The sequence below is a fragment of the Panicum virgatum genome, chromosome 2N, assembly GCF_016808335.1.
Source record: "Panicum virgatum strain AP13 chromosome 2N, P.virgatum_v5, whole genome shotgun sequence".
Lineage (NCBI taxonomy): Eukaryota > Viridiplantae > Streptophyta > Magnoliopsida > Poales > Poaceae > Panicum > Panicum virgatum.
This window is the reverse complement of record NC_053146.1, coordinates 34,469,621-34,530,568: the sequence shown is the minus strand read 5'-3', so window position 1 is coordinate 34,530,568 and position 60,948 is coordinate 34,469,621. Positions and strand designations below refer to the sequence as shown.

Below are 60,948 nucleotides of genomic sequence, written 5' to 3'. Positions count from 1 at the left end.
TCTATATCCTGTGTTGACGTATCTGTATTTGTATGTGTTCATGTACTTTCTCCGGTATCCTTAACTAGAAATTCAAGTATGTTTGCTGAAGGAAAAAAAATCAAACACCAAAGCTGACCATTTCGTCTCCGTACAAGCACGCAAGGTGATGTATAGTTTCCAGCCCATTCCACCAGGACCGGGGACTTTCCATTTCATTTATTAATACTTAGTCTTAAAAAGAATTTGTGTGGGTAAAGCTTGGTGTTTAAAAACAGCTCTTTCTCAGACCTCGCACAGTGCGGGAAGCCTACGATACTGGATACGCCCTTTTTTAGTCTTAAAAAGAATGCAAATTTTGCTTAATGAGAAATCAAATAATTTTAAATTTGATTAAATTCATACAAAATAGTATTATTTATGTTATAAAATAAGTATCATTAGATTAATTATGTAATATATTTTATACTAAATATATTTCGAGATACAATATTAATAATTTTTAGTACAAATTTAGTTAAATTTAAAATTATTTAACTTTTTATGAAACGAGAGTTGCATTTTAAAGACGAACGAGACAAAAACCAAGCTGAAAATCCAGCATGCACCAAGCAGCAGCATCGATCGAGCAGCAGCGGCGGCGACAACGACCCTCCGCGCAGCACGAGGCAGCAAGCGTCGTAAGCCCAGGAATCCCGGGCCCACCGCGCACCCCCGTCGTCCCCCGCTTCCCCGCGCCACCCCCGATTCTTCTCCCCGGCGTTCTCTCCTCTAGATTCTAGAACCTCTTCCTCCGCCCCCAGCCCTTGACCGCACCGCGCCCGCGCGAGACCAGGGGGGTCCGGCGCCACCGCCGGGGGTTCAGGACGGCGATGGAGCTGGGCCTGAGCCTGGCCTCGGCCTCGCCGCCGGCGGGCGGGCTGGCGCCTCCGCCGCCCCTAGCGCCTCCAGGGAAGGAGCAGCAGGTGGCCGGCGTGGGGATCCTGCTGCAGATCTCCATGCTCGTGCTCTCCTTCGTGCTCGGGCACGTCCTGCGCCGCCACCGCTTCTACTACCTGCCCGAGGCCAGCGCCTCGCTCCTCATCGGTAAGTTGGCCTTGCGCACCAAACCCTAGCTCCCTGGCCGCACCGCCTGGATTTGGTTAGTGATGACTGATGACTCCTAATGGACTGGCACGGGGAATGGTTTTCGGGAAGTAAGAGGGTCGAATGGACCATTCCCAGAGCGACGATCACTTTTAAGCAGGGGTAAGGAATTTAGGGGCAGTAGAGGCTGAAATGTTTGTCCTAGTGTGTAGACAGTCGCACGTAATCGATTTGTTCTGGACGGTGATTTTAGATGCTAGTGGTCTTTGCTCCCAAGTTCATTAAGCATGCTTCATTTTGTTTCCTGCAGGATTAGAGTGTGTCTGATGATCGTTTCATCTGCACTTATGTTCCTTGATATGCAGATCAATTCATCAGTACTTGTTTGAGGAGCTTATAAGTCAGTCTCTTGTGTCCGGCACATAATTCCTAACGTTTCGGGGCAACATCTTAAGTCTCCTTTACAATCTAAAGTAGCTGCTTAATGTTAACACGAGATGCCATCGTTATGTCAATATTTATTTTGTAACTTCTCTGTGTTGCCAATTGCTTGGTCACCAAAAATCACTTAAAAATACTTTCTTGGTATTTGTTATGAGCTGACAAAATTCAGCACTCAGATTCATTATCAAATTGTGGATGATAGCAGTATGCAAATTACAAAAGAAACTTTGCTCAGCAGTAAAGTTATTCAATTGCACCACTTCGTGTGGTGATTTGCTTGCAAAAGCTTCTGTTTGTTCAATGAGAACCTCTGGAAAGTAGTCTTGTATAGAAAATGTGCTTATGTGAAGCCAACTACTCAAGTTAGCCAACCAGTAAAACAAAATGTATGGAGAATAAAGTGGGGTCTTCATTATTTTTTGTTCTTTTTGTGCCTTCTTAAATTGGTGGTTCCCTTTAGATTTGTTGCATTAATTTTTATTTTTTCATGCATAGCACAGGCATTCTAAATATGCAAGCATCATGTCTGTATTGCAGGTCTAGTTGTTGGTGGCCTTGCTAACATTTCAAATACAGAGACCAACACTAGGTTTGTATTTTTTTTGCAATTTGATGTACTATACGTCTTGAATATCTGTATGATCATGAGTAATTTAGATTTGCATATGATTTGAGCATTATCCATTGATTTTCTTGTTTACTTCAATTTACAGGACATGGTTCAACTTCCATGAAGAATTCTTCTTCCTGTTCTTATTACCTCCGATAATATTATATCCTTTTTTTGCAATTCTTTTCTCTTACCACTGTTGATTTTTTTATAAAAGAAAGGTCCACTACCTCTCCTAATTCTTATTCATAAGCATCCCTACTGGAGTATTTCCTTTTGAATATTAAATTTGTATTCCTTGACTTCAATATACTCAATCAGGATTCAGCTTATCTCCGGTAAGTACTTCACAATGGCTAGATTTTTCTTTATCTAAGCTACTTTTTAAGATCACTTCGCTGGTTTACAGAAACCATTCTTTGCAAACTTTGGGGCTATCGTAACTTTCGCCATTCTTGGGACGTTGATTGCTTCAGTTGTAACAGGGGTTCTTGTGTAAGCAATTAACAAACTCTGTTTGCTAGATTTGCTGAAATCTTATGTTTCCTGAGTCTATTCTTTATTATGCTGCAGCTATCTTGGCGGACTGACATTTCTAATGTATAAACTTCCACTGGTTGAGTGCCTTATGTTCGGTGCCCTTATATCTGCAACCGATCCTGTCACAGTGCTATCGATATTCCAGGTACCTTGTTTTGTGTTCATTTATCATTTTTGAAGTTTGAACTCATAGTTTGCTGTCATCATGTAAGCCATTTTATTGAAAATGATTTGGCCTTCTTTTGATTTTTTTTGTGGGACTAATGCAAATTTGGTGAGGATTTAACTAGTCAATAACTTAAGTTGTTCTGTTCCTTGAAGAAATTCCAATGTTTGCACTCCTCTCTGAAACATTACATGTTATCGTTTATTGGTACCTGTTAGTGATTTTTAAAGTACGCTCTTCACTCTAGCTATCATTAAAGATTATGCTGGGGTTATAAAGAGGTATTTCGTATTTATTTTGATCATCCCGACCTGGTAGCCATTATGAAGTGTAACTGGCCCAATTATGCAGCCCATTATTTTTTAGTCTAATATATGAATCTTTTTACTAGATATTTTCCTTGAAGTCTAGAACATTGCACCATGAAATTCGTAGAAAGTTCTGCTAACTGCTAAAATAAAATATTAGCTTATGCAATTGGATCTTAGATAGCAACCTAAGCTGCAGCGTAAAATAACCAAGAAATGACTTGGACTCTACACATCGTACCTGGGTGGTTAAACCTGGAAAGGAAAAGGCTCATATTCCCACTATTTGATAAAAAGCGCATCAAAATCTTAGTGACACTATTTTCTCTCACCGTTCTGACCATTTGCTGTAGTTGTAAATCTCAACATGAAAATCCATGATAATCAGTAGAAGCTGTTTCATCAGAATAGAAATCTTCTTTAGCTGTACAGTTATTGTAGATTTCATTTAGTATAGTGAAGTTCTGCTATGCCACCATTGCTACATATTCAATTAGCAGTGTCTTACCATCTTTCATTAACCAGAGTCTGTTGTTCCACTGGTACCCATGACACAAATTTAATGGAATATTTCTTGAAGGTGGCAAATGTCTGATGCTGAAGATTTTGTCCATAACTGACAATACAAAACTCTTGAATTTGTTTCTATGCAGGAACTGGGTTCTGATGTTAACTTGTATGCTTTGGTGTTTGGAGAATCTGTTTTGAATGATGCGGTCTGTTTTTTGCTTCTTTCCAGTGCACAAGAATAGTCAGTGCTTGTACTTGTGACTAACCTACCTGTCTCCCTCTTTGGAATGGACAGATGGCAATTTCTCTTTACAGGTTTGCTTCTGGCTATGATATGATTTGTTTTTTTTAAGCCATGTGTTTCTTGCTTATGTATGTGCTTCTCGTCAGGACAATGTCATCAGTCAGAAGTCATGCAGCAGTCGGCGAGAACTTTTTTATGATGATTCTCCAGTTCCTTGAAACCTTTGTTGGTTCAATGTCATCAGGTTGCACTTCTGCTCCAAATTCGGTTGCCACCTAAAGTTTATGAAATTGTGTCGTTAACAATTGTGTGCTATGAGTTTTGGCACTTCACAGCTGCAATATTTAGTTCTGGGAAATTTCTGTTTTTTACCATTTTTTTAACAATCTACGGCTTGATGTCATGCTGAAACTAAAAATAAGCAATTCATGGGACACAGATAGTCTAGGTGCAAATTTCATTTCAACTGAATCTGCTGCAGCATTTGTCTCATTGTTTGGTTCTTTCTGATTTAGTTTTTTCTCCATCATTATTCATTCATCGGATTATATACTCACTCCATATCTTGATTTGCAGGTGTAGGAGTTGGATTTATCTCTGCTCTTATATCCTTTTTCCTTTGTCTTAAATGCAAAATGTTGTTTCTACACATGAATGCGATAGCTATATACACATTTTACAATTTCTGTTGCTTCAGTGTAATGTGCTTTTTGCTTTTGCATCAGATGCGTTGTGGAGCACATTTGATTATCCAAGTATCTTGTCTTAGGCAACTTAGACAGCAATTTGTTCATCAGTTCATCACACTATATTCTTAGAGAGTGATATTTGTTCACCATGTTATATTCTTTCTTCTTATTGGCATACAATCTATTTTTTAAAGTAAGATGCCTTATTTTTCTTGGCGCCTAATACATTTGAGTAGTTAGTGAGTCAGTAGTGTTTGCTTCTAGAAAGGCTGATGTAAGATTGGATCATTTAGGCAATAACTTCTTTTTCTACTGCACATTTACTATATGATCTTAGGCTGATGTAAGATTGGATCATTTAGGCAATAACTTCTTTTTCTACTGCACATTTACTATATGATCTTGCGAGCCTTGACCACTTATTACCTTTTCAAATATGCTGGATTGGATGTTGACAAGTAAGCCACATCATACTGCCTATTTTCATGTTCCAGTTTTTTTTATTATTATTGGTACATGTTACTAATGCTTAATTTGCTGATTTGTTTACTGTTTCAGTCTGCAAAATTTGGAGTGCTGCCTTTTTGTTCTCTTTCCATATTTCTCGTAAGCAAACTTCTAAACTTCAATACCTTTCTTTCCTTCTGGAGATTTGTTTCAACGAAACTTTGCGAATTATTTGTAGGTATATGTTAGCCGAAGGACTTGGGTTGTCAGGGATTGTTTCTATATTATTCACGGGAATGGTAAGCGCTATGTAATTTATTGCATTATACCATTGATGTTTATCTTGTGGCTAAGCCTGACATAATTTCTTATCTATCGTCAGGTTATGAAGCATTACACATACTCCAATCTTTCAGACAATTCACAGCGCTTTGTTTCTGCCTTTTTCCACTTACTGTCATCTTTGGCTGAAACATTTGTGTAAGCATCAGAACTTGTAGTTGACTAATTTCCTAATTAGAAAATATAATCATACACTGTACCATATTGGCTGCTCCTGATTTTCTTTTAGGTTCATTTATATGGGCTTCGATATTGCCATGGAAGAGCATAGCTGGTCACATGTTGGCTTCATCTTCTTTTCAATTGTATCCTTAAAAGTCCTCTTTTTAACAAAAGAATAATACCAGTTGTGACCCTTAAATTATTTATTTTAACTTTGCTTCCTTGACTTACTCAAAAAAAGATATTTATAGTTGTTGCAAGGTACTGCTATGATCTCCCTTCACTTCACATGTCTGTATTTATTTCTCCCTAGTTTGTAACGATGCTTGTTTTGGGATATTTGATAATTTTATCATTTTGCAATACCAATACTGATATTTAGATGAGAGGCTCATGCTTTACTGTTGTGCATCTATGGCACTACTCTAGAAAAATAATATATTCTTAGTATTTAATCCATTCTGTACATGTTAAGCCTCCTGGGTTGTATAGCTGCTGCAGGCTTACTACTTTCATTTGTCGAGGAATTTATATCCAATATGTGGAGTAATATTTTTTTTATTTTCTTTTCGCAAGATAAACTAATGCATCTTTTTGATGTATAGGGCTGTAAATGTCTTTTCTTGTGCATACTTGGTTAACATGTCTAGGCCAGAACATCGCCGTATTCCTCTAAAGCATCAGAAAGCACTTTGGTTTAGCGGTTAGTGCCATTACAGTTATATAATTTTGTACATGTGACCGACACTTTTATGATGCTCACTGGTACTTTTGGACAAACAGGGCTTAGAGGGGCCATGGCTTTTGCACTTGCTCTCCAATCTGTGCATGAACTTCCTGAAGGACATGGAAAAACAATATTCACCACCACTACAGCCATTGTTGTGTTGACGGTACTTGCTTATTTTTGGCACTTGTTAGTTTTAACCAAAGCACACTTCAGACAAAGATATGGCACTTGCCAGTGTTCCTTAAGATAATGCCCTAGGCTTGTTGTTCCGTTACGGCTGTGCATTTGACCCGTAGCATTTACTGATGCCTATTGCAAAGCTAAGATATACATTTTTGCAAATTCATTTATTAAATGTCAGTAGCAAACTAGCAACTAATCAAACTGCCATGCACATTCCATCAAACAAACATATTTTCTTTGTAAAAGGTTGGAGTCATGGGCTTCCTGTAACATAACTACCACAATTTCTTCACAAGTATACTGAATTTCATTGACTGATTACGCCTAATCATGCAGGTACTTCTTATTGGAGGGTCGACGGGAACTATGCTTGAAGCTTTGGATGTTGTTGGAGATGAAAACCCATCAATAGAAGTAAGGCTTGCTTGAATGTGTTTTTTTTCTCTGAGAAAAAAAAAAGATGTGTGTGAGTTGTATGACTATGATCAGTATATACCATATAGTATTGGGAGTCTAATGAATTCATATTTAGTTATGGGCGCATAAACATTCAGTTTGACTCTAAAGTAGTTATTGCATTTTACTTTACAATTATGCATGGAAGAATCTTCTTGATACAAAATTGAGTGAATGGCACTCAACTTGGGTGCATCCTGCAAACTTGCGGGCAGTTTGCTTGAACACACTCTGACTATTGTATTTTTGATTTAGGAGACGGAATGACGGATAAAGAGATGGGTTTGTAGATATGATTAGCGAAAGTCTGATTGTTTATCTGTCGTCCTCGTTAACACTAGGTTCGGGCTGAGGAGACCCGGTGCTTAGTGAAAGTCTGGTTGTTTTTATCCACATGTGATTTCATGCATTTGTGTGCATTTTTGGTTGTTTTGCTCTATTATTGTCATGCTATTTCCTTGCTTTTAATATATCTGAAGTTACTTCATTTCTAAATTCCACCATTCTCAGACTTATGAAGACAACAATGGTTTCATGCCTCCAACTTATGAAGAAGGTACATCATCTGGGGGAGGATTGAGAATGAAACTCAAACAGTTTCACAAAAGGTAATTTGTTTTGTGTCTCCATTTGCTTACAAGTCATCATGCAAACAATTGCATAACCTTTTCTTTTTCTTTTGATGGTGCAGCACGACGTCATTCACTGCCCTTGACAAAAACTACCTGACTCCATTTTTCACCAGCCAGACTGACGATGACGACGACGATGACTTCAGTTAGTGACTTATTTTGCTTATCAAATGTAAAGTAAACGAGATCGAACCCAGGCTATATAAATCAATAATTTGTGTGCAACTTGTTACTTGTACGGCATTATCATCTTCGGAATCTGGTGTCTGCTACATCTTCTCAGTTTAGTTAGCATTTCATGATGTGCATTTATTCTATCAATAAACATTGATTCACCCATCTATTTCTTAGATTGTTTATTCATATCTGATTGATTTTGTTTCAGGTGGGCAACCCCAAAACCGGCGAGTAAGATTCTATGATCAATAACAGATTTTGGGCTTCCACCTATCAAGCTAAATACACGGAGCACAACTGATGGCATGATGGTGTTCAAGTATAGGAGCATCCTTACCTGAGTAGCATATGGCAGAAGATATCTGTATACCGTAGGTCAGAAATCATAAGGCTCAAATCAACTCTTATGGGGATGAGGATAGCCGGGCCGCATGTATATATGTCTCTAGGCCTCCTTGAGAACTTGGTGGAGCTCCAGATGAAATGCAGGGTTTTTCTGGAAATTTGTCTGGTTGTAGCCTTTACGTTATGTTAATTTTAATAACCCAGACATTATGATCGTAAAGTGGCAGATTGCAGCAGGCAGTCTCACTGGCTGAAGTACAGTGCCATTCATCCAACTGGACCATGTGGGAATAAAAAAAAACTCTTATAGTAAAAAATCACAAGGTGGTTCGTGGAATGCAATGAATGGTCTAGAATTGAGCTTCTAGTCAACTAAAGGTTGTTCTGGGAAGTTCTGCTCTACTTTGTAGGAGTTAGTTTAGTGGCACACTCACTTTCTAATGAGAATGGGGAACATAAACATGTTTATGAAACGGGGCTAGCCCCTTTATCTTAAACAGAACAGAAAATGGAACTGCCTAATGAAGACATGATATCCTGCCTAATGGAACAGAAAATGTTTATGAAACTGAAGTCTGAAGACCGAGATATCATGTTTTCTGCTATGAGCTCTGCTAGTTTAGTTTAGAGTCATCATTCCTAAAGAGAAGTGCGAATCTATATCTCGTTGTCTACGGCACGTTACCTTGCTTATATAAGGATTGAAAACCTCCCTCCATTTTCAGATGCTCTCAATCTCCTAAAACCTTAGTCACTACAGGATTCGTGATTTTTGCCTAGAGTTGCAAGCGAATGGCTGACTTGTTGATTAGTCATTTTATGCACTATGAGGCAGTCGGTCCTCAATTCTTGGTCCACAATTGCTCGTCGCTGATTCCAGCTTGCTATCGGCAATAGCCCTTGATATACTTAATTATCCTCGGCCATTATACAGGACCAGGTACTTTGTTGACCATGTAATATAATTCTTTGGAACTTTAGTTGATGAGTCTAGGACCCATGCGCCTGAACTCATGTGCTTGTGACTTTTTCTTCTCCCCTCTTAATGAAAAATGGCACGGTCGTAACAAAAAATTTCTAGTTGTGATTTGAGCAACTGCTCTGAACCTCCCTTGCACGGGATTATCCATCTGCCTTGTTAGCCTAGACCCAGCGCCTCCCTCCATTTTCCAGATGCTCTCCATCTCCTCCTACAGAATGGACATAAGCCAGAACAGAGGCTTTGCTTGTCGAGTTGCTAGCCATTCCAGGCTCCAGTCCCCTCCAACATATTGTAAGCTGCCAGACTCACCGGGCACAGTGCCCACCCTGTTTTTAAACGTCTGCAAAATGGGCTACCACATTTGTAACAAACACTTGCTTCCATGTTCATGTTCACCTAATGTATTTTGGCGGAGGGATCTTTTTGGCGACAACTTAGTGATGTGGAATAATCTCCTTTCACGTCTTACAACTGTCGTTTTAAGTTAGGAGGAGGATGAATTTATTTGGACATTAGATCAAAACGGTGAATTTTCAGTAAAATCACATTATCTTTGTCTGATTCATCAAAACGTCCCCAATACTAACAAGCGCCTTTGGAAATTAAAAAACCCTCTCAAGCTCAAATTTTTCCTTTGGTAGCTTCGGAAAGGTGTTATTCTAACAAAAGATAATTTGGCCAAAAGGAACTGGCAAGGTAACGAGCAGTTCTTCTTCTGTCATGAGAATAAAATGATACACCATCTGTTTTTTTATTGTCGATTCGCTCGCCTAGGTTGGGCTACAGCTTATGCAGCTTGGGGACTTCCTAGACCCCAAAGCGTGGATGATATGTTTGGACACTAGCTAGATGGAATTCAGTTGCACTTAAAAGCTTTGATCCTTTTGGGAGCATCAACTTTATGTTTATGTTGGTCTTTGCGGCTATTGACTCAAAAATCCGCCAGTCTGATCCTCGCGTTCCATGTACGCTAAGGCCGGGGAAATCTGATTCACTCCGTATTACCGAACCCAAATCGGCGCGTGTGGTGTGCGCTGTCGTGCCAGTCAATTTGACCTGCAATTGACAAGGAAGGTAAACGTTAAATTCCAAGGATCGGCTACCCGGTCGATATCAATGATGTCAGCAATCGACTATTGGAACAACCAATCTAGTGAAACAAGCCGTGTTTAAAGTAACACAGCTTGGGAACAACACCTAGATCCAGACCCAATCGGCTATGGTGTTGAATCACAATGAAAAGCCGATAAGAATATATCTAGACCGGATAACTTGTGGTAAAACTTAATACAAGCTAGATTAAATGGATTAACCTAACAAGATCTAAACAATTACTGATAACTTGTGATAAAAGCTAAAAACAAGCTAGACTAAGCGGATTAATCTAACAAGTTGATAACTTTGTTAAATAACTCGTGAATAAATTAAATCTAGGTAAAAGCGATGCAATATAAACCTAAGATCTAAAATACTTCCTCCGTATTGGTAAAGGAAGTCGTTTAGGACAGCGACACGGTCTCAAAAACACAACTTTGACCTCTTATTTTTTTAAAAATATTTATAGAAAAGTGATATATGTAAACTTTTATGAAAGTATTTTTCAAGATAAATCTATTCATATAATTTTCACATTTGTAAACTCAACAACTTAAAAGTTATTGATGATTTATATTCCCAATGTTTGACTCAAACCTTGTCCAAAACGACTTCTTTTACCAATACGGAGGGAGTATTTGATAACTTGAGCCCTACAGATTGAGGAAGAACGGATGGGCCGTCAAGCTTGCCTATCTACGCACCTCGACTAGGAACTTACCACCAAAACAGAGATCGAAACCGATGCAGCCGTGCTTACTGAGAAGAACTCGTAAAGGGAAAAAGCTACTTTAACTATATTTTTGGCAAAGTCGCCAACATGAAAAGTAGATGCAAATAATGTAAAGGGTTTTATTTGGCTATGGTTGATCGAGTTTACAAGACTCGTAGGTCTGTTATTTATACTCTAGCCTTAGACTCCTTATCCATCACGACAAATGTACAACTTGACTCTTAAAAAAAGAAATACCTAAATTAAAACCCTAAGAGAATTCGCGGACGTAGTCCACCAGCTCCATCTCATCTCCATCAGCTAGGAAGCCTTCTCGGCCCATAGGCCCAACATGCTTCTCGTTCCTCTCTGTTCCAGCACCGGCCTGCTTCCATCGGCTACACGCTTTGTACTTTCAGATTGACATGTTCTGAAAAATGGTGTCAACACATGTACCCAATTTTGAATTAAAAATATATTTTTGTTCCAAAATTCCTTTGAGCTTCCACGATTTTCCTTCCGTGTGGGCGCCAACAGCGCACCTATTGAGTTGGCAACTCGCATCCCATGCAGGCGGCGAGTCAAAATCCTTCTTTGCCTGTGGCTCTTCCTCTTCTCTGCCACTCGTTTGCAGCGTGGCGGTCCGACTTCTATCTTTTTACCCTTGATTTATCTTTCCATTAAACTTAAGGGCACAACGTTCCGCCTTTCCTCAGCTGATTCACCTTCCTACTTGGCCTCTATAAATAAAGGTCATTGGTACGGCGAATAGACCAAGGTTCATCGGCTGCCACATCTCCTCTTGTCCTCAAGAAAAAACCCCAATTTCCATCTTTACTAGCAATAGCCGGGTGCAACAAGCACGTAGGGGAAGGTCCCTCGAACCAAGCGCCAACCCCTCTTCATCGCATGGGTGAGGAATCTGCTGATCTTTCTTTCCAGTTCACCAAAGTTCTGATTTATATCTATCTTGTTCAAGGATGATGAAGCTTCTAATGCTCCTGCATTGAGTACCTCCCGCCCCGTTGGCGAGTTCTTCCTGTGATTCTACAGAGAGCAGCAGAGAGCTCATCCAGCGCCATCTCTTTGAGAAGGATGGAGTTTGTGAACTCTACTCGAGGCAACCCGGAGAATGGGCATCTCGAGCTTGCCTAGACACAGTCTGGGTGTCACCATCGGTTGCTGAAGGCAACACTTCCGTTGTTCCAGCCTAGTCAGCCAATGCCGACATTAGGTTAGCAGGTAAATCCTTTAATTGACAACTCATTTTCCAGCATTCTTCATCTGATGCATCTACTTCCTGTCTTTACCAGCTCTGGAGTCTTAGATCCAGATCCTTCACCAAGGGCAGCCACCGCTGCTACTGCGGTGAATGCCAGGGGTGACACCATCAACGATCTCCTGCGGGACATCCCCAACCACGCCCAAGAGAACGCCAGACATGGTGCTCGTCAAGGAACAAGAGCCGCCCTGGCTGTGTTGCAGACCGAACTTGGGCACAACACTCGGGATCTGCACCCCGTTTGCCCTTAGGGCAACATGAAAAAAGAAAGAAGAGCTTGACGAAGTTGCCGGTGTCGTTGCCCTTGAAACTGGCAAGCTACACCAACACAAGAAACCCCTAGGAATGAACGAGAACCAACGCAGAAGCAAACACCGAAAAGCAGCGCAAGATCCAGCAAGGTATATATCACCGGTTGATCCGACGCTCACAGAATTGAGTGCGTCGGTTAAACCGATGATACAGAGCCTGCAGCACGATAACACTAACACCGGTTGATCCGACGTAGATCTCACCAAAGCATCGGTTTAACCGGTGGTGCTACTCCTGATGAACCGACAAAATCGAATTAAATCACCGGTGTAGTTGTCCAGAGAGACCACAAAACGCACCACGACAAACACCGGTTTAACCGACGATAAGAAAAGTCTATGCATCGGTTGAACGAGCAAAAACAGCACACTCACAAGTAACACTGGTTGATCCGATGCTCGTAAAGACTAAAGCACCGGTGCATTCAACAGAAATGCCAAAAATCTTAACTCAGAACAACCCATCCACCGGTTGATCTGACGCTGATAATCTCGACAGCGCCGGTTTATCCGGTGTTAAGAAAAAGCTCTGTTTTGAGTCCAGAACGGAATTTTCAGCCCGCGGCTGGGGAAAAGCTTAATGATCGAACTATCAAATCAAGTCTAAATCTCACCAAACTTTGCAGGCATGATCACAAAGACCTTGTGAACATACCTACCAAAGGAATCGACGATTCACTCCACGGTTTGAGAGGAATCGACGAAAACTCGAGCAAGAACAGGGTTTTCTCAAAGCGTGAAACGCTCAAGAACTTCGATCCTAAGGAGCTCGTGAATCCTAGGAGTTTTGCACTCTGCAAGAGGGCATCAATTCACCACAAAGAGCTCTAAGAACCACCACGATCTCGCGCAACCAAAGAATCAATCGCGGAATTGAATTTCAACCCAAACACGAGAACACAGAGTATTGAATTCATACGAAATTGAAACACCCATAGGGCACAAGGAGGATAGGGCCTCCTTTCCCAATCGAATTCAAAACATGGTCTCAAGAATCCATCTCCAAAATCTCACCCTAGAGGAGGAAGGGAGAAGAACAGAGAGAGAAGGAGAGAGGCGACGGGAGCAGGTGGAAAAAGGGTTGTGCACCTCCCGCAGAGGGAGAGCCCCTGTCTCTGCTTGTCTTTTTATCCACACCGTGTGCTGTTGCCCTGCCTCTCTTTCTTCTCCTCCAAGTCTCCCTCTAAAGACTAAAATACCCCTAAGTGCTGGAATTAAACTAGAAGGCCCGTAGGGGCAAAAACGGAAAAGATACATTGAAGATCATCCAACGGCCGCGACGACTTGAAGATATTTGCTTCGACCCGACACAATCGTCCTGATGTTGCCACGCGTCCTTCTGGAATCTTCATGGGGGTAGTTTTGGGAAAACTGCCGAAACCGAGTTCGGGGGCGGTTTTGGAGGAACCGCCAAACCTTCCCGCGTGATGTTTCTGGCACACCCGCCATGCCCGATGTCGCCACGTGTCCAACCTCCCGCCGGAACCCTAGCGCCTTCGTTATCCAGACGCCATCGCCATCTCTCTCCGACTTGGCCGACGTCGTCGCATCCCAGCCGTTGGTTTTTCCCGAGCCACCAACAAACTCCACGCCGTCCCGCCTTGGCGCCAGGAGTGGATCGCAACACGGCCCTGCTGTGGCCCAAGCATCTGGGCCGCCCTTCTCCACCGCACGGTCGTCCGGTCGGGCCTGCAATGCCACCGTAAGGTCTCCCGCCTCCGCATGGTCGTCAAGCTCCCTGCCACCGCAACGCCGCCGCATGGTGCATTGGCACGCGCCTCGCTCTTGTCCAAACCATCTCGCTGCCACCGCGCCATCCGTGTACCTGCACACCACAGACCAAGAACTAGCGCAATCTCCACAGAGTCGCGACTACACACAGTTAGTCCACTCCACGTGTTGGCAATCACTCATCACACCAAGGAGCAGGCCTCCACTGCCTCTCAATCTCCCCCTTGATGAGTGCATTGTCAACACCACACCCCACACGGGCACTAGTGAAAGAAAAAGATAACCGAAAAAGAAATAGAAAACATGGAGAGCTAACTCAAGTGATCAACAGCGATTGAAAGCCAGAAAAGATCACTTGAAGATAGCAAAGCCAAAAGAGTCAGCCCCCAAGACAAGGGCAACGGCTCAACGCACTGACTCCAAAACATGCTTGACCCCTCACGAAAGAGGCAAGGCTCAACACAGCCAGCAAAGAGCATGACAAAGCTCAAAACTCCCCCTGAAATGCAGCTCCCCCTCACTATGCAACTCTCCCCCGATGTGTTCACACTCAGGGACTGAATCTCTCCCCCTGAGACCAAACAACAATCTCTCCCCCTTGTTGACAAGGCACACACCAAGATACTTCCCCCTGTCTAGATGCTCCCCCTGGAAATATGCCATGAAGTGCAAGCATGCGTGCCTAAAGAGCTTCCAAGTACAGAACAAGAGCATTTGCAAGGGTCGAAACAGCACAGCATATGAGGGTGCATATACAAAGACAATGCATGGAGAAGCTCATAAGAATATATCTATACAGATCATGAGCAAGCATTTGTCATTTGTAAAAGAAAAAGTATCACCATAAAGGACCTAGCATACTAGAAGGTAAACAAGTATGCAACTGCCACTCAAGCAACTGAAGACTTGTCAAGATTAAAGTTTGATACCCATTGAAAACCCTTAATTTCTCAACAAGAAGAAGTGGTGCCAGGGGTTGAAAACTTGCAAGTGCTTAACTTAGCGAATGTGCCAAGCCTAGGTCAAGGACCATCAGAAGCTTAAGACAACACTCTCAGTCATCCACAGCCTTGTCCAAGTTCTCCAGAGGAGCAGTCTCGGAACAGGATCAGTGGTGCAAGCAATCCCACCTGGATCTTTTCACACAAAGCAAACCATGATATACCAAATGTTGGATTTTTGAAAATGAACACCAATTATAACACACCAACTGTTTGAATTTGCAAAGCAACCATGAAGCAAAAGAGGACATCTTGTTGCATATGAGAGCAAAGGACCTAGCCATTAAGCATGAACAAGATAGCATAAGCATACAAACCTACACATGCTAGTAGCAGATCCTGAAGGTGACCATGTTTTATGATTTTCAAAGAATAAAACAGCTAAGCTCACAGCCAATATACAACATATTCAAAGGAGCTAGCTACACATAGTCAAAGCATATATACAACTCATAGCATAGCACACGGCACAAGCAAATGCAGATATCATACATGAGAAGCTGGTGCAAGTGTAATGCCTATGAGCAAATGCTATGCAAAAGTGGTATGTACACAAAATGCAAGAAAAAGCAAAGAATAAAGGAAAATCAATCCTAAACTACAAAAACAACTACCCAACTCAAAATGGGTAGCACACACCAAGCTCTCCCCGCAAGCGAGCATAGGTGGCTTGTTCTAGGGGCTTGGTCAGGATGTCGGCTACTTGATTATCAGTGGATACATGGGTCAGCTCAACATCACCCTTCTCATAATGATCTCTCAGGAAGTTGAACCTCACGTCTATATGCTTGGAGCAAGAGTGTAGGATGGGGTTCTTTTCTAAGCTTATGGCTGAGGTGCTGTCAATGAAAATAGGAACTCTTCCATAGGTTAGGCTATAATCGCTGAGAGTGTGTCTCATCCAAAGGATCTGGGAGCAGCAACTAGCAGCAGCTATGTATTCGGCTTCTGTGGTGGAAAGAGCTACACTAGTTTGCTTGCGGGCAGACCAAGACACAAGAGAAGTTCTAAGAAATTAGCAGGTGCCTGAAGTCGACTTGCGATCAATCTGACACCCACCATGATCAGCATCAGAAAAGCCAACCAACGCAAGAGAAGAGGAAGAAGAGTACCAAAGGCCAAACTCAGGAGTGTATCGAAGGTACCTGAAAATCTTCTTCACAACGTTCCTGTGAGAAGTGTGCGGAAAAGTCTGAAACCTCGCGCAAAGACAGACCGCGAACTGGATGTCGGGTCTGGTGGCCATCAAGAACAGGAGCAAGCCGACCATGCTCCTATACTCCTTCTGGTCCACAGCAACACCTTCAGTGTCCTCATCCAGTGCTGTAGAAGTGCCCATAGGAGTCGGCATGGGACTGAGGTCCCCGAAGTCGAACTTCTTGAGCATATCCTTGGTGTACTTGGCCTTGTGGACGAAGGTGCCATCTCGGGTTTGTTTGATGTGCAACCCGAGGAAGAACTGAAGCTCACCCATCATAGACATCTCAAACTCCCTGCTCATATCATCAGAAAAACTAGAAACAAGAGAGTGAGAGGGGCCACCAAAGATAATATCATCCACGTAAATCTGAACCAACAAAAAATCAGTGCCACACCTGAGGAGAAACAATGTCTTATCTACCGATCCCATGACAAACCCCTGCTTAAGCAAAAAGGCTCTCAACCTCGCATACCAGGCTCTAGGGGCTTGTTTCAGACCATACAAAGCCTTCTGAAGCTTGAAGACTCGGTCTGGAAACTTGGGACTCTCAAAGCCAGGAGGCTGCTTCACATAGACCTCCTCCTCTATGAACCCGTTCAAAAAGGCACTCTTCACATCCATCTGATACAGCTTGAACCCCTTCGAAGCTGCAAAGGCTAAAAGATCCGGATGGCCTCTAAACAAGCTACAGGAGCAAAGGTCTCCTCATAATCTATTCCCTCCTACTGGCTGTAACCCTGAGCTACTAACCTAGCCTTGTTCCTCACAACCATCCCATCCTCACCCTGTTTGTTCTTGAAAACCCATTTGGTACCTATAGGGTGGCAATCTGGTGGCGGCTCTACTAGGACCCAGACTTGGTTTCCCTCAAAGTTTTCTAACTCCTCATGCATGGCATTGACCCAGTTAGAATCAGATAAAGCGTGTCCAACATCTTTGGGCTCAAAGGTGGCTACAAACGCAGAGTGAGCACAGAAGGCAATAGAGGTAACCTTCGACCGCGTCTGAACTCATTGGTGAAGGTCCCCGAGTATCCTCTCTGGAGGATGATCCCGCAGGGCTCGGTGGTGTACTCGCTGAGGTGAAGTCACCTCGCCACCGCCCTCAGCATGGGTCCTGGAGGTAGAACCTTGAGCTGGATGTGGATCAGCCGTAGTCGAAGCTATGGGGAGCGGGCCGCCGTCGTCGTCAGAACTCGAGTCCCCAGGAAGTGGGCCTGCAGCCAGCGCAGGGACACCACCATCACCCTCAAAGTCCTCAGGCTCATCCTCACCCTCGAAGATGTCCTGGCCAAACTCATCGTCACCTGCACACTCCACAGAAGCAGATGAAGAAGGAGTGGACTCGTCGAAGGTTACATTACAAGTTTCGACGATCCGGTTAGTCTCAAGAATAAGAACACGATAGCCTCTAGATTGAAGAGCATAGCCAAGAAGAATGCCATCTGAGCTCCTAGACTCGAACTTATCAAGATTTCCCTCCTTCAGAACAAAGCATCTGCAACCAAAAGCATGCAGATGGGACACCTTGGGCTGCCGACCAAACCGCAACTCATACGAAGTCTTCTTCATGAATGAGCGAAGGAAGATGCGGTTGGCAACATAACATGCGGTGTTGATCGCCTCGGCCCTAAAACGCCTAGGAGTCCTATGCTCATCGAGCATCGTCCTGGCCATTTCCACAAGAGTCCGATTTTTGCGTTCAACAATGACATTCTGTGGAGGAACATAAGGAGAGGAGTACTGGTGATCAAGACCAAAGCTACGACAAAAGTCATCAAAGGGAGCATTCTTCAATTCAGAGCCATTGTCACAGCGAATAGCTCTCATGGCATGTGGAAGCTCGTTCTGTAAACTCAAGGCAAGGTCTCGGAAGTACTGAAAGGCCTCATCCTTAGTCTCCAAGAAAAAAACCCAAGAGTACCGAGAGAAGTCGTCCACGATCACAAGGATGTACCACTTCCCACCAACAGAGCGCACACGTGCAGGACCAATAGTGTCCATATGAAGAAGCTCACCAGGGTGCGATGTCATCACCTGATTCACAGGTGGGTGCGGAAGGGAAACCATCTTCCTGTGACGACATGGGTGACAAACAAGGTCCTTGTCCAACTTGAGCTTGGGAAATCCTCGGATCAAATCAAGTGAGCTGAGCCTTACTAGTAGATCAAAGCTCAAGTGACCAAGTCTCCTATGCCACTTCCAAAGCTCAGAGGACTGACCAGTCACCAGACAGTGAGAGGTGCTAGAAGAAGATCCAGAGAAGTCAATGCGAAACACACGACCAAGAGGAACATTGCTGCAAACAAAATCCCCTCTGGAATCAAGAACATGCGAGCAACCTCTCTTGAAGCTTACCTCATACCCATCATCAAGAAGTTGTGAAACAGAAAGCAGATTAAAACCAAGTTTATCAACAAGTGCAACCTCTCTCAGGGTGAAGTCATCAGAAATCCGAATAGCGCCAACTCCACATACCTTTCCTCTGCTGTTATCCCTGAAGACGATGTACTCTTTGTCCTTCGTCGGGGTGAGGCTGGAGAACCATTTGTGACTCCCGGTCATGTGGCGCGAACAACCGGAGTCCATGAGCCATATGTTCTCCAGGCCTCGAGTGTCCTGCTCAGTAAGAAGAAAACGAGCGGGCAAATGGCCCGACACTGGGGTTAGCACAGAAAGAAGCAAACCAGTGTCATGCCATCTGCTCGAAAGCAGGGTAAGTATCCTCAAACGAAAACTGTGGCTGGCGACCACCACGCTGAGGAAAACGTGGTGCGCCTCCGCCACCAAAGACTCGGCCACGCTGACCACAACTGAAAGCACGGTGTGGGATGGGGCCGGTGAAACCACCACCAGGAGCGCGATATCCACCACCGCCTCCCCCTCCTCCACCTACACGACGTGGCCTGGCATCCCGCCTCTGCCCACGTTGAGCTGGAGCGTGTCCTCCTGTAGGCTGGTGGAACATCTCCAGAGTGCGCCTCTCAGGCTGCCTGCGCTCAAACCTCAACCTCCGAAAGCAAAACTCTGCCAAGTGATCACCCCTCTCGCACCACTCACACTGGTAAGGCTCTCTCTTGTGTGTAGGCTGTGGTGTAGGAGCTGGGGCTCTCTAAGGTACTCTGGGGGCTGAGTCCTCACCTTGGGCTTAGGAATAGGCTTACCACTAGGAGGGAGTGTATCCAGTCGGTTCTTGAGGTGGTTAGGCTTGGGAACCCACACTGGATTCTTAGGTGGAGCTTTAGGTGGCTCAGAGAGAATTCCATCCTTAACTGGTGCTGGCTTAGGAACTGGTGGAGCTGTGGAAGAGGAAAGTGCACTCACACTCGGCTCAAGCATCTCACCAATCTTGCCATAGGGTTGGACAAAGTCAGCAGGAGTAAAAGCAAAACCAACCCCAACACCATCAGGACGCTTAAACTGCTGAACCATCATGCCCAACTGAGGCTCGCGGGCGGACACCCAACTGAGAATCTCTCGAAGGTGGGAGTTCTCCTCCTCCATCCGGGTCTTGTCCTTCTGTGCCTCCTCAATCTCAGAGATCAAGCTTGGGCACACAGTACAATCAGCAGAGCAAGAGCTAGTTAGTGTGGATTTCTCCAACTTCCTCAAAGCAGCATTCTTCTCCTTAAGCTCTTCTCTAAGTGCTGGGCATTCCTTACAAGTACCCAAGAGGGTAGGCCGGGACTTGAGCTCGTCCAAGGTCTTCTTGCCCTCCTCGAGCTTGAGCAAGTTATCATCATACTTACTCTTGAGCTCGGAAAGGTCCGACATCAAACCGATGCACTGACTGCACTCATCCTCCTCCTCACAATCCTCCACAATAGGGGCAGACTGAGCAATCTCTAAAGCTAGTTTAACTTCCTTCAGCTCCTATCTCAAAGCCCTAAACTGCTTCTTAGCATCCTTAATGATCAAGTCCTGATTATCTAGAGCAGTGTAAAGATCCTCCAACTCCTCAGGAGTGGGGTGCTCAGGACGTACCTCAGAGCTTGGCTCTGGCTGAAGTACTGGCTCTGCCATGGTGGAAGGAGTCCCGTCGGCGTCAGAGTCGATGGCCATGGTGCAGAAGCCGGCCGCCTTCCCAGCATGGAGGCAAAGGCCGGTGAAGCCCTCCGTGACCTTCTTGGTGCTCCGCTTCTTCTCGCCACGGTGGTGTGAGTCGGAGTCACTGGAGCTGGATGAAGACGATGACGTCGAGCACTGGCTGGTGGAGGAATGATCCTCGCTCTGGGCGACGAACGCCTGCTTGCTCTTGTACTTGCCGACGTTCTTTTTTCGCTCGTGGTGCCACTTGGAGCGTCCGCCATTCTTCTTGTGGGAGTGCCCACTCTTGTGCTTGTGGCAGTGCTCGCGGTACTCTTCGTGCCTGGAGCGGTCGTCCTCCTCCCTGGAACTCTTCTTCTTGGGACACTCGGCGGCGAAGTGGCCGGTCTTGCCGCAGTTGAAGCAGGTCTTCGCTCGTGCTTGTCTGTTGTTGAAGGCTCGCTGGAACTTGTGGATGATCAGTGCAAGCTCCTCGTTTCCCAGCACCTCCAACTGCTCATCTGTCACAGACACAAGAGAAGACATGCAAAAACCTCCAAGAGAAGGGTCAGAGTTAGCTCCAGAGTTGCCTACCAGGGCCATCGACTTGGAGGCGGAGGCATCAGCATGATTGCCTTCCATCTTAGCTCGAGAGAGCTTCTCCACCTCCGAAGCCTTGAGCTTGCTAAAAAGCTCTTCCACGGTGAGGGTCTCATAGCCAGCAGACTCTATGATAGTCTGGACCTTCACCTCCCAGACCTTGCGATCAAGAGCATAGAGAAGCTTCATAGCCTTCTCATGATCGGAGTAGGTTTGGGTGCCCTATGGCTGGTTCGCACGCACCTTGTTCACAATCGATTGGAAATGACTGAACATGGTGTCGATGCTCTCACCCGGCAACTGAGTAAAGTTCTCATATTCCCGCCAGTGAGTCTCATACATCCTAGACTTGACATGGTTGGTTCCCTCATGGAAATTGGCCAACCGTGCCCAAATCTCCCGGGCTATGAGAAGATTGCTGACACGATCGAACTCAGGACGAGCGAGACAGGCGATAAGAGCGTTGTACGCCTTGCTATTGATCTCGTGTCTCCTGACCTAAAGTTCGGTCGTGCGGACCGCAAGGTTCACGTAGTCAGGGTCCACGAAAATCTCCCAGACTTCGGAACCTAGACTCAGGAGATAGGCACGCATGCGCACCTTCCAGTAGTCATAATCGGTTCCATCAGAAAACGGGGGTTTGCCGGGAGAACCCATGGTCGCACAACGGTTTCGAACCGGAGAAGGCTATAGAGAAACCAACCCGGCTCTGATACCAATTGTAGGACCGAGAATGGGCGACCAGAGGGGGGGGGTGAATGGGAGCCAAATAAAAATTCTCGCAAATGATGGTTCGGCCTTTAATCCGAAGTGAGCACCCAACCCTGGAGTCCTAGGCACCGTCTAGGAACGAACGAGAACCAATGCGGAAGCAAACACTGAAAAGTAGCGCAAGAACCAGCAAGGTATATATCACCAGTTGATCCAATGCTCACAGAATTGAGTGCGTCGGTTAAACCGATGATACAGAGCCTGCAGCACGATAACACTAACACCGGTTGATCCGACATAGATCTTACCAAAGCGTCGGTTTAACCGGTGGTGCTACTCCTGATGAACCGACAAAATCGAATTAAATCACCGGTGTAGTTGTCCAGAGAGACCACAAAACGCACCACGACAAACACCGGTTTAACCAACGATAAGAAAAGTCTATGCGTCGGTTGAACGAGCAAAAACAGCACACTCACAAGTAACATTGGTTGATCTGATGCTCGTAAAGACTAAAGCACTGGTGCATTCAATAGAAACGCCAAAAACCTTAACTCAGAACAACCCATCCACCGGTTGATCTGACGCTGATAATCTCGACAGCGCCGGTTTATCTAGTGTTAAGAAAAAGCTCTGTTTTGAGTCCAGAACGGATTTTTCAGCCCGCGGTTGGGGAAAAGCTTAATGATCGAACTATCAAATCAAGTCTAAATCTCACCAAACTTTGCAGGCATGATCACAAAGACCTTGTGAACATACCTACCAAAGGAATCGACGATTCACTCCACGGTTTGAGAGGAATCGACGAAAACTCGAGCAAGAACAGGGTTTTCTCAAAGCGTGAAACGCTCAAGAACTTCGATCCTAAGGAGCTCGTGAATCCTAGGAGTTTTGCACTCGGCAAGAGGGCATCAATTCACCACAAAGAGCTCTAAGAACCACCAAGATCTCGCGCAACCAAAGAATCAATCGCAGAATTGAATTTCAACCCAAACACGAGAACACAGAGTATTGAATTCATATGAAATTGAAACACCCAGAGGGCACAAGGAGGATAGGGCCTCCTTTCCCAATCGAATTCAATACATGGTCTCGAGAATCCATCTCCAAAATCTCACCCTAGAGGAGGAAGGGAGAAGAACAGAGAGAGAAGGAGAGAGGCGACGGGAGCAGGTGGAAAAAGGGTTGTGCTCCTCCCGCAGAGGGAGAGCCCCTGTCTCTGCCTGTCTTTTTATCCACACCGTGTGCTGCTGCCCTGCCTCTCTTTCTTCTCCTCCAAGTCTCCCTCTAAAGACTAAAATACCCCTAAGTGCTGGAATTAAACTAGAAGGCCCGTAGGGGCAAAAAACGGAAAAGATACACTGAAGATCATCCAACGGCCGTGACAACTTGAAGATATTTGCTTCGACCTGACGCAATCGTCCTGATGTTACCATGCATCCTTCTGGAATCTTCATGGGGGCAGTTTTGGGAAAACTGCCGAAACCGAGTTCGGGGGCGGTTTTGGAGGAACCGCCAAACCTTCCCGCGTGATGTTTCTGGCACACCCACCAAGCCCGATGTCGCCACGTGTCCGACCTCCCGCCGGAACCCTAGCGCCTTCGTCATCCAGACGCCATCGCCATCTCTCTCCGACTTGGCCGACGTCGACGCATCCCAGCCGTTGGATTTTCCCGAGCCACCAACAAACTCCACGCCGTCCTGCCGTGGCGCCAGGAGTGGATCGCAACATGGCCCAGCAGTGGCCCAAGCATCTGGGCCACCCTTCTCCACCGTACGGTCGTCCGGTCGGGCCTCCAATGCCACCGTAAGGTCTCCCGCCTCCACATGGTTGTCGAGCTCTCTGCCACCGCAACGCCGTCGCATGGTGCATCGGCACGCGCCTCGCTCTTGTCCAAACCATCTCGCTGCCACCGCGCCATCCATGTACCTGCACACCACAGATCAAGAACTAGCGCAATCTCCATAGAGTTGCGACTACACACAGTTAGTCCACTCCACGTGTTGGCAATCACTCATCACACCAAGGAGCAGGCCTCCACTGCCTCTCATGCTGAAGGTACCTCCAATGCTGGTGGTACTGGTAGTAGTGGAGCTGAAGGATCGAGTGGTCTTGCCGTTCGACTAGTGCCTTTTTAATCTATGCCACAATCAACCCAGAAGGAGTTAGGAAACAAACTTTTTGATGATCCGTTGTTATCCATAGACAACATAAAGAAGCTCGCTGACTATATGCAATGAAGCTTTAAATATACCAAGGTGAGCCTTCTGCTGCTGTTATTTGCCTACGTCGAGTAGTTGATAACGTCTGACCAATTCTATTGTATGTTTAAGGATGTTGCCAATCGGTCCTTCCTGAAATCTCAGGCTTTATATAAGACTGTTGACCACCGGAAAACCTTGGAGTAGCAGAAGGCTCTGATTGCCAAATGACTAGATGAATCCCTTGCCACTCGGAACAAGCTGTATGAAGCAAACTGAAAGCATCATCTAGAACTTTGTGACATGAAGCGGCAAATCAAGGGCCTCGAAGAAGAAAGATCAAAGCTCCAAGAAAAAAATTCAAAGCTTCAAGAACAGTTGCAGATTGCTCTAGCTTGTGAGTATTTGATCTTTTATCTTGATATTGCTTTTGTCAATAATAATCACTGAAATATCCTTCCATCATGTTCTCCAGGTGACCATACTCGAGTGGTAGCAGCACCTCAGGTCATTGTGGACATGGTCAATTCTGAAGAGGGGTCGTCAAGTAGCAAGTCCTTAATAGAGCGTTTAGAAGAGGCTCCCAAGAAGATCTTTGATGTCATGACGGCTACCTCCAAGAATTATCTGACCCACATGATAGGAGTTGTCAAGTCTTACTTGCCTCAATTTAATTTAGCTCCCATAACTAAAGGAATAGCTCCCGATTGTTCCAATGAGAAATTCCGGGACTATTGTAAAGAATCAGAAGTGATCGCTGAGGAAATTCTGAAGTACTTGGCAGAGTAGACTGCTTGTAACAAGTCTTGTAATCTTCAGTAAGATTTTGACGTTGTATATAGCTTTTATCCTGTTGGTATGTCTTCAGAAGCATAATCTGATACCGTAGGATAAGTACGAACTACTCGATCAATCGAGTAGAATGCTCACATGGATCAAATTTTGTAGTTGATCAGTTAGCATGAATCCCGTCGGACTACCCAAATAGAAGAAACTGTAAATATATCTATAAACTACTCGAGCAAGCGAGTAAGGTGTCCTGACCAAGGACTAGAGTAATTTCTAAGATAGATCTGTTAGGATGAACCCCGTCGAGTTATCCAAGATGAAACCATCTTAAAAATATCCAAAACCTATTCAAGCTTGTGAATAAGGTGTCTAATTTGTAGACTGGAGTAACTACTAAGATTGACCGGTTAGGATGAACCACGTCGGGTTACCCAAGATGGACAAAATGTAGTAGTATCTGTAACATACTCGAGCAAGCGAGTAGTTTTAACTTTAGACAAGGCTGGAGTTCCTTATAGCTGATCTGTTGTAAGGATCACCGGGGTGTCCGACCCTAGAGGGGGAGGGGGTGAATAGGGTCGCTAATCGCTTTCTATCCTAGGGCTCAATCTATTTGCATGAGATAAACCTAACACGTCCTACACATGCTAGTTATGACTAAGGTTTATCTATGCTACTCTCTACTTACCCCTAAAAGACTTGCAACCTATAGCCAATCCTAATCAAACTAACTAGGAAAGTAAAGGCACGCAAGATAGAGTAAATACCGAAACGTAATACGGTAAGTAAAGAGGTAAGGGAGAGAATATGCAAACTCCCGTGAAGACACCAAGACACATGATTTAACGTGGTTCGGTTAGGACACCAAGTCCCTCCCTACGTCCACGGCCACTTGTCCAACAAGAACAAGTGTGATGCCGAGTCTCTTCGCTTGATCACCGTCTTGCGCTCACCACCAAAGCTCCCGGCAAGCAAAGGCTAAGTGGCGCCAAGTCACCAAGACAAGGCCACTGCCACCGTCTCTCTCAAAGCGTCACCAACGGCACCGTCTTCACTATTGGAGCTTCTCACCAAGAGGGGTCTCCTTCCCCGCACAAAGTGTCGTTTCCGCTCCACACCAAGTCGGAGGGTCACACGACGAGTACACGGTTGCTTACCGTAGCAAGACTTTGCTCAAGGGAGCTCTCGCAAGAACTAATCCCTATACAAGTGCACAAAAGCACTCTCTCAAAGCTTCTCACAAGCTAGATATGACACTAAGCTTTGCTAGGATGGTTGGAGATGTTAGTTTGCTTGGGAAACACTTCCTTCAACTATTCGGGCGTCCAACCATATGCAGCAACCGGCCTTGGGGGGTATATATAGCCCACACACCCCAAAAGAGCTGTTGGAAAAGTGGCTGACAATTAGCATTATCACCGGTTAAACCGATGATCCACTTTGTGTTATCACCGGTTTAACCGGTGAGCACCTTTTTCCAACTAGCCGTTATACTTCAACGGCTACCTTAATCAACCGACGTAATCAACCGGTGAATGCATCTTCATCGCCGGTTTAACCGGTGCATGTAACTGTCCCAGAGTTCCCGAAAACCAACTCTCTGGACAACTACACCGACGTAATTGACCGGTGTATCATCGGTTCAAACGATGTATGCATTTCCCTTGGTCTTCTTCTGCCGTTGCACCGACGTATTCAATATCTTCATCATCGGTTCAACCGACGCAAAACCCTAGCCTCAGCTTCTGGGTTCATTGCAACGGTGAGTACAATTTGCTCATCATCGGTTTAACCGGTGATAGTAAAATGTCTCTATCTTGTTTGTTTTGACTTGATTTCTTCACGGTCTCTTCAATTCTTTGTCCTTTGGACCGAAGAGGTTTCACGGTCACTTGAACCACCGTAGGTGCAGCCCTTCGGGCCTAGCTACGCCTATCTTCTCTTTGTCATCACTTGAACCTAAAAGCCTGAGAATGGTCATCTTAACAATCATATTAGTCCAAGTGTTGTATTGTCTATATCAATCACGAAAACATTATATTGAAATATGGCATGAGAGACCATTTTCGCTACACCTGTTAGGATGAACTCTAGCGAGTTACCCAAGATGGACAACTAGTAAAGGTATCCATATACCTTCTCGAGCTATCGAGTAGGTTATGTCCTTACACTAAGGACAATGATGTGGCTTGTATGGTTATCGATGAATAATTGTGTAAGCTATCCGGAATAGGTTATCTAGGTTGGTATGAATCTGCAGAGATTACCCTGGTTGGAGGAACCTTTTAGAGAGTAGTGATGATGCTGCCAGATTGAATACTGCCTTTAATATAGTCGAAAAGCTGATGAGAATCGTTGCTTTATTAAAGAGATCATCTGACATCACCATGTTACTTGGATCAAGGATAAAATCTACGCAAGTGCTCAATATTCTAGGAATTGGGTACCTCATTGCCATCTGCATCAGTGATTCTGTATGATCCGGGTCTTGTAACCTTGGTTACGATGAAAGGACCCTCCCATCTGGAATTTAAGTTGTGTAGTCCTGTCTCATCTTGAATTCTTCGTAATACTAGATCTCCAATGTTGAAGGATCTTTGCTGGATATTACGATCATGATAGCGTCTGACTCCTTGAAGATATCTAGCTGATTGGGTTAAAGCATTGATTCTGGCTTCTTCGACTGAATCTAACTCAAGTTGTCGAGCTTTATCTACTTCTCCTTCTTGATAAGCTTCTACTCTTGGAGATTTCCACATGATATCCGCGGGTAGTATAGCCTCTGACCCATAAGTGAGGAAGAAAGGAGACTGTCCAGTTGCTTTGCTGGGTTGCGTCCGCAGCCCCCAGACCACATGGGGTAGTTCTTGAATCCACTTGCCACCTTTCTTGGTGTTAGCGTCATAGAGTCTTTTCTTCAAGCCGTCGAGTACTAAGCCATTGATGCACTCTACTTGACCATTTGCTCGAGGGTGAGCTACTGAAGCATATTTGACCTCAATGCAAGAGTTGTCACAGAAATCCCAAAAAGATTGTGACGTGAAGTTGGAGCCAAGGTCCGTAATGATGGTGTGGGGAAATCCGAACCGGTGAACGATGTCAGAGATGAAATCCACTACTCTATCGGATGAGATCTTGACAATGGGCTTGTACTCAATCCACTTGGTGAACTTGTCGACTTCTACCAGCACATGATTGAATCCTCCTAGAGCTATGGTTAATGGTCCGATCATGTCCAAACTCCAACAGGCGAACGACCATGATGGAGGGATTGTTATCAGGTTGTGTGCTGGGACGTGAGTCTTTTTGCCAAAAAATTGTCAGCCAGGGTATCGTCTGACAAGGTCTTCTGTGCCTGAAACAACTGTTGGCCTGAAGAAATCTGACCTGTAAGCCTTGCCGACTAGTGTCCTAGATGAGGCATGGTTGCCGCAAACTCCTTCGTGTATTTCTCTGAGTATGTTTTTGCCTTCTTCAAGGGTAACGCACTTCATGAGGATGCCAGAAGCAGAGCGCTTGGATAGGTTGTTGCCAACGAGGACGAAACCCTTGCTACGCCTGATGATGCGGGAAGGTTCAGTGCTTTTTGGATAGATGTGTGGTGGAAGCTTGAACTCCTTGATGAAGTCGATAAACTGGGTTCGCCAATCTTCTTCGATCATCAGTATTTCTCTGACTGTGGCCAGGGCCTCCATGTCAGTGGCTTGTTGTTTTGTACCTTGACTGATGGATGGTGAAGTTCATGGACAAAAACTCTAGGTGGAACAGCTGCTCGAGTATATCCAAGTTTGGAAAGGACATCGGCTCCCATGTTGTTGTCGCGGTCTACGTGGTGGATTTCCAATCCTAAGAACTTGTTTTCGAGCTTTCTGATTTCCTTGACTCATGCGTCCATTGTATCCTTGTTGATGTCCTATTCTTTATTGATTTGCTGGACGACAAGTAGAGAATCGCTGTAAATAAGTAGTCGCTTGATGCCGAGAGAAACTGCTAGTCGAAGGCCATGTAGCAGTGCCTCGTATTCAGCTTCATTGTTGGAGACCTTGAACGAGATTTGAAACACATAATTCAATTGCTCTCCTTTGGGGAGATGAACAGAACTCCCGCGCCGCCTCCGTCGAGCTTGAGTGAGCCGTCAAAGTACATTACCCAATGCTCTGGAATGTTATGAGGCACTGGAATTTGATTTTCCCCGCCATTCAGCTAAGAAGTTGACTAGTGCCTGTGACTTGATTGCTGTTCTTGGTTTGAAGTTGATTTCCAAGGCTCCCAGTTCAATTTCCCACTTTGAAATTCGTCCAGTGGCGTCCCCATTGTGGAGTATATCCCCCAATGGGAAGTCAGTTACTACTGAGATCTTGTATTCGTTGAAGTAATGTCGAAGCTTCCTGGAGGTGATTAGAATTCCATACAAAAGTTTCTGAATTGATGGATATCTAACCTTTGATTCAGAGAGTACTTCACTGATGAAGTAAACTGGTCTCTGAACGCCGTAAGCATGGCCTTCCTTCGGGCGTTCGACTACTATCGCCGTACTGACTACATGAGTAGTCGCAGCGATGTAGAGGAGCAGTTCCTCGCCAGGTAGTGGAGCTGTTAGAGTCGGCGGTGACTGGAGATAATGCTTGAGGTTCTCGAGTGCCTCCGCGGCTTCTGTAGTCCACTCGAATTTGTCTTGTCGCTTTAGGAGCTTGAAGAAGGGTAAGCCCCGTTGGCCAAGCCTGGACAAGAATCGATTCAGAGCTGCCGTGCAACCTATAAGCTTCTGGATGTCTTTGATAGTAGTTGGAGCGTCCATGACCATGATAGTGTTGATCTTCTCTGGATTGGCCTCGATTCCTCGGTTGCTGATGATGAATCCAAGTAGTTTTCCAGAGGGTACGCCAAAGACACACTTGATTGGGTTGAGTTTCCAGCGAAATTTTCGGAGGCTATTGAAGGTCTCTTCCAGGTCAGTAATGAATTGATCCTGGGTCTTGGTTTTGAAGACAACGTCGTCTACATAGGCTTCAACATTGCGATGTAACTGGTCAACAAAGCACAGCTGTATCGCACGCTGGTAGGTGGCACCAGCATTCTTCAAGCCGAAAGACATGGTCTTGTAGGTGTAAGCCCCATAAGGGGTGATGAAGGCCATCTTTATTTGGTCGTCTTCTTTCAAAGCAATCTGATGATACCCTGAGTAGCAGTTGAGGAAGGATAACAAGACACATCCTGCTGTAGAGTTGATTACTTGATCAATACGTGGTAGCCCGAAAGGATCCTTTGGGCAATGCTTGTTTAGATCGGTGTAGTCGACGCACATCCTCCATTCTTTGATATTCTTCTTCTGGACGAGTACAGGGTTAGCCAACCATTCAGTATGGTAGACTCCCTTGATGAACCCTATTGTGAGTAGTTTCGCCAGCTCTTTCTTGATGGCTTCTCACTTGTCCGGTGAGAAACGACGCAACCGTTACTTTTTTGGTGTAGCTTTAGGGTCGACCTTCAAGGCATGCTCGATCAACTCCTTGGGCACCCCTGGCATATCCGCTGGTTTCCATGCGAATACGTCTCGGTTGGCCCTAAGGAAGTTGATGAGCTCGAGTTCCTATTTGTCGCCCAGACCTGCTCCGATGATAGCAATTTTGGAGTCGTCTCCCTCTTGTAGCTGGATAGTCTTAGTGCCCACGTCATCAGTTGGTTTAACCGATGACTGGCTTGGCTTCTTGGAAGGCATCGAATCCTTGAGTGAGAGTTCCTTAGCAGCAGCAAGTATTTTGCTGATAGAGTTGGGGACCCGGATTGTGGCAGCATGATCTATTGCTTCCTTGTCGCATTCGAAGGACTTGAGGAGGTCTCAACGTAAGGAAAGTACTCCTATATTGCCTGGCATCTTGAGGAGCAGGTACATGTAGTGTGGTACTGCCATGAACTTAGCTAACGCTGGTCTTCCCAGGATAGTGTGGTAAGAAGATTCGAAGTTGGCTACTTCGAACTTGATGTACTCCGTCCGGAAGTTCGGTTCTGTACCAAATGTGACCGGAAGGGTGACCGAGCTAATTGGTGTGGAAGAATTTCCGGGGACGATGCCGTAGAACGGGGCCTTGCTCGGAGTGAATAGACTCATGTAGTTAAGGCCCATCTTGGCTAATGTACTTGCGAAGATCAGGTTGAGCCCACTTCTGCCGTCGATGCGTACTCGAGTGAGCTTGGAGCATTGGACGACTGGGTCGAGTACTAGTGGGAACCTTCCAGGTTCAGAGAAGCTAGTCCATTGATCTTCCCTGGAGAAGGTAATAGGGACCTTGCTGTATTTCATTGGCCTCTGAATTGCTGGCTCGACTGAAAGGAACTCTTTGAGTAGGAGCTTCTGGGCTCACTTGGAGAAGCTGGGATCTCCTCCAAATATGACGTTGACGACATTTTGTTGCTATTGGAAACTGTCAGGGTCTTTCTTGTTGTCTTCGTCATCTTTGTTCTATTTTTTCTTAGGAGCATCTATAGGTGCCGACTCGAAGGATTTGCGCAGGATCGTGCACTCCCACATCGAGTGGTTGCTCTTGGGGTGGATTGGACATCTCTTGTTGTGAAGAATCTTGTCGAACTGGTCCTGCGACTTGTCGCCCTTCTTACCACGTGGGGTGCGATCCATAGTGCCGACAGTATCATCAGGCTTGCATTTACGCAAAGGATCCCGATGGTTGCTGGGCCCTCCACGATCATTGTGGCGCTTCCCATTGTTGTCGTTGTTACGGTGTGGGAAGCGACTGCGTTCTTGCTCTTCTTCGTCCGCCCAACGCTGCATCATGTCTAATAACTCCACTACCGTTTTTGTGCGATTACGCCCGAATCACGGTACAAAGACTGGACGGTGATGCCGCTCTGGAAGTAGTCGATGATGTCATCATCGGCGATGTTGGGAATGGTGGCTCTTGTGTCGAAGAAGCGCTTGACGTAGGATCTGATCGACTCGCCTTGCTCCTGCTTGCACATGGACAGGGCATGTCAAGTAGCTACTCGGTGTAGCGACCATTGGAAGTTGTCGATGAAGGCCTTCTTGAGGTCATCCCATGAGTGTATGGACTCGTGCGCCAAGCTTTCGAGCCACGTGAAGGGTGCGGGCTCCAGGGCCATCGGGAAGTAGAGGACCTTGGTGTTGGTGTCTCCCCCTGCAACACTAACAGCGGTCGAGTATAAACTTAACCATTGAGCAGGGTCTTACTTACCATCGTACTTTTGGATGTTCGTAGGTTTGAAATCCTTCGGGTACTCGATGTTGTCGAAGACTCTGCTGAGGGTTTGGAAGCTATCGGAGTTGTCCGCAAGATGCGATCTGCGCCTTGCGTAATTTCCCGCGCATCCATTATGGAATCAGCTACCTCTTCCCTGTTGTGCCCGTGGTTGTTGTTGTTGCGATTTGGTTGAGGCCCAGGGGCTTGGTTTGACGGCTGTTGGCCACCCCTGGGGTGATGGCTGCTCGCGGCTTCCTGATCCTCTTGATTTCTTTGATTTTGCTGCTCCAGCTGTTGTTGACGATGATGGCCTCCGAGAGCACGGCTTGCCTGAGGTATGACTGTTGCAGTGGCCCTTGACCGTGTACCATTAAGCGAGGACAACGGGTTTTGTCTCTCGAGTTGTTCAACAACATTCTTGGTAAGATGTATGACTCGTTCCATCTCCGGGTTTCGAGGCATCTGCATGAGTCGCAAGGTTGCTTATGTCATTGCGGTGATTGGGGTTCTGAAAACTGGATCCGCGACGTTGTTGAATTCGTTATTGAGGTTGCGTGGGGGAAGGCGAGCTCCTTCGGCAGCTTGAACCCTGCGTTCCCCTTTGCGTTGATTTCTTGCCCTGCGAGCTGTGTGAGTAGCTTCATCTTCATCTTGTGGAGCGTCTTGGGTCAGATTGTCCGCTGAAATCTGGTCCAAGGCTTCGTTTGGATCATACTGACTACCTTGAGGTTGTTGGATGATCACCGGAACCAAATGTTCGGGGGAGAAGCTTTCCAGGTCCGAGTCATGATCAGCTAGGACGGTTTCTCCAGACCCAGTTTCCCTCTCGGTTACGAGGGGAGTACCGTATTGAAACGGAAGATCGTCAATGCTGGCAACTTCTTGAAGATTATTGAGTAATTCTGCAAGAGTATGACTTTCGCAAGACTCGATTTAGATCTTTGCCAACGCATTAGTGATGAAAACCAGGCTGTCTTGAGATGACTCGACTGGATCTGGGTATACGTCGAAAACAGGTGCCTCCCGGCTAGCGGTGACTAAGTGGTTTTCGACGCAGAGGAGATGATCCAAGCTATTTTCATAGATGGATCTTATCATCTGTTTGTAAGCAGATGATGAATTGCGTAAATCAAAGATGGGTTGAGCAAGAGGAGTCCTAACCCGAGTAGGTTTCGGTTTGAGATTGATCTGAGTCCGAGTGGACCTCGAGTTGTCTTTGAGTTTCGTCTCGATCTCCTTGACGAGGTCGGGAAGCAACATGACGCCGTGATCGTCTGATCCGGCGAGTTTGTCGGAATCTTCCGACGTGGTGATCTTCAGTGTGGGAGAGTTGGTTAGGTGGCTGTCAAGCCGCCCGAATCATTGGCGTCGCAGACCCACGAGCCAAAGACGAAGGTGGCGCCTTGAGGAGGCGCCATGGTGCTGAAAGCGAAAGTGGCCATCGAACTCGCCGATGAACTCGCCGAGTCCCCTACCTGGCGCACCAGCTGTCGGTGTTTGCCGCCAAGCCTGCTCAGGGACACCCTTAGCAGTAAGGTTTGTAGGTAGGGATCGACAGCTCTGGAACTCGATGGTGTAAGGAACACAAAGATTTAGACAAGTTCAGGCCGCGAGTTGCGTAATACCCTACGTCCTGTATGGTGGTTTGTATTGTCTTAGGTGTTGATGTGTTTTGAGGGGGTACCTGCCCGCCCTTATATATCGGGGGGGACAGGTTTACATGGAAAGTCCTAGCTGAGTACAGTTGGAGTTTTACTACAGCACGATCGAGTAGTTTTCTTTGTACTGCGGCTAGCTCTACGCCTATCCGCGTAGTTACAAGAGAGGTAAGATACATTCATGAGCTATCCCTTACTCTAGAATATTCTATGTCTATAAACAGTCCCGCTGTCCCGGGTCTGACAGCAATACATATCTCAAGTCACCTAGGACAATAATATTTTCCAAATGTGCTTGTTGCTCCAGTGATTGCATCCTAACTCATCCACTGTTACAAGTGTCGCAGAATCTCTTTCGACATGCATATAGATAATAAAACAGTAACTACAATTTTCGTAACTTTGCCCCAACCAATTTGCATGTCAGAGAATAAACCTGATCCTTTCTAACTACGGATTGAGAGATGAAACTCGTGATCAGCGATAAGCGCCCAGACTTCTATCATGGAGCCAATGTCTCACTACGCACCATCACACTTGGGGCAGCTTGTCACGCTCAACAACTACAATATTAGACAGGTAGCTGAACCTTTCCTAGAATAAATAAAACTTGGACGAAGTATGGATGCGATACTTCTTGTGAGCAATGTCTGTATCATCAAAAGATTCAGGGAATGATACAAAAGACATACAGGGGTTCCTTGAAAAAGGGCAGTCCCCCACACCAGTCATCCTTACCATCGACCCAGAACCTACTCTTTAACTCGTTCTTCTCGCAGTCGGTTCATTTGGACACATCGTGGAGACAAAACTTGTCTGTTCTCACGTCATCGTAATACAATTTCCATCCCCGGCTGATTGAGATGTGGCCCGCATTGGTTTGCCTGATTTTAGAACTAGTACTTGGAGCGTCTTTTGCATACTGATTCCCAGATCCTGCAGGTTGATGCGAAGTTGAGAATGTCCATCATGTCGAGCCGTTGGATTATAGTCCATCATGCATCCATAGGTTGATCACCATTGGCGTTTGATGCTTGTTATCAACTTGGAAGAAGACATGATGCGTCCAAGTGGATATTACAGTCAGATTATATTAAAGGACGAGCTTTGTGATGTGTTTATTTTTTTTTGCCTACAATTAATAATATATGTACTCGCTGGTGAGTTCATAAGATTAAGAATTCAAAGATTTTTCCAAAATTGTTCACGAAAACAGTAAAAACTTACTTAACATAATTGAGTGAAAGACAGCCGCATTATAATTAAATTCTATATATTTTTTTTGTCCCTGATTCATTACTATATATATACACTAGCAATCAAAGAGATTGTATATATTGTATTTTCTTACTTATGTTGCCTGTATGCATATCAGAACTTAACGAGTATGTTAAAATAAAATATATTTTGTGAATCGTGGAATATAAATGAAACATATGTTTTGCATTATAGCTTGATTTCATCTCCTTTTATCCTGCCGTGTAACCCTAGGTTCATCACTTGGAGGGGCTCGAATCGTTCGGTCCCATGGAACCTTAGTCAGTGGCGGATGCAGGATTGGAGGCAAGGGGGGCTGAAACAATAGAGATGTTGATTTGTGTGAAGATTTAATGGTGATTTGGAGGTCTTGCTACAGTGTTTTACGTGTAATTAGGGGAGCTTAGGGGGGGGGGGGGCGGGGCTTGAGCCCCCCTCCTGTATCCGCCCCTGACCTTAGTGTTCCGGACTCGCACTTATACAAGATGTCGTTCACCGCATCCGCCTAGGCACCGCCGCTCCCCAGTCCCCACCCCCACCCCAGCAGGTGTCGCTGGCCCCTTGGTCTCATCTGCTCTCTGAAAAATACAGCAGTCGCCGGCCACCGGGCACCGCCTTCTTGGGAAGAAGGGTAAGTACACCGTCGAATCTTTGGTCTCTTGAGTATTATGTTTGTTCATTCCTGTCCGCTCTGACCATGGCAATAAACATATTTCACTTTAATAAACTAAAAAAGAAACCAATTCATAGTTCGGTACGACAGAGTAATATTTTATCCCCAAAGATGGCTGGCAAAAGTTTTACATTGATCGGCAGGATATGTGTAGAGTTTTTCAAGGACATCCAATACATATTAATGAATAGCTGTACAAAGTGGGATTAGGGAATGGGGGCCAATGTTGGTTCTAAGCTAAAAACATTCAACATTATATATATTTTCTATTGACTCTTTGCAGCCTTTTTTATCTTCTTCTATCAAAAGGATGGTTTTGGTATGTCTAATAGGTAGGAAGTCCTTTCCTTCTTATCCCTCTTATTATGCCATCCCCCTTGTCCCGTGCAAAGATTCATTCTTGACCTTAACATTGTTTCATGGGAAGGAGTTTGTTCTTGCAATGTTTTTACCACTTCCAATGTTGCATGCTTCACTTCTGTTATTGAATCAAAACATGACTATTTTTTTAGAGGTTAAAAGTGAGTATAGACACCAAGCTATTATGCTTTGTCTGTCCTTTTTAGGTTTACTATCCATTAGTTTGAGAAACATTCATGTCTACAACACTATTTTGGTTAATCCTTACACAGGATCAGTTTTGCATTTGTGATTTGCACTGGCAGGGAACATGGCAATGGACGACGAGTATGCGTATATTAATCCTGAACGGACGAGAACACTACTGGAGACACCCTCAGGCTTCGCCCTGTTTGATGTTGATGATGATGCACTCAAAGAAGCTGATGTACTCGTTGAATTCTCTTTCTTTTGTACAGATGTTTCGCTATTTCCCTTTTCTTTTCATCTTGACCTTGCAATTGGTAATAAATCTGCACATGTTTTGTCATTTCTCTTTGCAGGATACCTGGGTGTATTTTAGGGATGTAGATACTGCAAAAAATGTACAATCTGAAATTGTGGATACGTTTGTTTGGATTAGATCACTATTTTTTTGCTTTCCATTTGATAATTCTTTTTGCTTCTTTGACAGGTTATGTTTACCCTTGGCTTTGTGAAGTTTGATGACAAAACTACTGCTTGGGATGGTCAGACAGGTCCTAGCAATGAACTCATCCGTCTAATTCGAAGATACTGCAAGGGTAGAAAGCATCTTATTGTTCAAAGTGCTGATATTAAAGTCATTATTGAGGAAAAGCTGGTCAGTGTATTCTCTCAATTATTTCGCTATGCCAAATGCCCCATGCTGACTCTATGAATTTGCTGATCCATGATTCAAAACTTACATCTTCAGAATGTCAAATGTTCATACGACAAAAATGTTGTTGATGAACTCGTTTGGGGGATGAAGAATGTCCTTCGTGAGTTTATTCTCCAAGAAAAGTACAACGTAACACGGGAGTACCGGTGTCTCCCGGTGAGCAAGGGATTGAAACAGTGTTTAAAAGATCATTTGATCAATTTGTCTACAACAGAGGTAACTCTTGCACACCCACCCCCCACCCCCAACGCGCCACACATAAAAATACTCAACTCAAATTAGTAATAATTAGAGCAGCCATCTTAATTCAAATATATAATTATTTGGTTCTTTTCTATTTATTTCAGCTTGATGCAAATTTCATACCAAAAATTGGCTTATTACACTATCTCAACATAACTTTAAAGCAAGTTCCCAGGATGTTGAGGGAGTCATATGGTGACCATGTTTGTAGAATTGGTGAACATATTAAAAGTAACTCGATGTATGCCAGAGTCCTTGCAAGAATTCTTGTCCCTGAGTTGGCACCAGAATATGATTTCTGTAAGGTACATGCTTATCTAATATTGGCACCAAACTATGAATGTTTGAACAGATGCCATAAACCTTGTCATTCATTTACATCAATAATTGTCTGTACAGATGTTGTCACCTGACTTAGCACTGAAGATCCAAGAAGCAGATAAATCTGCAACTAAATATCGAGATGAACAGCTTACCATGCATGACAGGGAAATTATTATGGGAGCTCTTAGTATCCTGTTGTCAGTTCCAAAACAAAGAGATGACATTATGATCTGTGTCAAGCTTATGGAAGCAGAAATGTGTACAAGATTGATGCTTCTTGAAGATCCACATGAAAAATTTGTAAGGTTTGTGATGCATGTATTTTCCATTTATGGAGATATGTTTGTTAAGACCAAAAACTGCATAATACAGTCATCTTTTGTTTCGTCTCACGACATCATATTGATTTGCAATGGCAGGGTACCTACAAATTTGAAGCACTCAACTTTTAGGAGGACACTCCTCGAGACTCCTTCAGGTTTTGCTATTTTTGATGTTAACGAGGATGTGTTTAGATGGCCTCGGGTATTTGTCGGCACCTCATCCATCTTCAATTCCTCTTTGGTGACTCAGTGATAAATTTTCTCCCCCTTACAATTTTTGGAGCATATGTGGGTACGGTTTATCGATGCAAGGGAAGCACGTCAGGTACAAATGTAAATCCATGCACATATAAGTTGCTTCTTAAAATAGTAATTTGTTCATTGGATCTAATAGAAACAACATTGGTCCAATTTTTATAGGACAAATGATTATGTTCAATAATATGCCCTCCCTTCTTGGTTGTTTGATCCCATCAGAGGGTCTGGTAGCCTTATTTGCTTAAGCCTTTGTTCACTTAGCCAGTGGATCATATGTATTCCTAATCTGCAATTGGATATTGCTAGGAGGGCTAGGTGGTCACCTTTTAATACACTGCTACAAACACTATTATTTCCATCTAGCCCTAGTTGGGTCGACCAAAACACGCGCCACACAGTTAGAAATGGAATTCTATCTCTAATCATAGTAGCTTGGACCTGCTATGTTGAGGTAAACATAGGTAGTTTCACAGTTCAAACTCATAAGCTGAGTTCGAAATGTTATTACCCACTTGCTCGTTTATTTTGTGCTTGGGGTTGTAGGGCAACATACATAGCACGTAGCAGCTGATTGACTATTATACGGACCGGTGGGATACATTGGCTAGTGAGTCTTCAAGTGGTGCTGCCTTGTAGTCTCCTTGTACCTACTTATTGGGTATGCACATAAGTTTGTTCTTTGCTATATTGCATGTGCTGTCCTCCTATTTTTGAAATTTAATGTGTTATGATACTTTGTTAGTTTGTTGTGTTGTGTTATATTTTGAAGTTATTCTTTATGTTGTACTTGCATTCCTACGTTTTTTACTGCTGTTGGGTTGGCCATTCTTTTCTAACATTATGCTACCTTGTCTGAGAGGTTGTCTTAGCCCTCGGTTTCGTAAATGTTAAAGACAATTCTATTGCTCAGAACAGTTATGATGGTCCTGGCCAGGAGCTGAGTAGCCTTATTCTAAATCTGTGTGGACATGATACTAAATTGATTGTTCAAGATGATGCTCATAGAGGAAAAACTTGTTAGTATTTTCCTTGTTACATTTATGTTAAATTAAATGATCGATGCAGCATGAATTCTAATGTGAATCATTTTCAGAAGGTCAAATGTTTCACTAAAATTTCAAATTATGATGATTGTCTTGGTGATTTGATGTGGGGCCTAAAGAATCTCCTGCTTGAATTTATTCCCCAAGAGAAGGACAATGTAACTCAAGAGTATTATCTTCCAATGAGCAAGGGATTGCAAAAGTCCTCAAAATCATATGGATTTAATGTCTCACTTCAACAGGTACTTATTCTCGCTTGCTACCGCACCGCTATCATCTACTATGTGTATTGTATATAATAGCAATATAGTTGCATATGTGCATTTTGCACCATATAACAGGGTGACAAGCATAAATGTTTGAGCACACAGCTTACAGCAGACCTTCCTAGCATTTAAACAATCCCAGGGCACCAAAGGGTGGCATAAAAGCATTGGAAAAAGCATAAGCTATTCAACCTCTGAAAGCAATATTAATATGCACATTACTGTTCCTTTTGCATAAATGGCCATCTCCTCCTCTGTAATTGTCTGTACCTGGGTTGCTTGGTACAGGTTGATTGCTTCAAAGCCCGAATGGGTAATCTCAAATCCATGGGAGTCTGATCGGTTTCCTCAGTAGAATGCTTTCTAGAGAACTGATCCAGCTCGAATTCCTAGATGCAGGACATAGAGTACCCACTGCATGAGCATCTTGTAAACTCCCATTCATTATAGTTTATGAAACATAATGAATTTCTTTTTTTTCCAATGCCCCTACAAGTTGCAGGGCAATTGCACACTGAAAAAACAAGTGTCTCAGTATCATCTTTAGTGCAAGAGACATTTCTTTACATTAGTGGTCTGATTCCATAAATTTCACTAACAAGTTATTTCATAGTCTGCAAAAGTGTTTGGAAGGCATGCTAATGTTTTTTTAAAATTCCAGATGGATAGAGAGTTTGTATACTTTCTTGGTTATTTGGTACATCTTGACTGGACTTCATTGATTTTGCCTATCATCTTCCGCAAAATGTTTGATCAACATGTTTGTCAGATTGGTGAATCAATTAAAAATAATGTGATATATGCAAAAGTGATTGCACATATCCTTGTTCCTGAGTTTGCAGACAAATTTGATTTATTCAAGGTTGTGACTATTTTGAATTCATTTACTTTAAGTTGAGTATTCAGTGTTAAAATATTAACTGATAAATGTTGCTTCCTCTGGTACAGTTGCTACCTAGTGATCAAGCACATAAGGCTGCGAGTGTAGCAAGAGATTTACAAACATCGGGGAAATCTATCTGTGTACGTGACAAAGAGGCCATAATGGCAGTTTGTGATTATCTTTCATCTGTTCATGAAAACAGACAGCGCTATGTGCAGTTTCTCAAATCTGAGTGTACAAAAGAGGAATTGCCAAGAATCAGGGGGCACATTAGTCTACTGAACTGGTGGTTTTGTTCAGTGGCAAAAGCTTCTAGTTCAGATAAGTTGATAGTTGATGCTCCGGACAGTGTGTCCGATCAAATTAGAGATAGACATGATGCTAAGACTGGAGAAAAGGCTGAGAAGACAGCCCCAGGTTGAAAAGACCATGGGCGAAAATAATTCATGTGATGACAAATCTGTACGTAGTGATGAGTCTGGTCTCTCCTGTCATGATTCATTTCAGAAAGTTCCGAACGTTGAGAATGCCAAACCTTAGCAGCAACCTGTCTATATTTCTGTAACAACAGAACATCAAGGTGATGCTGAGGTGTTCAAGATGGGAGAGAAGGCTGAGAAGACAGACCCGGAGGTTGAGAAGACCATGAGCAAAAATAATTCTTGTGAGGACAAATCTGCACATGTTGATGAGTTTGGTCTCTCCTGTCATGATTCGTTTAAGTACATGCTACTATATTACCCACCCTCTAGGGTTTGGAGGAATACAATAGAATTAGCACTCTAGATGGACCTAAACCATATACATCAACACCCTCCGCAGTGTGAACTACCGGCGCAGCGGAGTTCAAAACTGAAGAACAAAGAAAACACACACAGGGACAACTATAACACCCTAATTTAATTTTCAGCTTTTATAATAATTTAATTGGGCTTTATTTAAATTTCTAACGTTATTTGTGTTTAGTCTTGCATTTAATCAAAATTTTGTTTCTTAAGTAATTAAAATTTATCATAAGGTTAAACTGTGTTGTTGCATTCATGCTGGTGCACTTCTTTATTTGGTTGTGTGCTAGGGTTTTGAATTCAAAATTCGAATTTGAATTCAAATATTTTTGTGTTGAGAGTAATTAGAATCTAGAAAGGAAAAAGGGAAGCAAACCCAAAGCAACTCAACCCAAAACCAATCCAGGCAGCCTAGCAACCCAACCCGCTTGGCCCAACTTCCTTTTCCCCTTCTCGCTTGGCCCAACTTCCTTTTCCCCTTCTCCCCGGCCCACTTTCCTTCCCCTGGGTCCAGCCCGACCCCTCCTCCTTTCCCACCCCGCGCTCGGCCCAGCAGTGCCACTCCCCCACTCACGGCCCACGACGCGCGCCTCAGCCCAGCACGCGGAGCAGCCCGCGCGCGTCACTCTCTTCCTCTGACAGCGTGACCCCACGCGTCAGCGCCCACCCCTTCCCTTTCCTTTCTTCCACCTCGCGCCCGAACTCCTCTGCTCCGCTCCGCCCGCACCCCCGCTGCCCGTGGCCCCGCTCCGCCCCGTGCGCGCGCCCGAGACCCACTGGCCGGCCTCCCAGAGCCCCTCCCCCTCTAGAAGTTTCCCTGCCCGGGCCCCGGATCAGAAGAATCCATTGGGCGCGATCCGTTTCTTCCACCGCCGGGATCACGGCCGAGATCTCTGCACCGAGCCCGCACGCCTAGAATCACGGCCGGTATCCTTTTAATTGGCCCCGTGAGCCTTTACTGCACCCCACCTTCCCCTGCTTGCGCTAGAGCCCAGTTCCATCTCCCTCGCCGTGCCTCGCTGTGCTTCGCCATGCCACGTCCGAGCGCCGCCGTGGGCACGCTCCCCTTCTGCACCCAGCACCACCGCAACCCCTGCAAGAGGTTTGCCACAGCCCAGTGAAGCACGCCAAGCCCTCATCGCCGGCCCTATGCCTCTGCGCCATCGGAATCGTGCCGAGTCCCCAAACTCCGGTAAGGGTTGACCTCGGCCAATTCATCGCCGCTGGCGCATCTCAGACCCACCTGATCTCTCCTCTGGCTTCATAGCACGCTCGCACCTCGATCCGTGGAGCTCAGGAACCGGAGCATCGCTGCGTCAACCCCGTCCGCGACCACCACGCCATCGCCGCCGCCGAACTCCGACGTCGATGCCTCTGCGCGCCTTCGCTGCTCACTACCGAGCTTAGGTGAGCACGCCTTGATCCCCTGCTCCTTTTGCGCCAGGTTTTAGGACCCGTGGTACACCCTAGGTGCCCGGGCACTGTTCGCCGGTGAGCTAGCGCCGCCTCGCTCCGCCACGAGCCCCGTCCGAGCCCCGAGCAGGCCCCCCCGTCGCCACCAGTGCTTTACACATGCCACATAGATGCCTCCCGACCCAGACCCCGCTCGTATCCGCCCCGAGAAGACCGAGTTCGGTCTTCTCCGGCGCAGCGCCGCCGCGGGAGCACGTCTCCGGCGAGCTCGCCGCCGCCCCCGCGCCCAAATCCCCAGAGCCATCCGATTCAGATCCAACGCGCAAGATTAGATCGGGCTCCCTTTAGATCTGAACCGCTAGATCTTGATCCCACGGCCGAAATCTGCGCATACCCCTTCGGCCTGGACTTTTTGCTAAAGAGACCCTGCACTTTTTGGGAATCAACCCGCAGTCCACCTCTATTCAAAAGAAATTGCAGTTTAGTCCAGAAATTAGCGCCCAGCCCCCTGAACTCTTTAGAATTTGAACCCACCGTCCTTGGCTGCTGTTTTTGCAAGTTAGACCCTAGAGTTGTTGTTTAATTTCGTTTAGACCCTCGGTTTTTGCAAAAAAACCCCCTGGAACCTAGTTTTTCTCGCAGATAAGCCCCTAGAACTTGTTTTAGGCCTAGATTTTGCGTTTTAGCTCCGTTTTAGGCGTTCTTTATGTCCACGCGGTCGTTGTAACGCATAGAATAGTTCTAGCATAGTTTTGTTTGCTGTTTTCTTGTATTGATGTACTGTTTCTTAGTTTTTGCTATTGTTTGCATGTATGTTTATGTTGTGTATTCCTTTTGGCCATGTGTTCGTGAGTAGACGTTGATCCATCTGAGAAACCCCAATACCAGTACCCGGAGCAGCATCCATCTTCAGAGCAGTTTGATCAGCAGCAGGAGCAGTACGAGGAAGGCAAGTATAACATGAACAACCTATCACTTTTAAATACATTTTCATACGGCATTTTAATACTGTATACCTATAAGGACTTTCCTAGCCACTTTATATCCTTTATATATATCCTTTGGGTTGCATTTTAGTTAGTTGTGCTAGGTGCCGCGCTATAACACACTTGGTCCTTTTTAATTAATTTGATTAATGGTGTATGCAACTTAATTCTGAGAGTGGCCCGTTTGAGGGGCTCACGTCTCGTTAAAATTGGTTTTGTTAGAAACATGGTTTAGGGGGCCAGCACAGTGCTTACTGCCTGGTTCGCCACTCTCCATAAGGACCGGTTCATAGAGCGATAACCTAGGACAACAGCGCTACCACAAGACTGGAATGGGACGGTCTTGGCTTACTAATTAGGTCATTTTGGTTCGGGAGTAACTTACCGACGGGGCAAGAGGGGAGTCGAGCTTCAATGGTCCCCAGGCTATGAGGCTTGGTCTGTGTACCCCTCGAGGTGGGTACCATCGTTGCATTGCCTGAATCCTTAGCGGTTACACCTTACCAATGTGTCCTTTGTAACGGCCTCGTAGTGAGTTTGCTAGTCATCTCACCTAAGGAAGTGTGATGAACAATTAGCGTAGCTCACGACTTATGGGTAAAGATGTGCAATCTCTGCAGAGTGTAAAACTGGTATACTAGCCATGCTCATGGTAATGAGCGGCCCAGATCCTCCTTTTGATTAGTGGGGTTATCTCCTTCCGACGAGGGGGTGCCTCTCGGGGTTTTGGTATGGTTGTGGTTTGGTTCTCAGTAGTTCATGGTTAATATTGATTAATTACTATGTAACTGGGTTTATGGTAATTCATCAATTTGTAGTAATTAGCTTTAATAAAATTTTGCCAAGACTTAGAAGCTAATGCAGTTGAGTCAGCCAACCTTAGAGCCTCATAGTTTGTGTTATACTTGTTGAGTACAAGTTGTGTACTCACTCTTGACTACTCTACTCTTTTTCCTCTTGGGGATACTCTACTGCTGCTCAGTTCCTGCCGACGCGAGGGAGTTCACCCGGAGCTACTAGGAGTACGAGGACTTCTAGGCGTTTCGTCTCCCAGTCGACGTCCTTGTGGCGCCCAGCTTCGTTGAGAGTTTACGTATATGTTTTTACGCTTCCGTATACTCTGTATCAGACATTTTGTCATTAATATAATAAATAACATTCGTATTCACTTTATTATATCTTTTACGTGATGTGTGCTGTGATATATTGTTCATTCTGTTGTATATACATGTGACTTGATCCTGACACGTATATGATTGCTCGGTTTATGTCCTTTTATAAACCGGGTGTTACAGAGTGGTATCAGAGCCGTATCGACTGTAGGACGAAAGCCTAGATAGAACTGGTTGAGTCTTAGGTCTTCTTTTCTCTAATCATTGTCTGCTGAAACTATTTTGCTATTATACTCCTTGAGTTCTAAGATTTTTACTCGTCCTACCTTGATTTCTCTTTATAGAATAGTTTCCGTAGATTTTGACCTGAAGGAAATCGTCTGACCATCATAGGTGTAAGCTAAATGACCCTTTTATAATAGCACGATAGAACGTTCTGCGACGCGTTGTGTTAGTCGAGTTGTGTGTTAAACTCAGCTAAAGTATAAATTTGTATGCTTGTCTTTATGCAACATGTTTGATTTGGATTTTTGGTTGATTGCATAGTTTAGCCGTTGAACTTGTTCAAATGGAAATCAGTTTTAAGTTAAAGTTAATTAATTAATAAAATGAGTTAGATCGTTGGGGGTAAAACCATCCACTCTATCCTCTCTACCATATCATGCCTTGGGCTTCTGTCTTTTGTTGAGAAGAAGGATAGCGCAAAGAGGAGGTGATATCCAGAGATTCACCGACAAGGACGTCAGTTTCTGTAAGGGGGTAGGGATGTGACACCCCGGCCTACAGATAGTACTAGAGAATTTGAGAATCTCTCAGATGAGGCCGAAGAGTTATTCTATAGTTCTCTTTTTCGGGTTTAAGTGACATCTATCTGGAGTTAGCAACAGTGATGCATGGGCAATGTTGTCTAAATAAGATAGAACCTTACATAGTGAGGTTTTCTCTCTTCCTTGACTTTACCAATCTATGCTTCCTTTTATCCCAGCTCAGATGTCGGCAGAACAAAAAGACCTTGTAGACCGTGCAATGGGTGATGGTGTTCATGCAACAGTTTCCGTGAAGCAGCCGACAACGGTGCAAGATCAGTTCTCGCAAACAACATACCACCCGAAGAATGGTGAGAAAGCTTGTCCGTGTTGCCAATTCTATGGTGTTCCCTGTCGTCAAGTTCGTGCGACTGAAGATGAAGCCAGGAGGAACCAGAGGTTGTTCTCCGGTACAAAGAGAAAGATGTCTCATCAAGAGCAGCTGGTAGAGGATTCCCTTTTCCTTGACTCTCCATCGGTCGATGAGCTACAGACCATCCAGAAGAGAAAGGATCCTGAGTGCTCTAGAGATACACAGGTCAAGAACCAAGCACTCTATGATTATGTTGATGGGTTGACTATCACTATGAATATGATTCAGCCACGTGGCCGCAAGGAGTCCAAAAAGTAAGCAGCAGAAATAATGCAAGATGGGATGTTAAGTTCACAGGGAGGTCAACCAAGTAGTGTCATTCACCTCCACCGCAAGTTCTACAAATGCGGACAAAAAGGTCATTATGCCAAAAGTTGTCCACAGAAGCACCTTTCACCGGCTCCACGGCAAGCAGGACAGCAGGGGCGCACAGCCCAACCCAGGGCGCCACGACAGGGGAAGGTGAACCATGTGACGGCCGAGTCAGCGGCCGAGTCTCCGAACGTGGTTATTGGTACGTCCATGGTCAACTCATATCCAACTACAGTGCTTTTTGATACTGGTGCTATGCATTCCTTTATTTCACAGTCTTTTGTCAAGCACCATGGTATTCGTACTAGCACATTAAAGAGGTGCATGTTAGTATCTTCACCTGGAGGACAATTGAGGTCTCATATCTCCTGCCCCAGAGTCATTGTTTCCATAGGGAGGGTAAAGTTCAGTGCAAATCTGATGGTGATAGACACCAAGTGTATTGATGTGATTTTGGGTATGGAGATCCTTACCAGATGGGGAGTCCGTATTGATCGTGCTCAGCGGTCAGTTCACTTGTTAGCATCTGATGGCCAAGAGGTAACAGTCAGTGCTACAGAGCCTTCTGGTTTTCTTCATCAGATGGAGGCTAGACCCACGGATGGTATTCGCGTGGTGTCTGAATTCCCGGATGTCTTTCCGGAGGACTTTCCAGAAGAAGGAAGAAGAGTTGATGAAGACATATCCGGATCTCTTTGCTAGCCAGCCCAGAATCTCGGGACGAGATTCCTGTAAGGGGGTAGGATTTGTAACACCCTAATTTAATTTTCAGCTTTTATAATAATTTAATTGGGCTTTATTTAAATTTCTAAGGTTATTTGTGTTTAGTCTTGCATTTAATCAAAATTTTGTTTCTTAAGTAATTAAAATTTATCATAGGGTTAAACTGTGTTGTTGCATTCATGCTGGTGCACTTCTTTATTTGGTTGTGTGCTAGGGTTTTGAATTCAAAATTCGAATTTGAATTCAAATAGTTTTGTGTTGAGAGTAATTAGAATCTAGAAAGGAAAAGGGAAGCAAACCCAAAGCAACTCAACCCAAAACCAATCCAGGCAGCCCAGCAACCCAACCCGCTTGGCCCAACTTCCTTTTCCCCTTCTCCCCGGCCCACTTTCCTTCCCCCGGGTCCAGCCCGACCCCTCCTCCTTTCCCACCCCGCGCTCGGCCCAGCAGTGCCACTCCCCCACTCACGGCCCGCAACGCGCGCCTCAGCCCAGCACGCGGAGCAGCCCGCGCGCGTAACTCTCTTCCTCTGACAGCGTGACCCCACGCGTCAGCGCCCACCCCTTCCCTTTCCTTTCTTCCACCTCGCGCCCGAACTCCTCTGCGCCGCTCCGCCCACACCTCCGCTGCCCGTGGCCCCGCTCCGCCCCGTGCGCGCGCCCGAGACTCACTGGCCGGCCTCCCAGAGCCCCTCCCCCTCTAGAAGTTTCCCTGCCCGGGCCCCGGATCACAAGAATCCGTTGGGCGCGATCCGTTTCTGCCGCCGCCGGGATCACGGCCGAGATCTCTGCACCGAGCCCGCACGCCTAGAATCACGGCCGGTATCCTTTAATTGGCCCCGTGAGCCTTTACTGCACCCCACCTTCCCCTGCTTGCGCGCCCAGAGCCCGGTTCCATCTCCCTCGCCGTGCCTCGCTGTGCTTCGCCACGCCACGTCCGAGCGCCGCCGTGGGCACGCTCCCCTTCTGCACCTAGCACCACCGCAACCCCTGCAAGAGGTTTGCCACAGCCCAGTGAAGCACGCCAAGCCCTCATCGCCGGCCCTATGCCTCTGCGCCATCGGAATCGCGCCGAGCCCCCAAACTCCGGTAAGGGTTGACCTCGGCCAATTCATCGCCGCTGGCGCATCTCAAACCCACCTGATCTCTCCTCTGGCTTCATAGCACGCTCGCACCTCGATCCGTGGAGCTCAGGAACCGGAGCATCGCTGCGTCAACCCCGTCCGCGACCACCACGCCATCGCCGCCAACGAACTCCGACGTCGATGCCTCTGCGCGCCTTCGCTGCTCACTACCGAGCTTAGGTGAGCACGCCTTGATCCCCTGCTCCTTTTGCGCCAGGTTTTAGGACCCGTGGTACACCCTAGGTGCCCGGGCACTGTTCGCCGGCGAGCTAGCGCCGCCTCGCTCCGCCACGAGCCCCGTCCGAGCCCCGAGCAGGCCCCCCCGTCGCCACCAGTGCTTTACACATGCCACATAGATGCCTCCCGACCCAGACCCCGCTCATATCCGCCCCGAGAAGACCGAGTTCGGTCTTCTCCGGCGCAGCGCCGCCGCGGGAGCACGTCTCCGGCGAGCTCCGCCGCCGCCCGCGCGCCCAAATCCCCAGAGCCATCCGATTCAAATCCAACGCGCAAGATTAGATCGGGCTCCCTTTAGATCTGAACCGCTAGATCTTGATCCCACGGCCGAAATCTGCGCGTACCCCTTCGGCCTGGACTTTTTGCTAAAGAGACCCTGCACTTTTTGGGAATCAACCCGCAGTCCACCTCTATTCAAAAGAATTTGCAGTTTAGTCCAGAAATTAGCGCCCAGCCCCCTAAACTCTTTAGAATTTGAACCCGCCGTCCTTGGCTGCTGTTTTTGCAAGTTAAACCCCAGAGTTGTTGTTTAATTTTGTTTAGACCCTCGGTTTTTGCAGAAAACCCCTTGGAACCTAGTTTTTCTCGCAGATAAGCCCTTAGAACTTGTTTTAGGCCTAGATTTTGCGTTTTAGCTCCGTTTTAGGCGTTCTTTATGTCCACGCGATCGTTGTAACGCGTAGAATAGTTCTAGCATAGTTTTGTTTGCTGTTTTCATGTATTGATGTACTGTTTCTTAGTTTTTGCTATTGTTTGCATGTATGTTTATGTTGTGTATTCCTTTTGGCCATGTGTTCGTGAGTAGACGTTGATCCATCTGAGAAACCCCAATACCAGTACCCGGAGCAGCATCCATCTTCAGAGCAGTTTGAGCAGCAGCAGGAGCAGTATGAATGCAAGTATAACATGAACAACCTATCACTTTTAAATACATTTTCATACGGCATTTTAATACTGTATACCTATAAGGACTTTCCTAGCCAATTTATATCCTTTATATATATCCTTTGGGTTGCATTTTAGTTAGTTGTGCTAGGTGCCGCGCTATAACACACTTGGTCCTTTTTAATTAATTTGATTAATGGTGTATGCAACTTAATTCTGAGAGTGGCCCGTTTGAGGGGCTCACGTCTCGTTAAAATTGGTTTTGTTAGAAACATGGTTTAGGGGGCCAGCACGGTGCTTACTGCCCGGTTGGCCACTCTCCATAAGGACTGGTTCATAGAGCGACAACCTGGGACAACAGCGCTACCACAAGACTGGAATGGGACGGTCTTGGCTTACTAATTAGGTCATTTTGGTTCGGGAGTAACTTACCGACGGGGCAAGAGGGGAGTCGAGCTTCAATGGTCCCCAGGCTACGAGGTTTGGTCTGTGTACCCCTCGAGGTGGGTACCATCGTTGCATTGCCTGAATCCTTAGCAGTTACACCTTACCAACGTGTCCTTTGTAACGGCCTCGTAGTGAGTTTGCTAGTCATCTCACCTAAGGAAGTGTGATGAACAACTAGCGTAGCTCACGACTTGTGGGTAAAGATGTGCAACCTCTGCAGAGTGTAAAACTGGTATACTAGCCGTGCTCACGGTCATGAGCGGCCTAGATCCTCCTTTTGATTAGTGGGGTTATCTCCTTCCGACGAGGGGGGTGCCTCTCGGGGTTTTGGTATGGTTGTGGTTTGGTTCTCAATAGTTCATGGTTAATATTGATTAATTACTATGTAACTGGGTTTATGGTAATTCATCAACTTGTAGTAATTAGCTTTAATAAAATTTTGCCAAGACTTTAAAGCTAATACAGTTGAGTCAGCCAACCTTAGGGCCTCATAGTTTGTGTTATACTTGTTGAGTACAAGTTGTGTACTCACTCTTGCCTACTCTACTCTTTTTCCTCTTGGGGATACTCTACTGCTGCTCAGTTCCTGCCGACGCGAGGGAGTTCACCCGGAGCTACCAGGAGTACGAGGACTTCTAGGCGTTTCGTCTCCCAGTCGACGTCCCTGTGGCGCCCAGCTTCGTCGAGAGTTTACGTATATGTTTTTACGCTTCCGCATACTCTGTATCAGCTATTTTGTCATTAATATAATAAATAACATTCGTATTCGCTTTATTATATCTTTTACATGATATGTGCTGTGATATATTGTTCATTCTGTTGTATATACGTGTGACTTGATCCTGGCACGTATATGATTGCTCGGTTTATGTCCTTTTATAAACCGGGTGTTACAACAACACCCCCCCCCCCCCCCGCAGCTACAACAAGCCATCTGCTACGTTGAGGCTGGAGCGAAACTCCGAGAAAGTCGAGGAGGGGAGACTGTTGGTGAAGATGTCGGTAAACTGGGAGGAGGTCGGGACATGGAGGACCCGAATATCGCAGATAGCGACCCGGTCGCGAACGAAGTGCAAGTCGATCTCCACATGCTTCGTCCGCTGATGCTGAACAGGGTTGGTGGAGAGGTACACAGCGCTGACGTTGTCGTAGTAGATGAGCGTGCTCTTGGCGAGCGGGCTATGGAGCTCCGCCAAGAGCTATCGAAGCCAGGACGCCTTCGCCACGCTTTTAGCGACAGCATGGTACTCTGCCAGTCTAGTCCGCGTCGGTGTAGACAACCAGCTCAACAGAGGGGGAGCGATGAAGAACCAGGCCGAGGTCAACAGTGCCATGGACATAGCAGAGGAGACGCTTCAGCGCAACAAGATGTGACTCCCGGGGATCATGCATATGAAGACAGATCTGCTGAATGGCATATGTTAGGTCCGGTTTGGTGAAAGTGAGGTACTACAAGGTTCCAGCAAGACTCTGGTAGGATCAGCCACGCGATCACCCAGAGCAGCAGACAGCTTCGCCTGAGTGTCGACAGGAGTGGAGCATGGCCTGCAATCAGTCATCCCAGCCCGCTCCAGAATATCAAGTGCATACTGCTGCTGGTGAAGGAGAAGGCCAGACGGGCGAGGCTCAACAGTAACACCCAAGAAGTGATGGAGCTGACCAAGATCCTTCATAGCAAACTCCCATTGCAGAGAGGAGATGATGCGCTGAAGCAACTACTGACTGGAGGCTGTGAGCACAATGTCATCGACATAGAGCAGCAGGTAGGCAGTCTCATCCCCATGGTGGTAGATGAACAGAGAAGTGTCAGACTTGGCCTTGGTGAACCCCCAATGTCAGCAAGAACGTGTCGAACCGAGAATACCAAGCCCGAGGAGCCTGCTTTAGACCATAGAGAGACTTGTTGAGCCGGCAGACCATGTCCGGATGACTGGAGTCCACAAATCCCGCTGGCTGAGAATAGTAGACTGTCTCTGATAGAGTGCCATGAAGAAATGCATTCTTCACATCCAGCTGGTGCACAGGCCAAGAGCGAGAGAGAGCGAGCGAGAGGACCGTGCGCACTAAAGCAGGCTTCACCACTGGACTGAAAGTATCATCATAGTCCACACCAGGTCGCTGGGTGAAACCCCGGAGAACCCAGCGAGCCTTGTAGCGATCCAGTGTGCCATCAGCCCGACGTTTATGCATCCAGATCCACTTGCCAGTGACCACATTGCAAACAGACGGACGCGGCACAAGGTCCCACGTCTGGTTGGCAAGAAGAACCGCGTACTCCTCTTCCATCGCACGACGCCAGTGAGGATCCACCAGAATGTCGCGCACAGAGGAGGGTACCGGAGAGATCTGCGGCTCTCCCTCGGTGGCGGAGAGAGTCGCGGGCTGAGAAGCCATCCGCCGAGTCACCATGGGATGAATATGATCAGGGCCCCGATGGATGACGGGCTGGTGGTACACCTCCGGCTCCACACAAGAGTGAGACGGTGGAGGTGGTGGCGGCGACGGCTCTGGTGGAGGTGGCAGCGGGGACGCTGGAGCCTCCGGAGCCGGAGTCGGCGTCGGTGCTGGCACCGAACGACGTCGGTACTCCTGCACCGGCTGAGCGTAGCGTGCAGGTGCAGGAGGAGGCATCGGAGCCGTGCGTGGCGCAGCAGAAGACACCGGGGCCGCATGTGGCACGACAGGAGACATTGGGGCCGCGCGTGGCATGACAGAAGGCGCCGGAGCCGCGCGTGGTACGACAGAAGGTACTGGGCCTCGTGAGGCGCAGTAGATATCACCGGAGGCAGTGCCGGTGTACCAGGAAGACCTGCAGGGAAAGGACAGACAGACAAAGGTGGCTGAACCACCGGGTTAGACCAAAACAGGGACTCCAACTTGGGGTCAGATGAAGGTGTAGAGGATGTGGAGTAGGGGAACTCCGACTCGTCAAACACAATGTGTTGGGAGATAAGGACCTGGCAAGAGGAGAGGTCAAAGCATCGGTACCCCTTGTGGTCAGGGGAGTAACCAAGAAACACACAACAAGTCGAGCGGGGTGCCAACTTGTGAGGAGCAGCGGTGGAGATGTTCGGATAACATGCACACCCGAAGACACGAAGGTGGTCGTAGCTGGGAGGGGTACCGAAAAGAGCGTGGTGAGGAGTGGGAGTAGGAGAAGCTGTGGATGGAAGGCGGTTGAGCAAGTTGGTGGTGGTGTGGAGACTCTCAGCCCAGAAGGGGAGGGGGGCAGAGAGGCCTGGATCAGAAGGGTGCGCATGACGTCATTTGTTGTGCGAATCATCTGCTCAGTCTTGCCGTTCTGAGGAGAGGTATACGGGCAAGACATGCGCAGCTGAACACCCCGAGAGAGGAAGAAAGAACAGGAGGTTGAGTTGTCGAACTCACGCCCGTTGTCACACTGGATGGCCTTAATGGTGAGGCCGAACTGAGTGGACACCCAGGCAAAGAAGTGGAGGAGGGTGGGAAAGGTCTCAGACTTGGCGCGCAAAGGAAAAGTCCAAGATTAATAAGAGAAATCATCAACTACCACCAGATAGTATTTATAACCAGAAATGCTGGGTACAGGAGAAGTCCACAGGTCATAATGAACAAGATCAAAAGCATGTGTCGCATGCGAAGAAGAAGAAGAAAAAGGAAGTATAACATGACGACCAAGCTGGCACGCATGACAGAGGTGCTCAATAGGAGCCCTAGTGCAAGAAACATCAGTACTACGACTAAGCCAAGCCAAAATGTCACGGCCAGGGTGACCAAGCTGGCGGTGCTAGGTGGTTGAAGACGGCGTCATGGCAAAGGCAGCAGACGAAGAGGAAGTCGAAGGCAAAGCAGCGGAAGTAGGAAGACGAAGGGTGTAAAGGGGCCCCGAGCTGTCACATCGGAGGAGCGGACATCGGGAAGCCGAATCCTTCACAGTAAGACCATATGAGTCAAATTCGATGGAACAAGAATTGTCAGCAGTAAACTGGCAAATGGAAAGAAGATTATGAATCATCTGAGGAGCAACAAGAACATTAGGAAGGCGGAAAGAACCAAGAGCAGAACCCACGGTGGTGACAGGAAGACAGGACCCATCACCAACCATGATGGAAGAAGGACAAGAGGGATGTGGGGTTCGGACAGAAGAGAGGATACCGGCATCTGGGGTGGTGTGGAAGGAGGCACCCGAGTCAGCGATCCACTCGGTGCTGACCGGCGGTGTCAGCCGCATGGTGCTGAAGGACTACGCCAGCGCGGCCTGGTCCCACCCCCAGGCCAGGTGGGTGGCTGGCTGGGCTGAGCAGGTGGAGTCCAGGATGGCGCGAACAGGGGAGCAGCACCGGTGAACATGGTCGCCGGCTACTGTGGGCAAGAGCCTCCCTGACCCTGGAATGGCCACATCGAGATGCGCCCTGACCATGGGTTGCTGAAGGATAGCCAGGATGTACATCCAGAGGCAGGGGCAGGAGCGGGAGTTGGGCCCCTACCAGAGCCACCACCGTTACCAACAGCACCAGAAGCAGGGCCACCAGTACCACCACCACCACGTTGCCCCCCCCCCCCCCCGCCGATGACGTCCTGCACGCCCCCCCGACCCCCGGTCAGTCTGGTGGGAGGAGCACCAAGGAGGGAGGTGGCTGGCGAGGCGGAGGAAGCCGGTGGAGCAGCCACGAGCACGGTGGAGGAGGATGAGGACGAGCTGGTCACGGGACCCCTGGTGATCTCCTTGAGAACAAGGTCGTCCTAGACCTAAAGGAAGGAGGGGAAGGGCCTTTGGCGGGTGATCCATGTTCGTAGGTGGTCGTAGGTGGAGCTGAGACCCCGCAGGACATTGAGCACGAAGACCCGGTCGGGCACCGGGCACCCGAGGTCGTGAAGAGCTTCGACCATGCCCTTCATCCTCCTGTAGAACTCACCAACGGAGAGGTCCCCCTGCTCGAAAGTGCGGAAGGTGGCATCGAGCTGGAGAGCGCGGAATTCGGCGTTGCCGAGGAACTACCCCTCGAGCGCCAGCTAGGCCTGTCGCGCGGTGCCACCGTGAGTCCTGACGATGTCCTGCAGATCTAGGGAGATGGTCCCAAAGATCCAGGACATGGCGACGCTATCGAGGCGCAGCCACACCATGTCTCGCGCCTCGACCGGCGTGTCGAGGAGGATGTGGTCGTCGAGGGCATAGCGGCAGAGGGCGAGGAGGACCTGGTCCTGCCAGCGCCCGTAGGAGGAGGACATAGGGTCGTGGAGGACGGAGAACAGGGCCATGATGTTCTGGACGCCGGTGGTCTGAACGTGGAGTTGGGCGACCATGGGATTGGTCGGGTCGAGCAGGGGTCCAAAACCCGAGGGCTGAGCCTGGTGGAAAGAAGAGGCGGCGTGCTCGGCGAATGGGACGACGGGCTGCTGGCCGGAGGAGAGGAGGAGGTAGTGCTCCGCCTCGGCGACCCGGTGAGCAAGAGCGTCGGCGGCGGTGCGCTCGCGCTCCCAAGCGAGGGCAGCCACGCGGACCCGCTCCTGAGCTGCCGTAGCCTCGGACTTAGCGGCGAGGAGGGCCGTGGCGAGAGCAGCGTCGGCCGGACTAGCTCCAGCGACGAGGGGCGGTGTCCCGCGGAAGGTGGCGGTGGCGAACGGCGCGTCCACGGGGTGCATATCCAGCCCATGCCAGGGAGGAGAAGGGGCAAAGGCCGCGCCCCCCGCGCCCGCACCCATGTCTACGGCAGCGGTGGTGGCAGCGGCTGCGGCGTCACCCACGCCCGCACTTGTGCCCCCCGCGCCCGCAGCAGCTGCGTTGGCGGCGGCAGCGGCCGCGGCCGCGGCGTCGCCCGTGCCCGCATCCACGCCCCCCACACCCATGCCTGTGACATCTCAGGTGTCTAGTTACTAAATTAGAGTTTAATGTGTGGATTTTGTGTTCATTAATGCTTGATAGTTAAAAATATTTTGTGCAAAAGTAGGGATATTTTGGTAATTATGAAAAAAATCTATAAGTCCCTTTGCGCAAAAGTTTTGACTCAGGGAATAATTTCAACTTTATTATGGGCTTTATTACAAACATGCTAGTATTATTTATTTTGATAGCAATGTTGCATTTTAGCCCAGAAATATACTAATTTTTGCTATCAAAAGTATTATTCCTTAATGAAATAAAGTGTATTTGAACTTTTGAAAATATTTCAAAATCCTTTGATTTGGTGCAAATTTGCATAACATGAAAGTTGTAGATATTGAAAAATTGAACAATTTTGATGTTGGGCACTTTTTCATTTGTGCCCTAGATCAGTGGAGAATTTTATTTTACAATTAGCCCCCTCAACTTTTTGAAATCACAAAAAACAACCCTGGCAGTCTTCTTCCTCTCCTCTACTGGAAAACAGGACTACAACCGACCTCCTTGGCCCTCTCCTGGCCCCACCCCTTCCCTTTTCTGGCCCACACGAACCTGCTGCCGCCGCGCCGCCACACACTGCCCCTGTTCTTTTGCTCCGGCGAGCGCGCCACCACTGATTTCGCCCCAAGGTAGCCGCACCACCTCGGGGTACCAACCTGTCGCCCCCACACGTCGCAAGCAAACCCCCGCCGCCACTTCCCCCACCCCTGCTGGCCATCTGTGCTCACGCCACGCCGCCCACCCGCGACACCTCGCCGGCACCCATGGATATACCGGTGCCGTCGCCAATTCGCCCTTCTCTCATGTTAAACTCGATCCCCAGGCTTCCTTTGTGCTCATCCTCCCCTCCTCTAGCCTATATATAGCCCTGACTGGACCCTCGCTGGCAATACATACCCGCCGCCCCTCTCCTCCTACTCCGACGAGCTCCGCTGCCGTCGAGCCCCTAGCTCTGCGCTCCCTCCTCCCAAATTAAGTACCCCATGACCTTTGCTACCTCCCTTGGAAATTTCCTAACCAGCTGCCCTCACCGGAGTGCCGCCTAGCGCAGCCACCGACGAGCTCACCCGCCGCCGGCCCGCTGCTCTCTGTGGCACCGCCGCTACAGGCCACCCCGACCCTAACTAAAGCAGCCTAGAGGTAGTCCTTGAGCCCCTTTTGCTTTTCCCCTATAGGGCCCCCACCTCCGGCGAGGGAGCTCATCGGAGTTCGGTCGGAGCAGAGCTCCCCTGCCGTCGACCATGACCCAGGGACCCGATTGAAATGTTTGTTTTGTTCCAGGGACCTTTCTGTAATTGTTTAAATCCTTTTTTTGTAAACTTTGAAAAATCATAGAAAAGTGTAGAAAAATTAGAAAAATGTGAAATTAATTTTGTTTGGTTCCTTGTGATAAACTCTAAATGATGATGTTATGAGTCTAGCTTGAAACTTTGTGTAGCAAGTTTTAAAAATAGGATTAGTTTATAGATCTTTTATCTTTTATTTTGAAGCTATGTTTTAAATGAACTTTGAACTATGTGATCTTTGGAGCATGTCAAGCTTTTTTTAAAAAAAAATTCAAAACACATTATTGGACCTTAACTTATTTTTTTTAAAAACTTTTTCTCTCTATATAATGTTTATATCTTAAAAGATTTATTTAAAAACCTTTTTGTGGTTTGTTTTGAATTAAATCACCTTTTCTTTTTCCTTTTGACTTCAAACCATGTTTCTTAGTATAACTAGTTTTGTTATTTCATGGAGTTCTTTATGTTCCTTTTTACTTTATAAATAACTGCCTAGTAGATAGATAATGAGTGGTTGTTTTCTTGATTGGAGTTTTGTTGAATCATAACTTTTTAGTGAAGGAAAGCTATACTCAAGCACTTCGCTAATTTACATTTACTGCATTGCATATATAAACATCGTTAGCCGACGAAACATACGAGCTCATCCAGGAACCAGACGGAAATTTCTCTGAAGCCCGGACCAACGTTGAATTAACTGAAGCTCCGAACTCTGATTCGGAAGAACTAAAGACCACTGACTCTATAGACACCAATACAGGCAAGTCCCGGTGCATAATCCTATTATTTTATGCAACTTATTACTGTTTTCTTATGCATTTAAGTTATTGGAGTTGAATGAAAACTTAGATGCATAATTTTAGGTACCTGTTGTTTGAACACTAGAAACAGAGTCCGACTAGATGCTATACTAATAGGACCGGTAAAAGTCGAGTGATTTCCTGTCATTCGCAAGATTTATAGGAGTTGATTGTTTACTTTATGCAATCACTATAAGGACCATGACCGGATTTGGTCAACCTCTTTATTTGAAATCCGTCTGTGTTGACAAATTTGCTAAGGCCGCAGTGTGTTGGTGATCATGGTTAAGCGTTTGAAAGTACTAGCCACATGCCGTGAATTATGGGTAAGCGGCAAGCCTAGTAACTCCTCGGCCCGGCAAATGGATATACCTACCACTCTCTTTTAGGGATAAGATGAATAACTTGGATAAGGGACGAGGTTGGTGCCCACTTAAATTGTAGAGCTACACTACGACTATAAGGGACAAGGTGGGTGCCCTATAGTCGGGGAGAGTGGTCCTGTCCATGAATCGGAAAAAGAAGCCAAAGGTTGCTTTGGAGTGACTCGTCAGTGCTCCAAGCGTGTGTGTTGGGTTTACCTTGCAAGGATAAAATTCGGTTCGAACTGTTCCGCCTCTCATGGATATTGAGACTGCTTAATCGCTTTGCCACATGGAGTAAGGAGTGGAACAATGATGATATTCAATCTTGTTGGATGCAAATAATTGCTCTACCATGCTTGTATAGATAGGTGCAAACCTAGAATGGTTAATGAAACTAGAACCTAAAAGCTAAAACTTGAAATTAAGGACCTACCCTTAGTTGCTTTCCAGCAAAAGAAACTCCAGAGCCTTCATGAGCCCTGCATGTCTAGTTAAAGGGGTGTTTTATACCCTTAGACGGGTCAGTCTTGCTGAGTATTAGTATACTCAGACTTGCTTGTGACTTTATTTTCAGGAATAACTTTGGAAGACCCAAACACTAGTTTGTCTTGGCCTAGTGTTTTACCTCCTGGCTGGTTTTTGAAATGGGATCCATCTTCAACCAGCTATAATTCGGCCGAGTGATGTCATTCTTGGGCTTACCATGACATCAACCCTACGATGTTTGCTATAAATGTGTTTTCTTTTCCGCTGCAGAACTTCTCGTTTACACTTAAATGTGGTAAAGCCTTTTTAAAGTTCCTTTTGGTTAAGCTAGAACTTCAACTTTCTAGCTTCACTCTGATGTATATTATACTCTTATCTATGTGATGTAAAATATTGTGGGATTGTTGTATCTCTGACTCGCCTTCGCGCGGGATGTATACTTGTTGTTACATCCGATATTCAAGTGGTTTCATCGGGATTTTTACTCGAGAGACCAATGGTTATATCGGTTGAGGTGCTTTTAAATGTTTAGTGCTCTTAAACTGGTGTAATTTAAACTGGTTCTGCCACAGCTGGTATCAGAGCAGGCAAGTATACCCATGATGGGACAACAAACCTTATGAAGATTTTGAATAAAAGGTGTGCTCAACAAAAGTGTTTACAAAAATGTGTCGGACTCGTTAAGGATTATGCTTAGATCGTAAAGCCCTAGGGTAATGTTTTATGGGTATATTAAGATGGCTATTAGTTATTTGTATGCTATGTGTTTTCTGTAGGTACGCTAACATTGATTCGATAGGTTTAGAACGGCTAGGAATTATCGACTGGATACTATAGAGAGAGACGTATCTATAGTATGCCATCGAAACTAACCACGTCAGACCAAAGCTATTTGGCAGTTATTTTTGGTTGTGAGGACGATAGAACGTGCATGCATTGTTTAAAACATGAACCATGTGTTTTGCTTATTTATCTTTTTAAGGAATTTTAGAGTGTTTATTTTGTTTGATCGGCTTATGGGAAATATGGTGAGTGCCTTGTTCTCAAAACTTAGACTTAGTTGACCTTAGAAGTGGTAAATTAGTTGTGCCTAGATCAAGCTCTTGCATCCTTGATCTTTTGTTCAAGGAATTTTCTAATGATCAACTAGCCTTGTTTATAGTTTGATCATTCCTGGATTCATATGAGATCTATGTTTCAATGAATCAGAATCACATTTTTCTGCGAGTCTTCTTAAAACATTAGAGAATCTTTTACCATCATCTTGACACTTGATTCTTGAATTATAGATTTTTGTCAACATTCTATTTTCAGCCATGGTTGAGCTGTACAAACGTACTATGTTTGTATGATACCATTTGATAATAGAAGGACAAATTGGGATTTAATGGACATCTTCTATGATTCAGATGGTGGGATCAACGCGTGGTACCCCGGAAGGGTTTAGCCATGGCCAAGCTAGTGGATCTCAGCAACCGCCACCGGCACCTCCTAACTTGGCAGAAGTCATGGCCTTGCAAACCGAGCTCCTACGTCAACTAGTGCAGGGACAGCAAAACCAACCATGCTCTCAGCAGCGAGGACATGATGATCACATTCCCCTGGCATCTGGATATCAAGACTTCTTTGGTACCTAGCCCCCGCTGTTCCACAAGACCGACGAACTTCTGGACGCAGATACATGGCTTCGGACCATAGAGTTGAAGTTCGCTTTATTACCGGTACCATGATTCGAAGCAAACAAGACTCTTTTCGCTGCCCAACAGCTAAGAGGCACCGCACGCATCTGGTGGGATAATTATCGTGCCATGCTACCCGCCGATTATGTCATCAATTGGGAAGAATTCAAGACCGCCTTTAGGGCGCATCACATTCCCGAGGGACTCCTGGACCGGAAGTTAAATGAATTCTTGGCGCTTACACAAGGAACCCACACTGTGCTTCAATACGCACAGGTCTTCAATCATTTATGCCAATACGCGGGTCATCATGTAGACACCGATGCCAAGAAACAGGATCGTTTCTGCCGTGGTCTTAACACCAAGCTCAAGGAATGTCTCAACCTTATCCGCCCCAATAGTTTTAATGAGCTGGTAAATATGGCTATCACTCAAGACGACTGCATTACAGCGCGTCGGGCTGAGAAGAAGACGAAGGCACCGACTAGACCCACTGGTGCACAGTCGCCAAGGTATCGTTTGGTGCAGAATACAGCTCCCAAAGCCCCATCGAGGAACGCTCCATCAGGCAAATGGATTCTCAGGCCACCCCAGCAGCAAGGAGCAACTAGATTCTCAGTGCCTCAGCAACAGCAGCAGCAATAGTCTGGTTCAAGGCCAAATGATCAACAGTATAATTATGGGAAAAACTACAACCATTGTTCCAATTGCGGGAGTACCTCACACTTTGCTAGAAATTGCCCCCAGCCCAAGAAATCTTTTCCGAACCAGAACTCCAACCAGGACAAAGGCAAGAAGCAGGTGATGCAAGTTAAACAAGGGAAAATCAACTTTACTACTCTTGCTGAATTTTCGGAGCAACAAAAGTTTCCCGACTTCCTTAGAATGACTCCAGATACCTAGCATTCCAGTCCATTCTATTCTCGAATCTCGTGACGAGATTCTTTTTAAGGGGGGTAGGCTATGACACCTCCGGTGTCTAGTTACTAAATTAGAGTTTAATGTGTGGACTTTGTGTTTATTAATGCTTGATAGTTAAAAATATTTTGTGCAAAAGTAGGGATATTTTGGTAATTATGAAAAAAACTATAAGTTCCTTTGTGCAAAAGTTTTGACTCAGGGAATAATTTCAACTTTATTATGGGCTTTTTTACAAACGTGCTAGTATTATTTAT

The 60,948-nt window shown here is 46.2% G+C and overlaps 3 protein-coding genes across 5 annotated transcripts; all 3 read left to right on the top strand.

The window, feature by feature from the left end:
* The first annotated feature begins 611 nt into the window (after nt 1-611).
* LOC120660245 (sodium/hydrogen exchanger 6-like) lies at nt 612-8,325 on the top strand. Of its 3 annotated transcripts, none has more exons than XR_005669454.1 (22): nt 612-1,065; nt 2,047-2,098; nt 2,223-2,282; nt 2,433-2,457; nt 2,529-2,614; nt 2,693-2,804; nt 3,787-3,849; nt 3,939-3,958; nt 4,034-4,131; nt 4,464-4,492; nt 5,003-5,034; nt 5,135-5,182; nt 5,262-5,322; nt 5,406-5,503; nt 5,595-5,670; nt 5,769-5,788; nt 6,133-6,230; nt 6,311-6,420; nt 6,777-6,854; nt 7,407-7,504; nt 7,588-7,810; nt 7,914-8,325. XR_005669454.1 is itself a non-coding variant. In XM_039938671.1 (22 exons), exons 1-21 carry the CDS (start codon nt 852-854, stop codon nt 7,676-7,678), a joined length of 1,569 nt encoding a protein of 522 aa, XP_039794605.1. In that variant the 5' UTR covers nt 612-851; the 3' UTR covers nt 7,679-7,700; nt 7,914-8,325. The 3 variants fall into 3 exon arrangements, 2 of the variants coding, with proteins under 2 accessions (XP_039794605.1, XP_039794604.1); XM_039938671.1 differs by having other exon boundaries at nt 7,588-7,700; XM_039938670.1 differs by having other exon boundaries at nt 613-1,065; nt 7,588-7,673.
* A 27,839-nt stretch (nt 8,326-36,164) lies between these two features.
* LOC120662543 (probable nucleolar protein 5-1) lies at nt 36,165-38,924 on the top strand. The gene is made up of 9 exons (XM_039941672.1): nt 36,165-36,281; nt 36,397-36,438; nt 36,528-36,695; nt 36,789-36,971; nt 37,103-37,303; nt 37,398-37,627; nt 37,742-37,847; nt 37,929-37,970; nt 38,763-38,924. Exons 1-9 carry the CDS (start codon nt 36,165-36,167, stop codon nt 38,922-38,924), a joined length of 1,251 nt encoding a protein of 416 aa, XP_039797606.1.
* On the top strand, nt 38,910-40,816 carry LOC120658798. The gene is made up of 3 exons (XM_039936981.1): nt 38,910-39,188; nt 39,874-40,074; nt 40,161-40,816. Exons 1-3 carry the CDS (start codon nt 38,970-38,972, stop codon nt 40,515-40,517), a joined length of 777 nt encoding a protein of 258 aa, XP_039792915.1. The 5' UTR covers nt 38,910-38,969; the 3' UTR covers nt 40,518-40,816.
* Nucleotides 40,817-60,948: the final 20,132 nt, after the last annotated feature.

Coding starts and splice junctions, on each gene's coding strand:
- LOC120660245 (XM_039938670.1), top strand. CDS start 852: ATGGAGCTGGGCCTGAGCCTGGCCTCGGCCTCGCCGCCGGCGGGCGGG. Junction 2,283..2,432: donor TTATTACCTCCGATAATATT/ATATCCTTTTTT, acceptor ACTTCAATATAC/TCAATCAGGATTCAGCTTAT. Junction 3,850..3,938: donor AATCTGTTTTGAATGATGCG/GTCTGTTTTTTG, acceptor TGGAATGGACAG/ATGGCAATTTCTCTTTACAG.
- LOC120662543 (XM_039941672.1), top strand. CDS start 36,165: ATGGCAATGGACGACGAGTATGCGTATATTAATCCTGAACGGACGAGA. Junction 37,304..37,397: donor CAGAATATGATTTCTGTAAG/GTACATGCTTAT, acceptor TTGTCTGTACAG/ATGTTGTCACCTGACTTAGC. Junction 37,971..38,762: donor ATGCAAGGGAAGCACGTCAG/GTACAAATGTAA, acceptor CTTGTCTGAGAG/GTTGTCTTAGCCCTCGGTTT.
- LOC120658798 (XM_039936981.1), top strand. CDS start 38,970: ATGAATTCTAATGTGAATCATTTTCAGAAGGTCAAATGTTTCACTAAA. Junction 39,189..39,873: donor TTAATGTCTCACTTCAACAG/GTACTTATTCTC, acceptor TTAAAATTCCAG/ATGGATAGAGAGTTTGTATA. Junction 40,075..40,160: donor ACAAATTTGATTTATTCAAG/GTTGTGACTATT, acceptor CCTCTGGTACAG/TTGCTACCTAGTGATCAAGC.